Source organism: Conger conger, chromosome 1 (assembly GCF_963514075.1).
Source record: "Conger conger chromosome 1, fConCon1.1, whole genome shotgun sequence".
Lineage (NCBI taxonomy): Eukaryota > Metazoa > Chordata > Actinopteri > Anguilliformes > Congridae > Conger > Conger conger.
The window spans coordinates 81,252,464-81,324,212 of record NC_083760.1 but is presented as its reverse complement, the minus strand read 5'-3'; the positions used below and the strand labels follow the sequence as shown (position 1 = coordinate 81,324,212).

At 42.1% G+C, this 71,749-nt stretch overlaps 4 protein-coding genes and 1 pseudogene across 5 annotated transcripts; all 5 read left to right on the top strand.

Annotated features, from left to right (window-relative positions):
• Positions 1-3,431: 3,431 nt before the first annotated feature.
• On the top strand, positions 3,432-18,022 carry LOC133135900 (sterile alpha motif domain-containing protein 9-like; annotated as a pseudogene).
• Positions 18,023-32,682: 14,660 nt separating this feature from the next.
• Positions 32,683-42,025, top strand: LOC133114493 (sterile alpha motif domain-containing protein 9-like). The gene is made up of 3 exons (XM_061223996.1): positions 32,683-32,798; positions 35,475-35,530; positions 36,289-42,025. The coding sequence occupies exon 3, from the start codon at positions 36,301-36,303 to the stop codon at positions 41,155-41,157; it is 4,857 nt and encodes a 1,618-aa protein (XP_061079980.1). The 5' UTR covers positions 32,683-32,798; positions 35,475-35,530; positions 36,289-36,300; the 3' UTR covers positions 41,158-42,025.
• A 1,789-nt stretch (positions 42,026-43,814) lies between these two features.
• Positions 43,815-50,302, top strand: LOC133135831 (zinc finger and BTB domain-containing protein 24-like). Its single transcript, XM_061253161.1, has 5 exons — positions 43,815-43,881; positions 45,104-45,412; positions 46,145-46,693; positions 47,725-49,035; positions 50,292-50,302. The coding sequence occupies exons 2-5, from the start codon at positions 45,172-45,174 to the stop codon at positions 50,300-50,302; spliced, it is 2,112 nt and encodes a 703-aa protein (XP_061109145.1). The 5' UTR covers positions 43,815-43,881; positions 45,104-45,171.
• Positions 50,303-50,609: 307 nt separating this feature from the next.
• On the top strand, positions 50,610-61,194 carry LOC133109862 (uncharacterized). The gene is made up of 7 exons (XM_061219572.1): positions 50,610-52,292; positions 52,610-52,934; positions 53,312-53,620; positions 53,765-53,890; positions 54,491-54,677; positions 56,437-56,662; positions 56,927-61,194. Exons 1-7 carry the CDS (start codon positions 50,682-50,684, stop codon positions 58,511-58,513), a joined length of 4,371 nt encoding a protein of 1,456 aa, XP_061075556.1. The 5' UTR covers positions 50,610-50,681; the 3' UTR covers positions 58,514-61,194.
• Positions 61,195-62,153: 959 nt separating this feature from the next.
• LOC133115311 (zinc finger protein 497-like) lies at positions 62,154-68,791 on the top strand. 2 transcript variants are annotated; one of them, XM_061225202.1, is made up of 5 exons: positions 62,154-62,231; positions 63,323-63,505; positions 64,152-64,267; positions 65,272-65,415; positions 66,433-68,791. In XM_061225202.1, the coding sequence occupies exons 2-5, from the start codon at positions 63,358-63,360 to the stop codon at positions 67,282-67,284; spliced, it is 1,260 nt and encodes a 419-aa protein (XP_061081186.1). In that variant the 5' UTR covers positions 62,154-62,231; positions 63,323-63,357; the 3' UTR covers positions 67,285-68,791. The 2 variants fall into 2 exon arrangements, with proteins under 2 accessions (XP_061081186.1, XP_061081268.1); XM_061225284.1 differs by having other exon boundaries at positions 62,225-62,246.
• Positions 68,792-71,749: the final 2,958 nt, after the last annotated feature.

The following is a 71,749-nucleotide window of genomic DNA, read 5'->3' as shown; positions in this document are numbered from 1 at the left end:
GCAGGGGGGCTGGAGCCTATCCCAGCATACATTGGATGAAAGGCAGGCACACACACCATTCACTCACACACTCATAGCCACAGGCAATTTAAACTCTCCAATCAACCTAACCTGCATGCCTTTGGACTGTGGGAGGAAACCGGAGTACCCAGAAGAAACCCATGCAAACATGGGGAGAACATGCAAACTCCACACAGAGAGGCCCCGGCTGACTGGGATTTGAACCCAGGACCTCCTTGCTGTGCACCATCCGTGCCCCCCCCCCCCCAAGGATGATTATTATTATTATTATTATTATTATTATTATTATTATTAATAATAATAATAATAATAATAATAATAATAATAATAATAATAATGGGCGGCACGGATGGTGCAGTGGGTAGCACTGCCGCCTCACAGCAAGGAGGTCCTGGGTTCGAAGCAATGCATTTGCTTTTGCTGATGCTCAATATATGCCATAATAAAGCCATTCAATGTAGTTTGAAGCCCTTCACACATTTACCTTCACAGTCCCTTTGAAGGCGCAAGGTTCAAAAGTAGTAGTAGCATAATTAATGAATAGGTGAGTCTGGAGTATAACATATGATAAACCAATCAGTCAGAATGTAACCTTCCAATTTCTTTAAAGCCAACTGCTTTTGGCCCACTTGTTGGACTGCTATGATGGCAGATTCAGCCAGATTAAACAATAATGCATCATTGCTCTCAGGCCAAATAAAGGAGAGTGCAAACATGATTTTAAGGTACAATAGGTAATTTTGGACTCCTAACGGTCAAGAGAGGAACTTCAAACCACAACACAGTTTATCCCTCCCCCATCTCTGTGAACACGCTGATGTTGAAACGCCAGTGGCTGTGGCAATTAGAAACAATTTTCAACCAATGAGCTTGAACTATTGTACAACTGTACAATGTTTTGGTGTACAGCGTCAGTGCGTCAACTGTATATTTTGAAAACCGAATTTAAGGACCATAATCACAGGCAGGCGTCAACATGTTTGTGAGCCTTTTTCAATCATAGGAAGGCATTTACACACATAGGAATATGAACACAGGGCTGGAGAGATGCTAATAGCACTCATAATATAAAAAAACAGAGCCCAATTATCACTGTTCCAAGAGAGGGAACAGACCCGGCCACATGATTTAAGAGGAATGTCTCTATGCCTGTCCATTCCTTCAGCAGGTGAAAATGAAAAAATATTTTTTAAATGGTAATATGCAAATAGTGATATTTTATGAAGGTGACATGGCTCACATCTCTGAATGAGCTTTGTATTCACTGAAAATGTTAGTTAATGCAGAGAGATGTCATGAAAACTCATAAGTGGCAACTATATTGAACTTTTACATACCTGCCAACTATCCGGTTTTTCCAAGTTTTCTACCGTAATTTAAGGCTGTCACCCGCCGTCCTCCGGTTTTGCAGTTTCTCCCGGGTTACTCAGTAAATCCACAGCTCTCAAAGTTAATTCATGATGAACGTATCAATTGGTCTTATTTGTTTGATTGGTTTTTAAACACAATCTACACACTACACCATCTCACGCCATCTGTTTCCACATAACCTGGCAACGTAAATGTAGCACGCTTCAGGGAAAAATAAGATGTGCCAATGAGCGTGTGCTTGATGCCGCCGTCTGTCTATTGAATACGTTTGGTTACCACTGACATACGAACATGATTGAATACGCTGCACCAAACAAATAAACAAGATATGCATGCAAATTCTTGCAGTTAATGATTTCCCGTTTTTGTGTGCAAGCCGTATTGACAAACGTCATCATGCCTTTTGCAAGGCTTGCAGGATAGACTTCAATATTGGGCACGGGTGTGAAAATGACTTGTAACCACGGGTTAGCTCCCAAAGGCATACGCATATGTACTTTTATTTTTATTTTACATTTAGCATTCCCTACTTTTACAGAAGAATTTGCAGTAGTTTCAACAAATGAGACTGTACAGTGCACTCCATACGTCTTTGGACATATTTGACCAAAAGTAATTGAACAATTGGCTCAAATGTTTCTTGGACAAGTCTGTTAAGTTTCATTGTTAGTCCATGCATAAAATAGCTGGCAAAAGTAGTTGATTATAGGAGTGTCATCTGCATTTGTCTGAGGACCAAAGAAGTGTCAGAGACTGTAAAGCAAGCCATCGTTACTCTGCAAAATAAGAATGAATTGATTAGAGACATGATCTAATGTGTGGCAAAATCAACTCATACATTAGGAAGAAGCAAAAATACACTGGCGATCTTAGCAATGGCAAATGACCTGGTAGACCATGCAAGACCAGTGCAGTGTATGAGAGAATAATTCTTCAAATGGTCAAGAAACTGTTCAACAGATCAGGAACACTCTCCATGATGTAGGCATAGATCTGTCAGAAATCACCATCAAGAGAAGAGTATGCCAGCATGACCTCAGAGGGTTCAGCACAAGATGAAACACTTGGCAAGCCTTAAGAATACAATGGCCATGTTACAATTATCAAAAATGTACAGTACTGTCACGTTTCAGGTCTGTCTCGCCATGGTTTATGTTTATTCATTTTGTCTTAGTCTCGTATTGTCAGACATGAGGGTTCCAACGGAGACAACCATCGTCCCACGCTCACCAAGCTGTTAATTCTTCTCGACTGCACAACCCGGGTTAACGCGTTGGTGGATTCTGGAGCGGACGCCAACCTCATTGATGAAGCGTTGGTGTCTGAACTGAACATCCCCACCCTCCCTCTACCCCACCCTGAGAATGCCCGGTCGCTGGATGGAAGGACTTTCTGCCGCATGACGCACATCACCATTCCCATTCAACTGGTCATTTCTGGGAACCATCGGGAGATGATCCAGTTCCGGGTCATCCAGTCCCCCAATGACCAACTCATCTTCGGATTACCCTAGCTCCAGAAACACAACCCCACAATCAACTGGAGTTCTAACCAAGTGCAAGCCTGGAATCCTAAATGCCATCTGTCCTGCTTGCGTTCAGCTCCACCACCAGCAGAGGGAGTACCAGCCCTACCACAGACTCCCAAGCCCTCCCTGGAGAGGGTTCCCACTCCTTACCACGACCTGGGCACAGTATTCTCCAAGACTCAAGCTCAGTCACTGCCGCCTCATCGACCCTACGACTGCGCCATCAAGCTCCTCCCCTCAAGTCGCCTATACAACGTCTCCAGACCAGAAAGGGAGGCTATGGAGAAATACATCCATGATTGCCTGGCTAACGGACTAATTCGCCCATCTTCCTCTCCCGTCGGTGCGGGATTCTTCTTCGTACAGAAGAAGGATGGCTCCCTACGCCCATGCATCGACTACAGGGAGCTGAACAACATCACGGTGAGGAACAAGTATCCTCTGCCCTTGATGGACTCCGCGTTCCACCCTCTTCACAAGGCCACCATCTTCACCAAGTTGGATCTCCGCAATGCTTACCACCTGCTCCGTATCCGTGAGGGCGATGAATGGAAGACCGCCTTCAACACCTCTCTCGGACACTTCGAATACCTGGTCATGCCATTCGGCCTCACCAATGCTCCTGCTGTGTTCCAGGCCCTGGTGAATGATGTTCTTCGGGACCTGTTGGGCCGCCATGTGTTCGTCTACCTAGATGACATCCTAATCTACTCGACTAATGCCAAGGATCATGAGAAACACGTCAGGCAAGTGCTTCAGAGACTCCTGGAGAACAGACTATTCATCAAGGCGGAGAAGTGCGTCTTCCACTCCGACACAGTTGAGTTCCTTGGGTTCATCCTTGAGAGGGGACGGATCAGGGCGGATCCCAAGAAAATTCTGGCGGTCACCAACTGGCCCACACCCACCTCACGTAAGCAACTTCAGCGCTTCTTGGGATTCGCCAACTTCTACCGAAGATTCATCCGATCCTATAGTCCCCTGCGGTGCCATTCTGGTGGAGCCCCAAAGCTGAGACGGCCTTCACCAAGGTCAAGAGACTGTTCTCTTCCGCGCCCATCCTGGTACACCCCGACCCCACCCGCCAGTTTGTGGTTGAGACGGATGCTTCCGACACGGGGGTGGGAGCTGTGCTCTCTCAGGCGGCGGCCGCGGACAACCGACTACACCCCTGCGCTTTCTTCTCCAAGAAGCTGTCCCCGGCGGAGAAGAACTATGACGTTGGTAATCGAGAACTGCTGGCAGTCAAACTGGCGCTGGAGGAGTGGAGACATTGGCTGGAGGGGGCCGAGAAGCCGTTCATCGTTTGGACCGACCACAAGAACCTGGCATACCTCCAGACAGCCAAGAGGCTGAATTCTCGACAGGCCAGATGGGCACTGTTTTTCGGGAGGGTCAATTTCTCACTGACCTACCGCCCGAGCGTTAAGCCGGACGCCCTTTCTCGCCAATTTAACACTTGTCCTGAGCGTGAGGTTCCTGAAAACATCCTTCCGGCCTCCTGCACCGTGGGGTCCGTCACTTGGAAGATCGAGTCGGTGATCCAGAGGGCTCTACGGGAGGAACCCGATCCCAGGTCCAACCCCGGATTACGCCTATACGTGCCTGCAGCCGCTCGGACACAGGTGCTGCAATGGGCCCATTCATCCCTCCTGTCTTGCCATCCCGGCTTTACCCGCACCTTGGCGGTGCTGAAGAGGAAATTCTGGTGGGTTTCCATGATCCCTGACACCAGACGCTTCATCAAGGCTTGCACCACATGTGCCAGAAGCAAAGCATCTTACCAGGCCCCTGCTGGACTGCTTCAACCATTGCCGGTGCCCAGCCGACCCTGGAGCCACATCGGAGTGGACTTTGTGACCGGACTTCCCCTTTCCGAGGGCAACACCACCATCCTGACTGTGGTGGACCGATTCAGCAAAGCGGCACACTTCATCCCCCTGGCTGGATTGCCCACCGCCCAAGAAACCGCTGATGTTCTGGTGAGAGAGGTTTTCCGCATCCACGGACTTCCCTCGGACATCGTTTCCGACCGCGGCCCCCAATTCATCTCCCAAGTTTGGAAAGCGTTCTGCGTGGCCCTCGGGGCCACAGCTAGCCTCTCTTCGGGCTACCACCCTCAGTCCAATGGCCAAACTGACAGGGCCAATCAGGACCTGGGGGCCGCTCTACGCTGCGTATCGGCCAAGAATCCTGCCGCATGGAGCAAGATGCTTACCTGGGTGGAGTACGCACACAACACCTTACCCTGCGCCGCCACCTGGAAATCACCGTTTGAGGTCTCCCTGGGCTACCAACCTCCACTGTTCCCTGACCAGGAGTCCGAGATCGCTGTTCCCTCCCTTGCCATCCACATGAAACGGTGCGCCAAGATTTGGAGGGATGCCAAGGCCGCGCTGTTAAGCACGGCAGACCATAATCGGCGTTTTGCTGATCGCCACCGCACCCCAGCTCCGGCCTACAAGCCAGGTGACTCCGTCTGGTTGTCCACTAAGGACATTCCCCTCCAAGCCACTTCCCACTAACTGCAACTCCACTTTATTGGTCCCTTTAAGATCCACTGTATCATCAACCCTTCCTCTTTAAAATTGTCGCTCCCTGCTTCCCTTAAGTTTTACCCCACATTCCATGTTTCTTGTATTAAGCCTGTATCCTCTCACCCCATATGTCTCCCGGATCCGGATTTTGTGTTATGTTTTGATTTATGTTTATTGTTACGTAGACTGGTTACTGTTTAAACATACACTTTTACATGTCTTTCCGCAAACCTTGCGTTCCGCCTTTTCTCTCTCTCTTTCTGTCATTCACACCCTAATAGTTTCCATTTGTCTATTTACTCAAACTACTAACGCTAGATCAGGATTGGGTAGAACTAACAAACTAATCGTGTTCATGTTACCTTATGTTTCTCGTGCATGTCATTTACTAATTTACTAATGCTAGGGCAGGATAGGTTTATTACTAACGATTACTAATTACCTTGTTAGAATTGTCATCCATCGCACCTGTTTTCTATTTCCTTGCTACGCTCGAACTAATTGTCTACACCTGTCTACACCTGCATTTATATCCCAGCCGTGCTACTGTTTGTTGCGAAATTGTCTGCCTCTTGTTTTCAACGCAACTCTTGAGCATTATTACTGATTGATTCACGTTAAGATCCAAGCCTGTTTTACCGACCATTGTTGATTGATTTCTGTCTCGTTGACCATCGTTTGTTTTTTGACCACGTCTTCGCCTACCGTTTTTGTACCTTTGCCTCGCTGATTGTTTCATGGTTTCGACTTCCGCATCGCCCTCGACTACGACTCTGCCTGCCGTCCACCTGTACTTTTGCCCTGCTGACGGCTCTCCTGCTACCGGACCTTCCTGCACGTCTACCGACTACGAGTTTGCCTCTTCCCTCGGCACCGTGCTTTTTGTTTGTTTAGTGTTTGTTTGGTTGGATCTACGTGTATGGACTTTGCTTGTTTTGACTACGCTCCTGGGATTCGTCCCGAATAAAGCCCTGACGGGACTTTATCTAACCATTGTTTCTGAGTCGTGCATTTTGGGTCCAACACCCACGCACCCGTCTCAAGTACATTAAAAAACCTCTGGAACGAAGTTTTATGGAATGATCAGACAAAGATCAAGTTGTACCCTGTACACTTGAATTAAACTCCTCTTTCTCCTCTTTCCATCACTCTGTACAAGATTGATGAAAAGAGGAGAAAGAGGAGTTTAATTCACTGCACACTGCCATAAAAAGGAATGGCAATGACCACAAATCAGCCAATAGCAAGCCTTCATAGAACAGACCATTGCTTGAAGTGGAACAATTAGCGATGCATTCATGCCTCCATTCAGTTCATAGTTCAAAGGATGATATGTTTAAAAATATGAGGGACTACTTCTTTCTTTACAAAATTATATCCCCCCCTTTTTAAACAGGAACAATGAGCAATCTGCTCATGCTTGCATTCAATTTATATAAAAAATGTAGAGACTTGTTAAATTGGCACTGCACTGATACTTGGGGAGGTATGGCACAGAGGCTATACATTTTTTCACAAATGTCACACAGAAGGCAAAACTTTCCACCTTCAAGTGCAAACTGAAGACGCACCTGTTCAAGCTGCACCTCTCCCCCCTACCTCCCTGTAAACCTTAATTGTTGTCTTTCTGTGATATTTACTTGTGGATCAGGATGTTTAGTTTGGCTGGGTAAGCGGTTTGTTCTTACATTTACGTGTTGGGGTATTATGATAAATAAATAAATAATAATAATAATAAACCTGATGATCAAATAGGCCCGGGTCCTTATCTTTGTTGCGCAGGTAGCAGTTGAAATTGTACTTCCCTCTAGGGTCTTTCAGCGCACTTATCCCTGGTTATGGGTATGCACTTTGCACTTTGTTGTACGTCGCTCTGGATAAGAGCATCTGCCATATGGCATTAATCTAATGTAATGTAAAAAACAATACTCCTTTCACAGGTTTTCACTAAGCACCACCAAAGAATGACAGCAGGGACATTCAACATTAATTACAGTCTTTAAAACATGATAAATACACCCCTTTTAATAGTTTTTTAGTTGTTAGGTTCTTATTGAGAGAGGTCAGAGGAGAATGGCCAGACTGATCGAAGCTGACAGGAAGGTGACAGTAATGCAAATAACCATGCATTACTTTTTTTTTTTTTTTTTTTTTTTTAATATTCCCGCCGACCTCTTGGGAGGTCAACTTTGTTTTTAATAATACAAAAACAAACATATATACAGTGGTAAATTTCAGAGAGAGAGAGAGAGAGGGGGAGGGAGAGGGAGAGGGAGAGAAAACAGTATGAAGCCTTTGAGGGGAGGGTAAAAAACAGAGTCACTAAAAATAACAATAAAATAAATAAAGAATAATAATAAAAAGAATTATGAAGTGTGGAAAGAGTGACTTGTGTATACATATGAACATGCAGACCAACGGGCAGATAGACAGGAAGATGAACAGACAAACAGACAGGTGGGCAAGTGGGTGGTTGTTGATTGGAGCCTTGAATGGATAGTATGGAAAAAGGGAGAGAAGAGGAATAGTTGGGATGGGTTGGATTAGGATATGGCATTGCATGGATAGTGTTTCTAGATTATGTGAGTCTATGTTGGATAGGTTGGGTGTTGGGGGGTTAGTCCACAGGCAAATTGAATGATTTTATGAAAGGACCCCAAATGTTTGCCATGTGTGAGCTTTGGCGCTGGTGTGAAATTAGTTCCATGGATATGTGTTCTTTGAGTAGATTAGACCAATGTGTTATGTTTATTTTGTGTCTTGTTTTCCTGTTTAAGAGGATGGTTTTCTTGGCGATAGCTAGGGCAATGAGTATAGGTTTGGTATTTTGATTTGGTGGGTTGATTGTTGAGAGGTCTCCTAGTAGACAGAAGGATGGACAGAGTGGAATGCTACAGCTCATAATGAGAGATATTTGGTTTATGACTTGTTTCCAGAAATGGTGAGTCGGTGGGCAGAGCCAGGTCGAGTGGAAGTAATTATCTGGGGTATTCAAAGAGCAGTGAGTGCAAGTCCACAAATCCCATTTTAAACATCTTTTGGGGAGTGATATGAGTTCTGTGAATGACCTTGTATTGTATAAGTTGCAGATTAGTATTGGTGGTCATCGTGAAGGTGTTCCTACAGATTTGAGTCCAGAAGTCTGAATTGTAGCTGAGTGATATGTCTTTTTCCCAGGCTTGGGAAACCATGCATTACAACAGTGGTATGTCGAAGAGCATCTCTGATCACACAATGCTTCAAACCTCTAAGTGGATAGGCTACAGCAGTAGAATAAGGCCAATAAGTTGAAAAAAGAAGTCTAATAAATACCTAATAAAGTGCTCACTAGTGTGTATGCATTGTTGCAATGGAAACTGAGTTTTACCGAGATCAAACAGTTTGAATAAATATTTGAGATATTAAGCTTGCCAAAAAGGAACTCTGCCTAACTGATCTTTATATCAAACCAATTAATTCCATTTTACATTTACATTTTAGTAATTTGCATAGGTTCTTCCACAAGCTAAAGCATCACATCCATAACTAGTAAAATACACGTGCTGTTCTAAACAAAAAATACAGTCATTGTATTTTTTTATTTATTTTTTGGGTTCGACAAGGGGGATATCGGAAAGGGGGGGGGGGGGGGGGGATCAGGAGGGAGGACTAAGGTACAGTTTGAAAAAGTGTGTTTTTAGTCTGCGTCGAAATAGGGGGAGGGATTCTGCTGTCCTGACAGTGGTAGGCAAGTCATTCCACCACTGAGGCACCAGAACAGAAAACAGGCGTGAATGTGAACGCGATTTTGATTTACGATTACTTGGTATGTGTCATCATACACAAGTGTATACAACAAAAGCTGTGTCTATGCGTGTTTCATGAATCTCGCGAAAGTTGTTAGTTCGTTTCCTATCACACAGACATTTGCACACGTATTTCTGAAAATATTGATAAATGAGGCCCAATATTTAACATTTAACATTCCATACTTTTACAGAAGAACGTGCCAGCAAGAAACCAAATGATTTTTAATCGTTTCAACAACTGGGACTGGTAAGTACCCCACATATTATATTATATATTATATTATATACACTCACCGAGCACTTTATTTGGTATTGATTCTACTTCATTTTTAGACTTCTACTGCTGTAGCCTATCCACTTACAGTTATGATGCATTGTGTATTCAGAGATGCTCTTCTGCATACCACTGTTGTAATGTGTGGTTATTTGTGTTACTGTCATCTTCCTGTCAACTTTGACCAGACTTCTTCTCTGATGTCTTTCATTAACAAGGCGTTTCTGTCTGCAGAACGGCTGCTTTTTTTTTCTCTTTTTTTTGCACCATTCTTTGCAAAGTCTAGAGACTAGTGCGCATGAAAATCACACAGGAGATCAGCAGTTTCTGAGATACTCAAACCACCCTGTCTGCCACCAGCAATCATCCACGGTCAAAGTCACTTAGATAACATTTTTTCCCCATACTGATGGTTGATGTGAACATTAACTGAAGCTCCTGAGCCGTATCTATATGATTGTATGCATTGCTCTGTATTGTATGCATTATAACTGTATTTTATTTGATCATAACACTGAAATGACCAGCTATTAGCTGTTTCAAAGCTTGACCTTTTTTTTCCAGGGGCGTAACCAAGGTTTTAATACATTTGAGCCTGAGCCAAAGTCATTTCGGTCTGAGCTGGGAAAGGGCGTTCCAAAGCTTTAACTTTTTTTTTCCAGCAGGGCGAGGCACGCCCAGGGTACTTTCCTTTCCTCTGTGAAGCTCGGAAGGCAGCAGCTTTCCGAGAACTAGAAAACGTAATAGCAAGATTAGCAAACCAGCTAGTTCAGTAGCATAGATAGAAATAGATTTAATTAAATACGTAAAATAAAAAAGTCATGCGATGAAGTATGTACACGTCATCATCTGTTGGCTGGGATTAACCTGCTGCCTTCCAGGAATCACTGATTGTGGCTACAAATTGAATTCACGGATTGCAAAACAGGATTGCGCAATTGAGCAGATGGATTCCAAAACCGAGAGTACAGATTTATAAATGAAAAATTTTATATATATTTTAAAATATATTTTTGCTGCCACCGGGGGAAAAACCCAATAGTGAATGTAAAAAAAATGTCATGTCAAAATTACAGCCGCTGTCACCGTAGCTACGGCTTTAATGGTGGAAAAGCGTAGGCTACTGCCTACCTCAGTCATCAAAGCAAGCAAGAAAATGAAAATGTATAGCTAGGGCTGTACACTCGTGGTTCGTTATCGGCTTTGGTTACAACTCTCACTGCCAGTGATTGCTTCAGCAAAACTTCTGGCAAGCTGTATCAGAGTAGGAATACGCCCTTTTTCTAAAATTACACTAAATGTCCTCTCTTCTTAAAAAAAAAGAAATTAATACTAATACTAATAATAATAATAATAATAATAATAATAAAGATATAGTTATAATAATCCTTCGCATAACTGTATCCCGATTCTTCATAATTTCCCTATATCACTGGCGTCTGACTCCCTCCAAACTCTTTTGCCAAAATTCCCTGTTTATCGTCCCCAGGGGCGTAACCAAGGTTTGAATACATTTGAGGCTGAGCCAAAGTCATTTCGGGCTGAGCTATCATTTTACCTTTGCAGGTTAAATAGCTGTTGTAGGACTCGCGGGTTAAAACAAGTAATACGACTTTTTCTTTTGGTTGCACACATCTGTGGCCGTTTATTCACGGATACACTTTACACTGACACAACAACCTGTGATCTCGCCAAACCCGTTTTACCGCCGAAGCACCGCCTAAGCACCTGTAACTCCTTTCACAAGGAGCTTTACCTGTGTGAATAGCATAACCCGATTAAACTAACCCCTATTTTGACAATTTTAACAAACACATGTTTTAACACAAACATTTAATCTATGCATACATCAAATAATAACATCCATCCATCCATTATCTGAACCCGCTTATCCTGAACAGGGTCGCAGGGGGGCTGGAGCCTATCCCAGCATACATTGGGCGAAAGGCAGGAATACACCCTGGACAGGTCGCCAGTCCATCGCAGGGCACACACACCATTCACTCACACACTCATACCTACGGGCAATTTAGACTCTCCAATCAGCCAAACATGCATGTCTTTGGACTGTGGGAGGAAACCGGAGTACCCGGAGGAAACCCACGCAGACACGGGGAGAACATGCAAACTCCACACAGAGAGGCCCCGGCCGACGGGGATTCAAACCCAGGACCTCCTTGCTGTGAGGCGGCAGTGCTACCCACTGCACCATCCGTGCCGCCCAAATAATAACATGCAATAGTTCATTGTTTTGTTGTTTAATTATTACCCTTGGTATGTACTGGTGTTCACGATGATGTCTATATTACATTACATTACATTTGGCAGACGCTCTTATCCAGAGAGACGTACAGTTGATTAGACTAAGCAGGAGACAATCTTCCCCTGGAGCAATGCAGGGTTAAGGGCCTTGCTCAAGGGCCCAACGGCTGTGCAGATCTTATTGTGGCTACACCGCCATATTTAACAATGCATGGCATCCAACCTGCACCCTTCTTCCATCTGTTGGTATTATATGGTACTGCATGTGGTGAAACTTATGTCAGAATAGATCCCATGCATTTTAAAATATGGCGGGTCTTTTTTTCTTTTCGTTTTTTTAATATGAAAAATTGTACAGGTCCTGGAGCACTAGTTAAGATAGACGTGATCATGAACACCAGTACACCAAGATATTTGAATAACCAAAAAAACCAAAAAAAAAAACCATAAATATAATAAAAAATACTATTAAGTGTTTATAGACAAGTTTATATAGTTTAAACCATTTTTAATTGTGACAAAACTGATTTAAGCAGGTGGCTTTAATGTTATAGCTGATCGGAGTATGTTTTGCCTTGTTGTACTTCCATTAACAGAACTCCAATCCTTCTGCATAGAAGCTTTTTTCTATCTCTTTAAAAAGACTATCTCTTTAAAAAGCCGAAATTCCATATATGGTGTTTTATGGGAGTTAATTTATGATAATCCCAAATTTTGTGAACGCGATTTTGATTTACGATTACTTGGTATGTGTCATCATACACAAGTGTATACAACAAAAGCTGTGTCTATGCGTGTTTCATGAATCTCGAGAAAGTTGTTAGTTCGTTTCCTATCACACATACATTTGCACACGTATTTCCGAAAATATTGATAAATGAGGCCCAATATTTAACATTTACCATTCCCTGCTTTTACAGAAGAACGTGCCAGCAAGAAACCGAATGATTTCAAGAACCTGTCAACTTTGACCAGACTGGCCATTCTTCTCTGATGTCTCTCATTAACTGAAGCTCCTGAGCCATATCTATATGATTGTATGCATTGCACTGCTGCCACACAATTGGCTGATTAGAGAATCGCATGAATATGTAGGTGTAATGAAGCAAATGACTGTATTTTTTTCAAACATATACTTTTTACAACTAATAATTGGAATTCAGCTATGAACTGCTGTTCATACTTTTGATCAGGTCTGAGGCACAATGAGCCATTCACCTGAACAACTTCCTTCCAAAATAGAAGAATGGAGTAAGGAACATGTCTTTCGGTGGTTAAAGGATGACCTCAAGATTTACTACAAATATGCAAATGCCTTATATGAGAAAGGTGTGTCAGGGGCAGAATTACTTCACTTTGAAAAGGAACACCTTTTGGAACTGGGTATAAAATATGGCCCAGCGGTAAAACTTATGGGAAAACTGCAAGAACACAAAAAGCAATCAGATCAATCAATACAGTCACAATCTGTGAGAGCTGCAGCCAGTTCAAACATCAAGACTGTTGAGGACCATTACATTACATTACATTATTGGCATTTGGCAGACGCTCTTATCCAGAGCGACGTACAGTTGATTAGCAGGAGACAATCCTCCCCTGGAGCAATGCAGGGTTAAGGGCCTTGCTCAAGGGCCCAACGGCTGTGCGGCTCTTATTGTGGCTACACTGGGATTCGAACCCCCAACCTTGCCTGTCCCAGTCATTTACCTTAACCACGACGCTACAGGCCAACCACAACATCTCAAGAAAAGGACAAAAGAGCAAAGCACAAAAAAAATGTAAGAAGTATGAGAATGAGAAGAAATCACCAGCTGATGTTAGGAATGCTGGTTTTGAGGACATTGATGACAAAGATCAAGATAAAAAGGAGGACATGGCTTTAGTTCAGGAGGCCTGTGAAACAGATGAAACAGAAAGTCCATGCACTCAAACAGTCCTTCGAAGAAGTATTGATCATCCTCCAGAAATGGATGAGAACACAAATAGAGCACCAAGACAGACAGCAGTTTTTATCCATTTGACAAGCACCATGTACATCACATTTACACACAGCACTCTATTCTTCCACCGGAGACAGGGCCAGGAAATCTGATAGATCCAGTTCATGAATACAAGTACATGGGTAGAACAGATGACATTGACACAATAAAGAGGAAATTCAACAATGAGGTCTTTAGGTTTGCCGCTGGATGCATGAACTCTCGTACTAATGGCACAATTCATTGTGGTGTGGCAGATGATTCAAAAGAAATGCAATTTTCCCACGGAGAAATCATTGGAATTGAAGTTGACAAGAAAAATGTAATCATAGACCACTTTGAAGAAATGGCTGAAGATGCAAAAATGTGTATTCGACAGCCTCGCTTTGTAGACGTGATGTGCACTGATTCCACATCATCAGACAGACATGTCATTGTGGTCGATGTTGTTCCAAGTCATAGTGTGACTCGGGGGAAGGACTATTTTATACAGTCTCTGTCTGAGGAGAAGGGGTGGAAAAAAGGCCAACATCCCCTGTTTGTGCGGGATGAGGCCTCAACCAAAGATATTATGAAAATCGGTAACCCTAGAGAGCTGAAAATTGCTCTGCAAAAGTTTAATGAAAATACAAAGGTTTTAGACTCGAGAAGAGAACAGATTGAACGACTGCCAATTCCAAAAAGGGATAGCAATCAGGGGGAAAAGCTAAAGGACCTGTTAACATTTGGAGGGGGCAGTTTGGATTACTATGAGAATTTTGTGATCATTACAAACCAAAGTCACCCCAAGCAACTGAAACACCTACAGCTTCTAAGCAAGCTAAAAATATTCTGTGTCCTTGACTTTGATCCTGACTCCGAAGTCAAAGGGTTATGCAGGTTCTACAGAGAAACCAGACATGCAAACCTTCATTTTCCAGCCCAATACCAGGAGGATAGAGAAATTGTGATAAAAAACCTCAACTTGGATAAACAGACCAGCTGGGTATTTTGTAATGGGAGGCAGGACCTTGACATTGAAACCTGCAAGCCCATGAACCACAGTGACTGGTTAAGAACAAGAGCCAAAGAAGTGCAAGACACAGTTTCATTTCTTTGTAAACCTCAGGTTCTTCAAAATGGAAGATGTCTTGTGATATTTCTGTTACTCTCAAATGTCGAGACCATGATTGACCCTGTTTTTGAGACCTTCATTTCATTCTACAAAAATCTTGAAGGTGTGCACAACATTGTCAGTATCTTCACAGCAGAAAACACATTTCAGACGTGGAAAAACTTCACTGAGTATAGATGTGGTATTGATATCACAAGACAGTGTATATATGAATTAGACCTCAGTGAAGTAAATGGGACAATTATGAAGATGGGCCCTCTCAATCAGAGATCAGGAAGATTCCTGCCATCCACTGGCTCCAGTTCAGTTTGCCTTGAGCAAAAGGATGAAGACATTATGACAGCTCTGAACATCCTGTGTGAAAATGAATGCGAGAACATTTACGATGAAAGCACTGAAGAATTCTCAGAATTCAGAATCACAACGGAGGAAACATTTTACCGTGGGGGCAACGCACAGTGGTGGAACTTCTACTTCTCAGACAAACCCAAGGCCAAAGATTTCATAAAAAGAGACAAATATAACAAACTTAAAAATATGATCCAAACTGTGAGGACTAAAGACCCCACATATCCATGTGTAATGCTGAATCTCTTTCACCACCCTGGCTGTGGTGGAACCACCTTAGCAATGCATGTCATGTGGAACCTGCGAAAAGAGTTCAGATGTGCAATACTGAAGGACAATACCATTGCAAAAAGTGAAGTGGCCCTTCAAGTCAGACATCTGATGAAGTGTGGGAAGACTGATTCGTCTTTCCAAACACCTGTCCTCCTATTGGTGGATGACTCAGAGGAAACAGAAAATACACAGGAGCTGCAAAATTGTATTCGCAGAGCAGTAGATGAGAAAAATTCTATCCCACTTGTCATCATTCTGAACTGTGTACGTTCACAAAATCCAAAAGAACGGTACAAACTCAGTCTAGTTGAAAGTAATTACATTACTACTGAACTGTCAAAAAACGAGCAGGATCTTTTTGAGGAAAAGCTTCAAGAGCTCAAAGAAAATCACAAGAAACCTGAAAACTTCTATAGTTTCATGATCATGAAGTCTAACTTCAGCAAGGAATATACTGAAAAAGTAGTCTCCAACACACTAAAGGATCTTGATGTTGGTAGTAAACAAGCAGAGATGCTTTCCTTTTTGGCATTGCTGAATTAATTCGTAGCTCATTCAAGCATTTCTCTGTCTGTCTGTGAGGATTTTCTTGGGATCAAATATATGCTGACATCAAGAGAAACTGTAGAGAACAGAATGCACCCTTATTCAACCTTACTAATTCGATTCAAGCCTGAGGAAGTTGGTACATACTCCACAATCCGTATCCTTCATCAACACATTGCCACTCAGTGTCTGGAAGAGTTGGGAAAGCACTACAAACTATCAAAAAGTGAAATAGTCATTAACTTGCTGCATAATGACTTGTTCTTCAGAACTGAAATGGGAAAAGACATACTCATGGACTCAATCCATAGCATGTTGATCACAAGGCAAAGGAAGAAAGAAGGTGATGAGAAAGACACTTTGTTTTCTCCTTTGATTGAACAAATCCAAGCTGAAAATCCAAATCAAATCCAAACTATCTTTGAAATAGCATCTTCAAGGTTTGAGAAACTTGCGACCATACCTCAAGCTCTGGCAAGGCATTTGTATCTCATAGAGAAGGACTTCACCAAGGCATATGTTTGGGCGAATAAAGCCAAGAATATTACAGAAAATCCCTACACTGTTGACACAATAGGACAGATATCCAAAAGTGAGCTAAAATACAAATTTGAGATGGCAAAAACACAGAAAAAGGATACTACCCCAGGACATTTGAAGGTATACGTTGATTTGGCAAGCAAGGCTACACAACCTTTTCAGATGGCTCAGTGCTTGGCAAAAACTGATGAGGTACCCGAATTTGAAGGCTGCATAAAGAAGCAGAGGTCTTATAATATATCTGGTTATGTGGGAGAGATAGATACTGCCATGATGGTCTTTGAAATTTTGTGCAGTGAAAGTGACCAAATAAGTCGCAAGTACATGCAGAGTTTCCTAAATGGAAAAAGACCAATACGGAACATTCTTAGTCATGACTATAAATCCAACAACGATTTTGCAGATGTTCTTGAAAAGTGTGAACACTTCCTCACTGATTTAAAACCCAGAGTAAAATAAATATTTGATTTCTTTGAGATGTACTTCACCTACTTTAAAGACAGGAACGTTGAGCAAGAAAAACACTCAATAAACAGGAAAAGGATCTCCGAGCACTTCAAAAGGTACCTCTCACTGTTTTGTCAGTCAACTGAGGAGAGATACATGGAGCGAGAAAACAAACCAAAACTCAGCCTAAACCTGGAGATTCAAGAACGCAGATTGTTCCTCGAGGTAAACAGAACAGAGTTTCCCAGGGCTACTGCAATACTTGGAAGACAGCCATGAAAAGAATATAGAGAAGATCACTGAATGCTACACATTTATCAATGACAATTCTATGGCTATAAATACCAAAGATAAAACCAATTACATCCTAGCAAACATAATATTCAACCCCACTGTGCCTAAATCCAAATTTGTGAGAAGTCGCGAGGACCTGACTAGCCTTCTGAAGGAAATTCTGCAAGATGTGGGAACACAACACCGCTACCCAGAGCCATACTACCTGTCCTTACTTTTGCTTTGGCCAGAGAAGAATATGATTGATGCCAACATCACGGTCTATGTGAACTCAATCCGAAAATCATCCAGGAAACAGCTGTCGCACCTGTTCCGCAAAAGAAATACGATTGCTCACTTCTACCTGGGGAAATCTGAGGGACTACAGAGGCTTGTTCCCAAACCTGAACTTGACAATTCCATTCCCAATGTGAGACAGCGCAATGCCCTTTGGCAGAGTGCAGACATCTTTAAGGGGGAGCTCATCAAAAAAAGGTTACTCAGAGTGAATGGAATGATTGAGAATTGAGAGGCTTACATAAATTATGGCAAACTAAAAATCCCAGTGCGGCCTGCGTACCTTGGTGGAGTCAGAAGTGGGTACAGCACAGAAAATGTGTCCTTCTATGTTGGCTTCGCTATTGATGGTCCATTGGCATATGATATGCAATATGAAACCTACTCTGAGACTACAAGGGAGGACCTGGACCAGCATGTCTGAGACAAGCATCTCAAATGCACAAGCTTTCTCAATTGAGTATTCCACCAAACGATTTTTCCAGAAGTTGAGGAGCAATGCAAACAGTTAGATACAAATCTGCTCATTGTTATTTTTACAGACAGACTCTGTTCATTTTATTGTTTTTATTTAATGTTTGCCAGTTTCAGCTTGATTCAACAAAATACAGATGTAGGCCACACTGTTGCTACTTTTGTTTGGCTATATGAGCCGTTTATTGTTGTTCCTACAGATATGTATATCATTACTTTGCTCTGTGTTGTATAAAAACAATTTTATGGATATTTTGTAGTCAGCTACTGCTTCTTTCACTCTCCACAATCATTGTTTTGGAGCACAACATTCATGCTCAGCTGATGCAGACAGACTGCAGCTGTACATTTGTACGGAGGATCACTAGTGCCCAAGGCTTCCATCCCTTTGCAGATCTATGGCCAAATGCATCATCCTCTGGTACGTCCAGCCATAGGTGGTACTAGTAAATTCAGGATGATTTCCAGACTATGGAATGTATCATTGCACATCTGAATAGTGCTTTCTCAACAAGCCACATCAATTAGCAGGCAACCTAAAATTAACCACTCTCAGCTTGGAAAGAGATAAAGAATTACAAACTACATTGTGCATCTATATATAAAAAAATAAAAAAACTGGGGTGGGTTTATTATAAAATGTTAAGGGTATTTATCTTGATGAAATTGTACTCAACCAAACTGTATGTAACCAATATATCTATTTGGTGTTTATATGCTTCATTAATACTAAGATTGTCTTTTTATAACAATGATTTTAAATTTTTTGTTTTACAATGATTTAAAAAATATATTAAATGGAAGCCATGTATCAATAAAATTTTAATTTTGTAAAAATTGTAACTTTCATTTTCCTTCACAGCTATTCAAGATCTATATTTTGAATTGTCCAAACATACCCGTACAAATATTCTTTAGCCTTAAATGGACTCCGAACATGTATTTAAGAAACCTCATGAGATGTCTTAACTGTTTAGGAGGAGCCTTATGCATTATCAAAGGAGAAATGGTCCACTGCTTAAATACGTTATTGCACATAGCAGTAGCGTTAATTAGAAATAAAACACAATTGAGACATTTCATTTTATCATTTATATACATATTTTTGGGGGGAATGGTTCCAAACTAACAATGCGCAAATCTATTTTAATATGTGCTCTGGTCTGTAAATGTAAAACATAGTCCTTTTGACATCATAAGGGGAGGCCTGTAGCCTAGTAGCTAAAGAACATGGCTCGGGACCCGGAAGGTTGATGGTTCAAGTGCCAGTGTAGCCCGTGAGCAAGGCCCTTAACCCCACATTGCTCCCTGCTTAGTCTAATTAACGGTAAATTGCTTTGGATAAAACAGTTTGCAAAATAAAACAATATTTTAATTACTATTAAAAACAGTCAGACTGACTTATGTTCACCACAGCAAATAGTATTCCAGTTATCACGATGCAGTTAATGTGTTTGTTCTGGTTAGAGAAAGATGAGAACATGAAATTCTTTCAGAAAATGTATTTTCTAGTCTGGTGTTCAACAAACTGTCAGTGTTTCTGTAAACTACCTAACCTGCTACAGTAAGCCTCACTGCTCTTACTGGGCAGGCTGAGGAGAGCCAGCCTCCAGAAGAAGAAGAGGACCTCCGCTCACTTTGACACTTTTAAACTATTTTGCAACATCCGCACCAGAGAGGAATGTTTGAATTCAACATAAGTTCCAATTATTATTATTATTATTATTATCAGCATCACGCAAGTTTGCTCACCTTTGATAGAAACTGTACACCACCTAGTGGTAGAATATGCTTCCTACGTTATTCAGGAGAGCACAGTCACTGCTGTCATCTTCAGATGTCTGAGGGACGAAGAGATGAAAAACCAGTGAAGTCATAATTGTCATTCCTTAGAATAAAATTGATTGCATTAGGCTATATCTCGATTGGTCAAACACTTTCTTTACTTCTTCCTACAGCATTGCATTTTATCCATTTATGCATTTTACAGGGCGGCCTGTATAATGGTTAAGGTAAATGACTGGGACACGCAAGGTCAGTGGTTCTAATCCCAGTGTAGCCACAATAAGATCCGGACAGCTGTTGGGCCCTTGAGCAAGGCCCTTAATCCTGCATTGCTCCAGGGGAGGATTGTCTCCTGCTTAGTCGAAGCAACTGAACATCGCTCTGGATAAGAGCGTCTGCCAAATTCCAGTAATATAATCCATTACCTGATTGTGTATGATGCATGATTGCAGCTGAGTAAAATATGATTTCACACAGTAAATGAGAGTCACCTGCTCAATACATACAGCAGCCTTTAGCAGTAAGAAAGCAAAATAGACAGGTAAATAGGTAAGTATAAATCATGCTTTGATAATGCCATATTCTTATGTTAAAATAAAATCAGAGCCTGTTTCAGATAAATCCTGTGGTTAAATGGAAGCCAGCCACCAACAGAAACAGAGGACAATTTTTAAAAGATGTAGAAACAAGCTCTGAGATTCAGACGAAGCTATCCTCTACAAATCACAAAAAACATAAGCTAACCAGGTAGCCCCCTGTGTTATTTTATTACAATCATTGTACTGTCATTTTGCTAGTCAGTCGTGATGCTTTGTGCGATTCTTGCATCAGAGGGCTGGTGGATGAATGGCTGAAGAAAGATCTACAGAGAACCAGGGATTTGATCGTTGTTTTATTCTGAATTTTTTAAAGGGGGCATGTTTATCAGCAAGGGGAATTAAAAAGTTGAGAGAAATTATCCAAGGCCTGGTCAGGCTCAGGGATATAACAAGTTCTTTCTATGTCTGAATAAAATAAATTACATAGGAATCCCTGTTCTACAAAAGTTCCTTTTTGTGAAGACACTGGCATTGTATTTTTGGCATCTGCTGTTTCTAACGCACACAATCAGATTATGATCACTAATATCCTGTGCAAAAATGCCACAACCTGAATATTTATGTTGAGGCGGGGAGGACAGAGGAACCAGAAGCAGACACAGGGGTGTGGAAAATGGCAGGTTTACTAGCAGGTGAAGGGGCAGACAGCGTAGTCACGAACAGGCGAAAGATCAAAAACCAGGGGGTCAGTCCACAGGCAAAAGTACAGAGGTAGATCCAACAGAAGAGTCCAAAAAGCAGGCAGGGGTCAAACACAGGAAATCCAACAAGAAACAGGGCTTAGGAAAACAAACAAGGTTTGGGAAAACAAACAAGGTTCGGAAATAAGGGGGCTAGACCAGGGGGAAGGAATAAAGGGCTTGGGACTCAAAAACAGGACAAGAGAAACTAGCAAGGTGCAACTGAAAAGGACAGGTATGAATACACAGGGGAATGAGACAAACTAGGTGGGGCATGGGAGTGAGGCCGGTCTAACAACTGAACATCAGGTGAGACACATGAAAGGGTAATGGCACAATAACAAGGGGGAAACAAAAACGCGGACTGGATTCACAAAGACACACATGTAATACAAACGGCTCCGGACTGGGGAGTAGTCAATTGCAGAGAATCAGGAGATGCAGAGATACGGAGAGACAGGTGCGAATACTTCGCTGAAACTAAGCGAGTAATCAGTGATAGAATAGGGAGGCAGAGTTACAGAACAGATTTGAAACTGGAGATGTGTTAGTTAGTTAGTTAAATGATTTAAATTACAAATACCCAAAACTACTGAATGTTAGTTTGTTAGCCTGACAAACATATTTTTGTGTTAGTATAATTAGTACTGTACAAATTCTATGTTAGTTGGGATTAGTATATTAGTGCTATGTACAAACATGAAATGGAGAGAAAGCAGGAAGTAAGGAATGCAAGATTGGAAGGAGGGTTGAACCCGAATCGTGGGGCACGCAGACAGGGGAGTGACTGGGCTCGTAAAACTTTCAGACTCAGACATCACAGGGGAAGACGAGTGCAAAGACTAATGAATATAAACAGAACACCAGACATGAATATGAAAAATAATAAATGACAAGAATAACGATGATAAATCCATATTGCCGAAAGATACCGATGAAATGGGCACACTGACCACGCGCTGCAACTGGCTGTCCAGAGCTGAATGAATAAGTTCCATGAAGTCATCTTTTAACTTTTCTGATTGCCGGGGGCGGAGATCATTTGAACCCACGTGCACCACTAAAGTCTTGGTAGATTCCTGTTCTCGGACGACGGAGGAAATGTTGGAATTAATATCCGAAACTCGTGCTCCTGGATAACAGAGAGTTTCTGCGTTTCGAAGCTTTACGCCTCTAAACATAGACAAACCCACAACCAGATATGATATAGCGCATTTCCACCGGTGGAACTTTATCCCGGAACTAAGGTATTTCGCCGGAAGTCGACGCGTTTTCATACCACGTGCCTGGCAAATCTCATCGTTCCGGGGCCGTTATTCAGCCCTAAAAAAGCCCCTGCTCAGGAGGTAGAGCTTTCTGATGGCCAGGAACTAGCGTGGGTGTGGCTGGCAGCGCCGGTCATTTCTGATTGGGCGAGTACTTGTGTGGGTGTGGCTAGCAGCGCAGGTCATTTCTGATTGGGCGAGTTTACTGCATTGTATTTCAGGCGGCATTTTTAAATGCCTGCTACAGAGCTTGTTTACTCCAGCTCCACCATCGTTTGGTCTATCTCCAAAATAGCACGTAAACATGCCTGTCTGCGTGCTCTAGTTTGGCGTAGCCTAGCCCTTCTAGCATTTCGGACACTTTCTAATCGTGTTGATTCACGCATCCGTTGTATATGACGCCATCATTGTTGTTGGATAGTCTTCTGCTTTACTGCCATCTACTGCATTACCGCCATCTACTGGCCTGGAGTGGAACGTTTTCACTTTTTTTCTTCAGACTAATTTGCGTCTTTAGCCCCCGGTGGAAATGCAGGCTGAAGGAACCTTTTGTTCATTGCGTACTTGTTCCTGGGAGTTAAATTCCCAGGAACTCCCGGTCGAAATGAAGCAATAGATGAGCGGCTTGGGGGCTCTCAGTTATGCACAAGCCAATTCGCCTGTGTAGCTCTCCTCTGTGGGTTTCGCAGCTGTGGCCGAGGCAGGAGCCCTCCCTCTGTTCCGTCCCCTGGCAGAGTCCGAGGGAGCACCAAACTTGGAGCTGGTGATCCGCGATTAATCTGTCTCCCAGGTGGGGCAAGATCACTCGCACCGTGAGATGCGTGATGGCTTTGAGGCTTTCCCAGGGGCTGGGAGAGCCCGTCCAGTACCTGGAATCTATTTGCCAGGCGTAGCTCATTGGGGGCTAGAGGGAGAGACGTGGGCCTACTGCAGGGGTGTCAAACTCAAATACACAGTGGGCCAAAATTTAAAATTAAACAAAGCCGCGGGCCAACGTTGAACAAATGAACCTTTTAATATGGACCCAAACAAGTTTTGCTTTAACATTGAATATGGAACAAGCAACGCTTATATAACTTTCAAATTTCAAATAAAAAAAAAACATATCAATGGCATATAAAATAAAATTTAAATAAAAATTGTATACCTCTTTTCTATTTGCAGCCTTCTGAGGTAAATAAACTTTTTCCACAGGCTAATAAATTTGAAAATAAAATAACAACAATGAATGAATCAACCATTCAGGCCTTAGAGTAGCAAAAAAAAGTGCATAAAGAAAACGTTAATTATTGCTCAGTTTGCGACACACTGATCTAATCTGAGGTGCCCAAGCCAGATACCTGGCATCTTTTCTTGGATGCTAGTTCATCAATGTCTGGGCTCAGGCTCTGAGGTGGAGAGGTGTTCATCAGTCAGACGTCTCCTGTGAGATGTTTTCGTCATCTTCATCAAGGAGAAAAGTTGCTCACATAGATAAGTGCTGCCGAACATGGAGAGCAATTGAGCAGCTTGGGTGCGGAGCTGAGGCATTGTGTCAGGGATGAACTGTGGAAACTGTGCGGCGCCAACAGCATCATACTTTGACTTCAGCGTGTCATTACACTGGAGTTCAATCAGCTTCATTTGGAGGTTGGTTGGTGCGTTTTCCACATCAACTGCGAAGGATTACTAAGCAGTTCAAATCTACATTTCTGGACATCAAAGTCGGCAAATCGCCGGCTAAACTCAGCGCCGAGTACACTGAGTTTTTCAGCAAACTGTGCGCACACGGCGGTTCCATCAATGTTAAATGCTGGACCCCGACGGCACCGAAAAACAGGCAGATTTCACTGCCATTCCATTGTTTACATTTATGGAGATCGAAAATGGTGACGCAACAATAGCTTTTACTGGTTTACTTCACGCGCTCATACATGGCAGTTGATGGCAGTTCGAACTGTCAAAAGTGTGACTGTAGCCAGGTCAATATTTTTGCTGGGTACTCGGTATGTCCAGCCTTATAAGTCCAAAGTCCCTGGTTACTTTTTAATAGTTTCAATGGATTTTGACAATAGACATCTCAGACTTCAATCATGTTAACGCTCTCGAGCGTGCGTCAAAGTTTAGGTAGCAAATAACAGTGCTGTATCCGTCATTTACATAGCTACAGAACTGTCCGATCACGCCGAATCACTGATAGAAACAGGATGAATTAATGACGATTCAGAAAATGTATAACTTTTAAAGATTTAAATAAATCCTATGGTGGGACTTTTGCCATTTATCTTATCATCGAACCATCGAACTTAATCGAATGCTTTTATTTATATCGTTCGAATGACCAAGTGCCGTTAAAAAGCAAATTGTATGGCTTTGTGCTATTCGCGTATGCTAGCTACATCATAGTGTAGGGAAAAATTCACAGAACGAAAGATCTCCCTCCTAAAAGCATGATAACCAATCACAAGTCAAAATCAGACTCCACCTTAGTGAGCAGGCTGGTTCCTCCAAAACTCTCGACGATGTGTGCTAAAAGTTTATCAATATATCTGTATTAAAGTATGATATGTACCCTGTATATTTTCAAACTGATTAACTGCTAAATTGTGCTAGGATTACACAGTGAGCCCAGCCAGCTGGCAGGGGGGGGGCCGTCTTGAACTGTGTAGACCAAACTGTCAAGGACACGGGCAGAGCAAGATATGACTATACAGCTGATTTCTCCGGGACTCTCGATGTTTTATGCCAGGAGTGTATCTATTTGACCTAGAACATTAATTATAGCTGAGCTTATGAAAACGCAAGAAACCACAGTGAAAACTGTTGAAATGAGAGCAAAGAATGCTACGTACATGTATTCCCTTAGAAGAGAATAATTAATCAAATGTTTAGTATGTCTGTAGATTAGAAAAGTATATTAGAAGTGAATATTAATGAAATGTTTAGTTTGTCTGTATATTTTCAATGATTACTGCTGCTTAGTTCGTCTTATAAAAGCGAAAGATACAGAGTGACGTGTATGGATGACGTGTTAGAGGGAGGGCATCCAGAACTTTCTGAGGTCTGGTAGTTTGCCAAGAGCAGGTGCGGGGTGAAGTGAGGACACGTAGTTGGCAGAATGCCCTGAACTTTGTACAGAGTTGGCAGAGCATAAGGACCGTTGGCAATTTGCCACAATGACGTTGTGGGAGGAGTGTTGGGAGGAGTTACGATAAGAAAAGTGTGGGTGATTTGCCAGAATGCGGTTTGAGGAGGAGTTGTAGGTGGAGTAACTGTGTATAAAATGGGTGTACAAATGCCAGTCGGGGTTCAGTTCTGGAGAGCTGATCCGGCTTTATGCACGTGTGCTAATAAAGTCTGATTTTCCTGAAGATCTTGCTGCCTGGTGTCGTCTTTTCCCTCGCGAAGATGTTTTTCGACAAATTGAAGATTTGGACTCTGTCGTTTCATAGACACGACATTTGGGGGCTCGTCCGGGATACGAAAGAGAAAGAGAAGCTCCCGGCGACTGGAGACCAGGGCGGAGAGTACTTTTTGATAGGCTGCAGCTGCAGCTTATCAGGGAATGAAAGTATTCAAGGACTCTGATCTCCTCTCCCGGACGCCGGAGGCAACATTCTCTCGTATAACTAACCCGGCAACTAAATTAAGGGGGAAAACGTAGCAAACTTTTCAGGAAACGTGTGCGAGGTGAACTGTGAGTAAACGGTGTGAGAATGTATTAATTGTGTTGGAAAATGTTTTTTTAGCAGAACTTGTATTAAGTCTAAAAAAGTATATTGATACTGCGGACTGAAGTTATATTGTTGCTGCTAACGGTTTTAAGTTGTTAAGAGAAATTACTGTTACGCTGTGCTGATGCTTCGAAGGCTTGTGCAAATATAATGTTGTATTGAGGCAACAAAGGTAAAAATAACGCTGTGCTGAGGCTTAGAATGCTTGTGCGTGTGCGGATATAACGTTGTATTGAGACAACGGAGGTCAAAATCGTTATTTATGCATGTGTAAGATAAGAAACGCAAAGGGTGAATAAAAGTATTAATGGGAGAAAATACAGGCTCTGGCGGAAAAATAAAGATAAAATATATAATAATATAGATAATAATAGGGAAAATAAAGGTTAAAGACATAATAATATAGATAATAATAGGCGGAAAAAATATAAATAAATAGATAATAATATAAAAGTATTACGGGCAGTATATGAAAATGAAAAAGGGAAAGAAAACGGCGATTGAGATAATAGCGGGGGTGTATCTTAAATGTATACAGGAGATAGAAACTATCGCCGATAAGTGGAAACAAAAAAAGAACTAAGAAAATGGTGGCAAAATGGCCGTTTGATAAGAAAAATATGCGGAGGAGAAGGAGAGCGTAATGGCGACGGGTAGAAACTGAAGCGAAGAGGCGACTCCGCCTCCATATGACGTGTGGCCTTGGGAAGGAGGAGTGTGGAGAAGGGGGGTCAAAACAGGTGCAGAGGGACTTAGCTGGGTGATACAGAACTATAATTTTTTAAAAATAAAACAAGAACAACACAGAAACCCATACGGTTTCGCGATAAGGAGGAGCTCCCCAAAATAGTAGGGCCATTATTAATTAGGGTTGCTGTACCTCGATACATTCCCTGGTCCACTCAGGGCATGCAACATGTAATAACAAATCTCCCTGAGTTACAGAATGGAGTGAGCCACTGGTTCAGGGTGCTGGAGAAGGAGATGAGCGGCCGAATCTTGGCTGTCGGGGGCCTGAAGGCTCTCCTGGGGAAGGTTGTGGGGATGGAAACAATGCTGGACATATTCGAGCAGGCTGGCGCTGTCAGAGCCCAGATGCAAACCTACAGCAGTGGACAGTGGGCCATTTGACAATGTACGTGCTGCGCAGGTGGAAGCTGATAACCGAAAGGGACGCACAAACAGATCCCATAATGCCGTAAAGCCATACGGGAGGGGATGTCACCAGGAGTGCGGTGCCGCCTCGATGAGGTGGTGGGAATGAACACCATGACACACAGGGAGTTTGTGGATCATGTGGCGCATGCTGAAGATAGACCGCGAAAAGATGGAAAAAAGCTGGAAGATCAAGCAAAAGACATTCAAAGAAAACTACTGTGCAGCTGAAGGAGCTGGAAGCCAAAGAACAAAAGCACCCCCCACACCTGAACCATGGAGCAGCCCAATGGCGCCCCGCCAGCGGTGGTCTACAACTTCTCCGGCATCCCTCACCCAGTGGCCATGCAAGGTAATATACAAGGGGGGGAACTACAAATGGGTGGGAACCAAATGAAGGGAGGGCCAGGGAATGGTGGGCAAACCAATCAGTGGACAGGGCAGCAGAATCAGCGCACTTTTGATGATGCTGGTAGTGGTAGTATTTATGATAGCTGGTATTTATCTGATTCTAATTGGAGTAGATAATCAAAGTAAAAATAAAAGTAAACTTGGTGAACTTAGAGTAGTAACACATAGAACCAGACGCCTTCCTAAAGGTTCTTTGTCTCTTTTTATTTTCTTGCTCATGTGAGCTTGTGGGTGAGGGACGTTGTCCCCGGTATTTGTATTTTTGGTTTGTGTTTTTTCCTGAGCTGCGTCTCATGGTTCTTTATTTCCGTGCCTAGTGTTTTTTCTGGGTTGTATGTTGTTATTTTGGTTTTGGTATTTTAGGGTCATTTTATTCCAGCTTACAGCTGGGAGTGCCAGAAGCACCAACAGTGCCCCAGCGGACCCAGTACGAGAATTGCAAGCCGGCTCACCAGTGGAAGGACGTGCAGACCACATCCACTGGTTGGAAGATCAAGCCAGCTCACCAGTGGAGGGACGTGCAGACCACATCCACTGGTTGGATCCAGGAGCCCACCTGTTACATGGACTATGGCAATTCCTCGTGCTACGAATCAACGTGTTAAGTGTGTGATAATTTTAATAGTTGAGTCACTTAGGATAATACATACAGCTGTGATACGGCTATGGCCAGTCAAATTACGCGGGATGCACTTGTGCAGAGAGTGTTGGAGGAACCATGGAAACGCCATTATATTGAGGAGTCTGAGGCAATTGGATGCTGCTATAGCAGCAGGGGATGTGCAGGAACCCAACTTAGTATGGTGCATTGGCCAAGGGAGATATTCGGGGCCATAGGTTTTGACCCCGAAAGGGGGGAATGTAGGGAAAAATTCACAGAACGAAAGATCTCCCTCCTAAAAGCATGATAACCAATCACAAGTCAAAATCAGACTCCACCTTAGTGAGCAGGCTGGTTCCTCCAAAACTCTCGACGATGTGTGCTAAAAGTTTATCAATATATCTGTATTAAAGTATGATATGTACCCTGTATAGTTTCAAACTGATTAACTGCTAAATTGTGCTAGGATTACACAGTGAGCCCAGCCAGCTGGCAGGGGGGGGGGCCGTCTTGAATTGTGTAGACCAAACTGTCAAGGACACGGGCAGAGCAAGATATGACTATACAGCTGATTTCTCCGGGACTCTCGATGTTTTATGCCAGGAGTGTATCTATTTGACCTAGAACATTAATTATAGCTGAGCTTATGAAAACGCAAGAAACCACAGTGAAAACTGTTGAAATGAGAGCAAAGAATGCTACGTACATGTATTCCCTTAGAAGAGAATAATTAATCAAATGTTTAGTATGTCTGTAGATTAGAAAAGTATATTAGAAGTGAATATTAATGAAATGTTTAGTTTGTCTGTATATTTTCAATGATTACTGCTGCTTAGTTCGTCTTATAAAAGCGAAAGATACAGAGTGACGTGTATGGATGACGTGTTAGAGGGAGGGCATCCAGAACTTTCTGAGGTCTGGTAGTTTGCCAAGAGCAGGTGCGGGGTGAAGTGAGGACACGTAGTTGGCAGAATGCCCTGAACTTTGTACAGAGTTGGCAGAGCATAAGGACCGTTGGCAATTTGCCACAATGACGTTGTGGGAGGAGTGTTGGGAGGAGTTACGATAAGAAAAGTGTGGGTGATTTGCCAGAATGCGGTTTGAGGAGGAGTTGTAGGTGGAGTAACTGTGTATAAAATGGGTGTACAAATGCCAGTCGGGGTTCAGTTCTGGAGAGCTGATCCGGCTTTATGCACGTGTGCTAATAAAGTCTGATTTTCCTGAAGATCTTGCTGCCTGGTGTCGTCTTTTCCCTCGCGAAGATGTTTTTCGACAAATTGAAGATTTGGACTCTGTCGTTTCATAGACACGACAATAGAACACACTAGCACTTAGTTATTGTAAGTTTGATCACCTCTACTGTGAAGTAAAAAAGTGGACAAATTACGTTTTCTGTGAGTAATGTATTGCCGAGCTTACGTGCACACGCAGCGGTCTACATTCTAAAGCTCCACTTTGCCCTCCCTAAAACAAGACAAAAAGGTCTGTCTTTTACATATGTAAACAGATATTCTGCCTCCCACCTGTACAGAAAAGTTCTGTTTTCTGCCTATCTTTTCGACATTTTTGGGAAGGGGTAACACGGTGACAGTTGTAGTATGAGGTCGCGGCGTGGTCTGGGAGAGAGGCACGGGGTGGCGGGGTGAGCGGGGGCTTTCCTGCCGAAGCACGGATCGCTACTGACACTAGAGCTGGGCCGATCGATCTCAAAATATCGATCCTGCGATACTATGTCTAGTCTTTTGAAGATCGATTCTAGCATGAAAAGATCGATATTCCAGTTATCTATTTTTGTTGTGCCTAGCCAATCCTAGCCTAACACTTTGGCTGACCATAACCAATCAACAATCCTCATGCGTAAACCTAAGCCAATAAGAGGCAGAGTAGGGCGGGTCATCCCGGGATTATCCTGGAGGGGGAGAGAGCTGCCTGCCCACACTTGCCTGCCTGTCAATCAGAACGGACGGTCGACGCCAATCAATCATGGCTGAAAAGAAACGAAGCGTGGTGTGGGGCTATTTCACGCCTGCGAACAACAATGTCGCACACTGCGACATCTGTCGGAAGGCAGTTCGGTATTGTGGAAACACAACCAATTTATACCAAGCACATTCGAAACATCCACAAGACAGAAAATGAGGAACTGAAAAAGAAAAGACGTGAGGAGGAGGGCGGAGCCGGAGGGGATGCATCAGAAAGCCCCCGCCCATTGCCAACACAGAGACAGGGTTCACTGACGGAGGCTTTTCAGGGAGAACAAGTCTATCCAGGTACAATATAGGGTAGATTAGCCTACTATTTTAGTCAAATCGGATCTTCAGCATTGGTTTTTATTCAAACTGTAGGCTAAATGGGAATCATTGGATTTTAGCAGACAGACTGGTTAAATATAGCTTAGACTATATTGAGACATTGAAATAATATATTCCACCTATGGAAACTTGACATATAATTTATTATTTTAACAACAACAATAATAATACAATATTAAATAATAATGTTATTATTATTATTATTATTATTATTATTATTATTATTATATAGGCTATAGCCTAGGCTACCTCAAACATGAAATGTGAAAATGGCTATAACAATTTTGTGTAACTCTAAAAAGTATAGGCAGTCTATAGGCTATAGACCTAATTATACTGTTATTTCATCTAGGTGATTCCCCAAGAGCTGTCCGTATCACCAGGAGCCTTACTGAAATGATTGTGAAGGACATGCAACCAGTTTCTGTAGTTGAAGATGAGGGTTTCAGAAAGTTTGTCAAGACACTTGAGCCACGCTACAAGATTCCAAGTAGGAAAACTATTATGGAAAAAAATATACCACAAATGTTTGAAGAATGCCAAACAAAAGTGCAGAAATCTTTGGATGGTGCAGACCATGTTGTACTCACAACAGACATGTGGACGTCCAGAAATCAAAACATGCATTAGTGGTCATGAAAATGTTTTAAGATTGATGATGCCTTCACCTCAGAAATCATGACATATTGCTCTCCCCTACATGAAAGTACATGAGCTGCTGTTAAAATAAAAAAGTATTGGTATCGGTATCGGGATACTGGACCTAGTATTACTTGGTATCGGATCGAAACCGAATTTTGCAGTATCGCACAGCTCTAACTGACACAGAGGAGAGGGCATGTCTGGGTCCTGTCCTGATTGACACGCCAAAACAACAGCAGAGCATTATGGGATTTGTAGTATTAGCGGTGAATGCTCTAATAGTAATTTGATATTGCCTCGCGGGCCAAATATAATTACACTGCGGGCCAAATATAATTACACTGCGGGCCAAATTTCGCCCGCGGGCCAGAGTTTGACACCCATGGCCTACTGCATTGGCTGCCCATTGGAACACTGATCTAGGGAGCGACTGGAGCTGGTGTGCTGCAGACTTTCAGCCTAGCACCCAACCCGGGCCACTCCTCCAGATCCATCACTGACATAGGGTGCTCAGTGGCAGGGTGCTCAGTGGCGGGGCCCAGCACCAGCTCCATGGGCCTCCACAAGCGAGTCTAAATGCATCTCGTCTTCTTTGATTGAATATAAAATTGAAATCTATCCAAAATCCTCTTTATTACAGGTTTGGCAATGAGAGGTGGGCAGACTCTGCACATATATATATATATTAAAAGTGAATAAAACATCTTTACACTTAAAAAACCAATCATTAAACGATAGATTGAAATTTAAAAGGTTAAGATAATAAGATATAACTCGTAAAAGTGTTATATAAAACCATAAAGGAGGTAAAAGTCCAATTTTTACACAGCTCTGTGCGTTCTTCCGTATGAGGCGTATCTGACAGTAGGCGTACTTACGGTACTTACAAATGAACTAAATGATTAAAAGGTGTGGGTGCTGGGGAACAGATGACGAAAGACAATGAGAAACAGCTGAGACAAAACAGGGAAATACATATAAGGAGTGGATACACGTAATGGGGAGAGAGGGAAAACAAGGATTGGAGTGAAAGCACGGAGAAAGGAAAAAACAATAGAAAGGGGGCACAGATGTGACACTTTTTGAAAATATGGGACATTGTCTCATGTGGGACGCGGGACAAAGGGTCAAAATCCTGTGCAGTGCAACGTAAAGCGCAACACCTGATCACGCAAGGGACAGAGGCAAAACAATTCATTCCAAATATCACACAGAAGGCAGAACTTTTTTCTTTTTCTGTGACAGGTTTAACCATCATAAACAAATATGCTCCTTATAGTACTGCCTATTTACCAGCTGACAGTGGAATCTGCCTTTCTGTGCAACTTCTCACCACATCGACATGGTTAGGTTACTGTTGGTGTGGCACATGAACTTGTGGGACAATCAAATTTTTAGTTCATGCGCAAAAGAGATTTCCTGGTCCTCTATATAAATGTAGCTGAACCCGGCAGTTGAGCTCAGCTGCCTTCCTGTTGCTCTTCAGAGGGTTACGGTTTCTGTTAACAAACGTTTGTTGTAGACAATGTTTTGAAAGCACTGAAAAAAGAAAGAAGAAAAAAGGTATGTTCTTTCTGTATTTTTCCTCTTCATTTTTAATTCTTTGTGAAAGCTTGAAAGCTTGTTCTTTCAGCAGGGCAAGGCACGGCCAGGGTAGTTCCTTTTCCTCCATGAAGCTTGGAAGGCAGCAGCTTTGTGGGGGGAGGGGGGGTTCACTGTTTTGTTATTTAAATATCTTGGTATGTACTGGTGTTCACGATGATGTCTATCTTAACAGATGCTCCAGGACCTGTAGAATTAGCCATATTTAACAATGCATGGCATTCAAGCCTACACCCTTCTGCCGTCTGTTGGTATTATATGGTACTGCATGTGGTGAAACTTATGTCAGAATAGATACCATGCATTTTAAAATATGGCGGGTCTTTTTTTTTTATATGAAAAATGGTCCTGGAGTTAAGATAGACGTGATCATGAACACCAGTACACCAATATATTTAAAAAACAATGAATTAATAAATAAATAAATAAATAAAATAATACTATTAAGTGTTTATAGACAAGTTTATACAGCTTAAATCATTTTTAATTGTGACAAAACTGGTTTAAGCAGGTGGTTTTAAAGGTATGGCTGATCGGTGTATGTTTTTGCCTTGTTGTACTTCCATAAACAGTACTTCAATCCCCGCTTCATAGAAGCTTTTTTCTTTCGCTTTAAAAAGACTATCTCTTTAAAAAGCCGAAATTCCATATATGATGTTTTATGGGCGTCAATTTATGAACTTTTTTTCCAGGGGCGTAACTTGAATACATTTGAGGCTGAGCCAAAGTCATTTCGGGCTGAGCTGGGAAAGAACGTTCCAAAGCTTTTAACTTTTTTTTCAGCAGAGCGAGGCACGCCCAGGGTACTTTCCTTTCCTCCATGAAGTTTGGAAGGCAGCAGCTTTCCGAGAACTAGAAAACGTAATAGCAAGATTAGCAAACTAGCTAGCTCAGTTGCATAGATACAAATAGGTTTAATTAAATACATAAAATAAAAACAGCATGCGATGAAGTATGTACACGTCATCATCTGTTAGCTGGGATTAACCTGCTGCCTTCCAGGAATCACTGATTGTGGCTACAAATTGAATTCACGGATTGCAAAACAGGATTGCGCAATTGAGCAGATGGATTCCAAAAGCGAGAGTACAGATTTTCGCGTGTAAATTTTTTAATATATTTTTTAAAAATATTTTTGCTGCCACCGGGGGAAAAACCCAATAGTGAATGTAAAAAAATGTCATGTCAAAATTACAGCCGCTGTCACCGTAGCTACGGCTTCAATGGTGGAAAAGCGTAGGCTACTGCCTACCTCAGTCATCAAAGCAAGCAAGAAAATAAAATGTATAGCTAGGGCTGTACACTCGTGGTTCATTATCGGCTTTGGTTATAGCTCTCACTGCCAAAGTCATTTCGGGCTGAGTTGACATTTTACCGTTGCAGGTTAAATAGCTGTTGTAGGAGTCGCGGGATAAAACAAGTAATAAGACTTTTTCTTTTGGTTGCACACCTCTGTGGCCGTTTATTCACGGATACACTTTACACTGACACAACAACCTGTGACCCGTTTTACCGCCTAAGCACCGCCCATACCACCTAAGCACAGCCCTTACCACGGTAAACTTTAATCCCTTTTACAGGGAGCTTTACCTGTGTGAATAGCATAACCCGCTTAAACTAACCCCTATTTTGACATATTTAACAAACGCATGTTTTAACAAACACATTTCATCTCTGCATACATCAAATAATAACATGCAATAGTTCATTGTTTTGTTGTTTAATTCATGCCCTTGGTACGTACTGGTGTTCACGATGATGTCTACATTACATTATTGGCATTTGGCAGACGCTCTTATCCAGAGCTACTTACAGTTGATTAGACTAAGCAGGAGACAATCTTCCCCTGGAGCAATGCAGGGTTAAGGGCCTTGCTCAAGGGCCCAACGGCTGTGCAGATCTAATTGTGGCTACACCGCCATATTTAACAATGCACGGCATCCAATCCTACACCCTTCTTTTCTCTGTTGGTATTATATGGTACTGCATGAGGTGAAACTTATGTCAGAATAGATCCCATGCATTTTAAAATATGGCGGGTCTTTATTTTTTTTAGATATGAAAAATTCTACAGGTCCTGGAGAACTAGTTAAGATAGATGTAATCATGATTACCTGTACACCAAGATATTTAAATAACAATACATCTAAAATAAATAAATAAATAAATAAATAATACTATTAAGTGTTTATAAACAAGTTTATACAGCTTAAAGCATTTTTAATTGTGACAAAACTGGTTTAAGCAGGTGGTTTTAATGTTATGTCTGATCGGTGTCTGGTTTTGCCTTGTTGTACTTCCATTAACTGCTATGTTTTTATCCATTATACTTCAATCCTTCTGCATAGAAGCTTTTTTCTATCTTTTTAAAAAGACTATCTCTTTAAAAAGCCGAAATTCCATATGGCGTCAATTTATGATATCCCAAATTTTGTGAACACGCTTTTGATTTACGATTACTTGGTATGTGTCAACATACACAAGTGTTTACAACAAAAGCTGTGTCTATCCGTGTTTCATAAATCTTGCGAAAGTTGTTAGTTTGTTTCCTATCACACAGACATTTGCACACGGATTTCTGAAAATATTGATAAATGAGGCCCAATATTTAACATTTAACATTCCCTACTTTTACAGAAGAATGTGCCAGCAAGAAACCAAATAATTTTTAATCGTTTCAACAACTGGGACGGGTAAGTACCCCACATATTATACAATATATAATATTATATACACTCACTGAGCACTTTATTAGGTATTGATTAGACTTAATTTTTAGACTTCTACTGCTGTAGCCTATCCACTTACAGTTATGATGCATTGTGTATTCAGAGATGCTCTTCTGCATACCACTGTTGTAATGTGTGGTTATTTGTGTTACTGTCATCTTCCTGTCAACTTTGACCAGACTGGCCATAATTCTCTGATGTCTCTCATTAACAAGGCGTTTCTGTCTGCAGAACTGCTGCTATTTATTTATTTATTTATTTATTTATTTATTTATTTTTTCACCATTCTTTGCAAAGTCTAGAGGCTAGTGTGCATGAAAATCACACAGGAGATCAGCAGTTTCTGAGATACTCAAACCACCCTGTCTGCCACCAACAATCATTCCACGGTCAAAGTCATTAGATCACATTTTTTCCCCATACTGATGGTTGGTGTTAACTTTAACTGAAACTCCTGAGCCATATCTATATGATTGTATGCATTGCACTGCCACCACACAATTGGCTGATTAGATAATCGCATGAATATGTAGGTGTAATAAAGCAAATTTAATTTAAAAAAAAGGTGTAGTAATAAATGTTCTCAATAAAGTGCTCAGTGAGTGGATATATGATAACATGCTTATTTTTAGTACAGACTGTATTTTTTACAAACATATAATTTTTACAACTAATAATTGGAATTCAGCTATGAACTCTCTGCTGTTCATACTTTTGATCAGGTCTGAGGCACAATGAATTCACCTGAACAACGTCCTTCCAAAATAGAAGAATGGAGTAAGGAACATGTTTGTCGGTGGTTAAAGGATGACCTCAAGATTTACTACAAATATGCAAATGCCTTATATGAGAAAGGTGTGTCAGGGGCAGAATTACTTCACTTTGAAAAGGAACACCTTCTGGAACTGGGTATAAAACATGGCCCAGCGGTAAAACTTATGGGAAAACTGCAAGAACACAAAAAGCAATCAGATCTATCAATACAGTCACAATCTGTGAGAGCTGCAGCCAGTTCAAATATGAAGACTGTTGAGGACCACAACATCTCAAGAAAAGGACATAAGAGCAAAGCACAAAAAAAATCTAAGAAGAAGTATGAGAATGAGAAGAAATCAGCAGCTGATGTTACGAATGCTGGTTCTCAGGACATTGATGACAAAGATCAAGATAAAAAGGAGGACATGGCTTTAGTTCAGCAGGCCTGTGAAACAGATGAAACAGAAAGTCCATGCACTCAAACAGTCCTTCAAAGAAGTATTGATCATCCTCCAGAAATGGATGAGAACACAAATAGAGCACCAAGACAGTCCAGCAGTTTTTATCCATTTGACAAGCACCATGTACATCACATTTACACACAGCACTCTATTCTTCCACCGGAGACAGGGCCAGGAAATCTGATAGATCCAGTTCATGAATACAAGTACATGGGTAGAACAGATGACATTGACACAATAAAGAGGAAATTCAACAATGAGGTCTTTAGGTTTGCTGCTGGATGCATGAACTCTCGCACTAATGGCACCATTCATTGTGGTGTGGCAGATGATTCAAAAGAAATGCAATTTTCCCACGGAGAAATCATTGGAATTGAAGTTGACAAGAAAAATGTAATCATAGACCACTTTAATCATGGCTTTAAGGCCTACTTTGAAGAAATGGCTGAAGATGCAAAAATGTGTATTCGACAGCCTCGCTTTGTAGACGTGATGTGCACTGATTCCACATCATCAAACAGATATGTCATTGAGGTGGATGTTGTTCCAAGTCATAGTGTGACTCAGGGGAAGGACTATTTTATACAGTCTCTGTCTGAGGAGAAGGGGTGGAAAAAAGGCCAACATTCCCTGTTTGTGCGGGATGGGGCCTCAACCAAAGATATTATGAAAATTGGTAACCCTAGAGAGCTGAAAATTGCTCTGCAAAAGTTGAATGAAAATACAAAGGTTTTAGACTCGAGAAGAGAACAGATTGAACGACTGCCAATTCCAAAAAGGGATAGCAATCAGGGGGAAAAGCTAAAGGACCTGTTAACATGTGGAGGGGGCAGTTTGGATTACTATGAGAATTTTGTGATCATTACAAACCAAAGTCACCCCGAGCAACTGAAACACCTACAGTTTCTAAGCAAGCTAAAAATATTCTGTGTCCTTGACTTTGATCCTGACTCCGAAGTCAAAGGGTTATGCAGGTTCTACAGAGAAACCAGACATGCAAACCTTCATTTTCCAGCCCAATACCAGGAGGATAGAGAAATTGTGATAAAAAACCTTAACTTGGATAAACAGACCAGCTGGGTATTTTGTAATGGGAGGCAGGACCTTGACATTGAAACCTGCAAGCCCATGAACCACAGTGACTGGTTAAGAACAAGAGCCAAAGAAGTGCAAGACACAGTTTCATTTCTTTGTAAACCTCAGGTTCTTCAAAATGGAAGATGTCTTGTGATATTTCTGTTACTCTCAAATGTCGAGACCATGATTGACCCTGTTTTTGAGACCTTCATTTCATTCTACAAAAATCTTGAAGGTGTGCACAACATTGTCAGTATCTTCACAGCAGAAAACACATTTCAGACGTGGAAAAACTTCACTGAGTATAGATGTGGTATTGATATCACAAGACAGTGTATATATGAATTAGACCTCAGTGAAGTAAATGGGACAATTATGAAGATGGGCCCTCACAATCAGAGATCAGGAAGATTCCTGCCATCCACTGGCTCCAGTTCAGTTTGCCTTGAGCAAAAGGATGAAGACATTATGACAGCTCTGAACATCCTGTGTGAAAATGAATGCGAGAACATTTACGATGAAAGCACTGAAGAATTCTCAGAATTCAGAATCACAACGGAGGAAACATTTTACCGTGGGGGCAACGCACAGTGGTGGAACTTCTACTTCTCAGACAAACCCAAGGCCAAGGATTTCATAAAAAGAGACAAATATAACAAACTTAAAAATATGATCCAAACTGTGAGGACTAAAGACCCCACATCTCCATGTGTAATGCTGAATCTCTTTCACCACCCTGGCTGTGGTGGAACCACCTTAGCAATGCATGTCATGTGGAACCTGCGAAAAGAGTTCAGATGTGCAATATTGAAGGACAATACCATTGCAAAAAGTGAAGTGGCCCTTCAAGTCAGACATTTGATGAAGTGTGGGAAGACTGATTCGTCTTTCCAAACACCTGTCCTCCTATTGGTGGATGACTCAGAGGAAACAGAAAATACACAGGAGCTGCAAAATTGTATTCGGAGAGCAGTAGATGAGAAAAATTCTATCCCACTTGTCATCATTCTGAACTGTGTACGTTCACAAAATCCAAAAGAGCGGTACAAATTCAGTCTAGTTGAAAGTAATTACATTACTACTGAACTGTCAAAAAACGAGCAGGATCTTTTTGAGGAAAAGCTTCAAGAGCTCAAAGAAAATCACAAGAAACCTGAAAACTTCTATAGTTTCATGATCATGAAGTCTAACTTCAGCAAGGAATATACTGACAAAGTAGTCTCCAACACACTAAAGGATCTTGATGTTGGTAGTAAACAAGCAGAGATGCTTTCCTTTTTGGCATTGCTGAATTCATTCGTAGCTCATTCAAGCATTTCTCTGTCTGTCTGTGAGGATTTTCTTGGGATCAAATATACGCTGACATCAAGGGAAACTGTAGAGAACAGAATGCACCCTTATTCAACCTTACTAATTCGATTCAAGCCTGAGGGAGTTGGTACATACTCCACAATCCGTATCCTTCATCAACACATTGCCACTCAGTGTCTGGAAGAGTTGGGAAAGCACTACAAACTATCAAAAAGTGAAATAGTCATTAACTTGCTGCATAATGACTTGTTCTTCAGAACTGAAATGGGAAAAGACATACTCATGGACTCAATCCATAGCATGTTGATCACAAGGCAAAGGAAGAAAGAAGGTGATGAGAAAGACACTTTGTTTTCTCCTTTGATTGAACAAATCCAAGCTGAAAATCCAAATCAAATCCAAACTATCTTTGAAATAGCATCTTCAAGGTTTGAGAAACTTGCGGCCATACCTCAAGCTCTGGCAAGGCATCTGTATCTCATAGAGAAGGACTTCACCAAGGCATATGTTTGGGCGAATAAAGCCAAGAATATTACAGAAAATCCCTACACTGTTGACACAATAGGACAGATATCCAAAAGTGAGCTAAAATACAAATTTGAGATGGAAAAAACACAGAAAAAGGATACTACCCCAGGACATTTGAAGGTATACATTGATTTGGCAAGCAAGGCTACACAAGCTTTTCAGATGGCTCAGTGCTTGGCAAAAACTGATGAGGTACCCGAATTTGAAGGCTGCATAAAGAAGCAGAGGTCTTATAATATATCTGGTTATGTGGGAGAGATAGATACTGCCATGATGGTCTTTGAAATTTTGTGCAGTCTTCCATTTTTTGAAGAAAGTGACCAAATAAGTCGCAAGTACATGCAGAGTTTCCTAAATGGAAAAAGACCAATACGGAACATTCTTAGTCATGACTATAAATCCAACAACGATTTTGCAGATGTTCTTGAAAATTATGAACACTTCCTCACTGATTTAAAACCCAGAGTAAAAGAAATATTTGATTTCTTTGAGATGTACTTCACCTACTTTAAAGACAGGAACGTTGAGCAAGAAAAACACTCAATAAACAGGAAAAGGATCTCCGAGCACTTCAAAAGGTACCTTTCACTGTTTTGTCAGTCAACTGAGGAGAGATACATGGAGCGAGAAAACAAACCAAAACTCAGCCTAAACCTGGAGATTCAAGAACGCAGATTGTTCCTGGAGGTAAACAGAGCAGACAGTTTCCCAGGGCTACTGCAGTACTTGGAAGACAGCGATGAAAAGGATATAGAGAAGATCACTGAATGCTACACATTTATCAATGACAATTCTATGGCTATAAATACCAAAGATAAAACCAATTACATCCTAGCAAACATAATACTCAACCTCACTGTGCCTAAATCCAAATTTGTGAGAAGTCGCAAGGACCTGACTAGCCTTCTGAAGGAAATTCTGCAAGATGTGGGAACACAACACCGCTACCCAGAGCCATACTATCTGTCCTTACTTTTGCTTTGGCCAGAGAAGAATATGATTGATGCCAACATCACAGTCTATGTGAACTCAATCCGAAAATCATCCAGGAAACAGCTGTCGCACCTGTTCCGCAAAAGAAATACGATTGCTCACTTCTACCTGGGGAAATCTGAGGGACTACAGAGGCTTGTTCCCAAACCTGAACTTGACAATTCCATTCCCAATGTGAGACAACGCAATGCCCTTTGGCAGAGTGCAGACATCTTTAAGGGGGAGCTCATCAAAAAAAGGTTACTCAGAGTGAATGGAATGATTGAGAATGGAGAGGCTTACATAAATTATGGCAAACTAAAAATCCCAGTGCGGCCAGCTTACCTTGGTGGAGTCAGAAGTGGGTACAGCACAGAAAATGTGTCCTTCTATGTTGGCTTCGCTATTGATGGTCCATTGGCATATGATATCCAATATGAAACCTACTCGGAGACTACAAGGGAGGACCTGGACCAGCATGTCTGAGACAAGCATCTCAAATGCACAAGCTTTCTCAATTGAGTATTCCACCAAACGATTTTTCCAGAAGTTGAGGAGCAATGCAAACAGTTAGATACAAATCTGCTCATTGCTATTTTTAGAGTTAGACTCTGTTCATTTTATTGTTTTTATTTAATGTTTTGCCAGTTTCAGTTTGATTCAACAAAATACAGATGTAGGCCACACTGTTGCTACTTTTGTTTGGCTATATGAGCCGTTTATTGTTGTTCCTACAGATATGTATATCATTACTTTGCTCTGTGTTGTATAAAAACAATTTTATGGATATGTTGTACAGTCAGCTACTGCTTCTTTCACTCTCCATAATCATTGTTTTGGAGCACAACATTCATGCTCAGCTGATGCAGACAGACTGCAGCTGTACATTTGTACAGAGGATCACTAGTGCCCAAGGCTTCCATCCATTTGCAGATCTATGGCCAAATGCATCATCCTCTGGTATGTCCAGCCATAGGTGGTACTAGTAAATTCAGGATGATTTCCAGACTATGGAATGTATCATTGCACATCTGAATAGTGCTTTCTCAACAAGCCACATCAATTAGCAGGCAACCTAAAATTAACCACTCTCAGCTTGGAAAGAGATAAAGAATTACAAACTACATTGTGCATCTATGTGTGGGTTTATTATAACATTTTAAGGGTATTTATCTTGTGATGAAATTGTACTCAACCAAACTATGTAACCAATATATCTATTTGGTGTTTATATGCTTCATTAATACTAAGATTGTCTTTTTATAACAATGATTTTAAATTTTTTGTTTTACAATGATTTAAAAAATATATTAAATGGAAGCCATGTATCAATAAAATTTTAATTTTGTAAAAATTGTAACTTTCATTTTCCTTCACAGCTATTCAAGATCTATATTTTGAATTGTCCAAACATACCCGTACAAATATTCTTTAGCCTTAAATGGACTCCTAACATGTATTTAAGAATCCTCATGAGATGTCTTAACTGTTTAGGAGGATTATTATTATTATTATTATTATGCATTATCAAAGGAGAAAAGGTCCACTGCTTAAATACGTTATTGCACATAGCAGTAGCGTTAATTAGAAATAAAACACAATTTAGATATTTCATTTTATCATTTATATACATATTTTTGGGGGGAATGGTTCCAAACTAACAATGCACAAATCTATTTTAATATGTGCTGTGGTCTGGAAATGTAAAACATAGTCCTTTTGACATCATTTTAAGGGGCAGCCTGTAGCCTATTAGCTAAAGAACATGTCTCGGGACCCGGAAGGTTGATGGTTCAAGTGCCAGTGTAGCCCGTGAGCAAGGCCCTTAACCCCACATTGCTCCCTGCTTAGTCTAATTAACGGTAAATTGCTTTGGATAAAACAGTTTGCAAAATAAAACAATATTTTAATTACTATTAAAAACAGTCAGACTGACTTATGTTCACCACAGCAAATAGTATTCCAGTTATCACAATGCAGTTAATGTGTTTGTTCTGGTTAGAGAAGGATGAGAACATGAAATCCTTTCAGAAAATGTATTTTCTAGTCTGGTGTTCAACAAACTGTCAGTGTTTCTGTAAACTATCGAGCATTTACACCTAACCTGCTACAGTAAGCCTCACTGCTCTTACTGGGCAGGCTGAGGAGAGCCAGCCTCCAGAAGAAGAAGAGGACCTCCGCTCACTTTGACACTTTTAAACTATTTTGCAACATCCGCACCAGAGAGGAATGTTTGAATTCAACATAAGTTCCAATTATTATTATTATTATTATTATTATTATTATTATTATTATTATTATTATTATCAGCATCACGCAAGTTTGCTCACCTTTGATAGAAACTGTACACCACCTAGTGGTAGAATATGCTTCCTACGTTATTCAGGAGAGCACAGTCACTGCTGTCATCTTCAGATGTCTGAGGGACGAAGAGATGAAAAACCAGTGAAGACGTAATTGTCATTCCTTAGAATAAAATTATTGATTGCATTAAGCTATATCTCGATTGGTCAAACACTTTCTTTACTTCTTTCCACAGCATTGCATTCTATCCATCACTTGATTGTGTATGATGCATGATTACAGCTGAGTAAAATATGATTTCACACAGTAAATTAGAGAGTCACTTGCTCAATACATACAGCAGCCTTTGCAGTATATTTACTTGAAGTACTAACACAAGAAATACACAGAAGGCCAATTCCACACTGAAGCATGCATTCACACCATTAAATGATGGATTGAACCATAACAGATAACAATAAAATACTGCCTATGGGAATAAAATGTGGATGTTATACGTTTGGATTCAGGTCATTTAATAATTTTGTGGTTCGAAGGAAAATAATTTGCATTTGATGTCTGTTGAAGTACACTATCACAAACGGTGTTTTAAAGCCCTTAAATTATGGGTACTAACATGGACCCTGATTTAGGTAATTTGAAAGTTAGTGGTCATCATTCTAAATTGTCATTGACGTTTTTAGCTCTTTTCATGTTTAAGTGCCGTAATTTGTGAAGAGAAAACTGAAACTGCAAATTTGCATAAGGCGTTGAGATGAGATAACTACATTTCCCAGCATACATAACTCGTCAACTGAATGGACAGCTCTGATGTCATCACCCTGCCTTTTGCTTACGGACTGGCTTTGTGTGTAATGCGACGTGAAGAGGTCTAGACGGAAGAAAGCAAAATAGATAGGTAAATAGGTAAGTATGCATCATGTTTTCATAGTGCCGTATTCTTATGTTAAAATAAAATCGAATGTCCGTTTCGGATAAATCCTCTGGTTAAATGGAAGCTAGCCACCCACAGAAACAGAGGACTATTTAAAGAAAGATGTAAAAAGAATCCCGGAGATTCAAACGAAGCTATCCCCTACAAATCACAAAAAACATAAGCTAACCAGGTAGCAACGTCAGGGCCGCCTGTGTCATTTTATTACAATCGTTGTACTGTCATTTTGCTAGTCAGTCGTTATGAGTATTTGTAGGCTTATTCATTGTGCGATTCTTCTATCAGTGAAATAGCAAGCGCTCGAATGATTGTTTTCCTTTGTGCCGTTTCTTTGAATACAATATAAACTATGCATCGGCGCCTTTTTTCTTCTTTTTTTTAGCTGGTTAGGTAATTGCGCATAGATTGTAAGGTTTTCTCAAACACACTTAACTCGATGTGGCTGCGTATAATTTGCTCCCCTAGCATGCAGAGGAGAGGCTGCCTGTTGTACACCGCCCTATATACATTTGCAAATGTCACTTAAGTCTAATTATATGCCGAATAGACGAACAATGGGTTCTTTGAAAAGGGGAAAAAATTTTGCTGAAGTATATCAGTAGAATGTGAAGAATAAATGTGTCATATTCCAGCGCGGTGTTGCGCAGTCAGTTGGATCGAATTTTACCCCTACGGAGCCTGTTATTGTAGAGACGCTCTAATGGTAGATTCATCCAGAGCTAACAGCTAGCATGCAACTTTGGGTCGTTGATTGTGACACGTCCTGCAGGCTGTTAGATACTGGGGTGGGGAGGTTGCAAAATCGGTTTATACCAAAGAAACAAGGTGAGCTATGTAATCAACTGCTTTCATTTATCAATTAAGACTGCTCCCCCTGCGGCTCTCAATGACCAGGTTTGCTGACCCCTGCCTTAGACCATCCCAAGGTATCAGTTGAATTTTAGCTGTGGTTTACCAAACCAATTGGGTTTTTTTTAATAAGGATCTACCTCCTTTACAACAAAAGTGAGAGAAGTGTTCTAAAGTTTAGCTGCCTAGTCTAGTGCATAGCATTGACCATCATCCAAATCGGGCAATTATATTGTGAACCATTATTACACAGAATGGGTGCACTTGTGATGATCGCTGCTATTGAGCGGTCCATGCTCACCGTTTTACGTTTGTATCACAAAATAAATCTTCTTGTTACCGCAGGTTGATCTCCATTTGGATTTTGTTTGCAAGCCTCTCCCTCCGCGGGAGTGGTGACGGGGTCACAAGCCATGGAGATAGCATGCAGGGCCACTGGCGGGCTGATGCCTCCAGAAAAGGGCATTGCCACATTAAAAGAAACAGTGCCCAGTTCTCCCCCAAATGCTGCACCAGGCCCGAGGTTGGAGGGATTGCAAGTGGAGACAAAGGTGGCAATAGTCCGTAATGTCAAAAAGGACATTCCAGCAAAGAAAGACCGACTGGAGCCACTGAAGATGGACATGACCAAGCAATTTCTGTTGCCACCCACCTGTAAGTGTTCTAAAAAATAACAAATAACATAAAAATAAGTACTTCTCCGCCACAAATGTAGTTCAGTCTGAGTGAGGTCAAATGTATTTTACAAGAAAAGATTAATACAAGGGAAGGCAGTGTAATACTGACTATGCCCATGAACACATCTCTTGCTGTGGTCCTAGAAAAGTCCAAGAACCCAGAACATATTTCACAGTGGGCAACAGATTGCAAGTAGATCTAGGGCTCAACCAATCACATGCATGTGAAACACCACAATGTAATGCTTTGTGGCTTCCTTTGAGGCCAGCATGGCTTCCATTCTGTCTAACATGAATATGCGTTGTCCTTAACTTTGAATACAAAATAATCAAACTTATACTTTTGTCTTATAAGGGAAATCATTCTGTTTAATTCAATTAAATTGTATTTGTCTAGCACTTTTCACAGAAGGATGTCCCAAAGATATTTTATAGAGCAACAGAAGAGAAAGGGAAATGCTATACCTAAGCTCCCAAATAGCATGTGAGGTAAAAAAAAAAAGAGGAAAACTTCCCAGTGGGGAGAAAAGCCCTCAATTAAACATTTGAATTCAAGTGGTGTGGTCATTGTGGCAGTCAGTATTTATGTCTGATGGTCATATGGTGTATTCCAGTTTGTCTTTGGCTGATCCAGTCTAGTCAAGACCTTTTCCCTCTCTCCCCGAAAGAATGGTTCACCGTGTTCCTCTCTGTGTCCCTCTCCCACCAGCTGCCCAGCTCTCCCTGCAGTGCCTGGAGTGTCACATAATTTTCAGCGACCACAAGAGCAAGGAGCGCCACCTCAAGCAGAGTCACCCGGCCGAGTACGAGCAGTGCATGCTGGGGGACGCCCTTTTCGCCTGCTACGTCTGCGACCGCCACTTCACCTGCTCCACCGAGCTCATGGCCCACCAGCGCACCCACACCGAGAAGCAGCCGTTCAAGTGTCCCATCTGCGGCGAAGCCTTTCGCAGGTCCTCCGAGCTCACCATCCACAAGAAGGTCCACTTTGGCCTGCATGGCTACACCTGCTCGGACTGCGGGAAGCCCTGCAAGACCCTGACCTTGCTGAAGTACCACCGGCGCACGCATACTGGGGAGAGGCCCTACGTTTGCAAGGACTGCGGGAAAAGGTTCAGCATGTCCAAGGCTCTCCAGAAGCATGTGCTTACGCATGCTCAAGAGGAAACGGGCGGGGATGGGGTCGCAGACGGAACTGTAGTCCTGACCCCCACCGGAGAGGCCACACAGATTAAGAAGTTGGGTGCCAGCCCGCAGTGTGAGTTCCTTTAGCTTTATCCGTATATTGCTTGCTGAACCTGAACCTGAATCTGCATATGCTCCCTTGCCTTTGTCCGACTAGATGTCCACAATGTTTTACAATCAAGTCTATTGATAGGCAACATTGGCTCAGTTAATTTAAATTCATTTGAAATGTTGAAGTTTACCTGGGAAAATTATTCAGAATTATTTCAAGCATTATGCATCCAGCAAATACACTAGTGTTTGGTGGAGTGATGCATTCTGTAGGCTGTAACAGAATCTTTAGGGGAACTGTGTAAAGAAATGGGAAACTGTCATATAACCGTCATGCTTTGAAGAATCAAAATGCATAGCCTATTATTGTAAAGATCCTGTGATGCCTATATTACCACAGCAATTTCTCAGTGTTATGTACTGTGAAACAATTACAGTTAATCCATGTTGTTTGGGAATACTGCTCTTCAGCTATTTGTTATTTGCTTAAAGGGGAAGTTCACCCAAATATGAATTAAACTATGTTTTAACTTACCCAGAGTACTATCTATCCATCCAGTCTTGCTGTCATGTGACAAAGTTTCTAGTTTTGATTCCTTTTTTTCTTTTTTAGATGCAGTTCACCATGATTTAATATACCTCTAAGGCCTTTTTTGTTTCTGATAGTGAATCAACACACCATTATTCTTGGGCAAAGTGTCCTATATTGTCTTGGCAAAATTAAACTAAAGTTCACAGCTGGCTAACACTTTCATATTTTCATATCCAAGTCAAGCACAGCACACACTTTGCCCCAGAATACTGTCGTACATTTTTGGTGTATTCATTACCAGAAACAAAAAGGTCTATCCGAGTCCATTATATCACGCCTAACTGTTTCTAAAAATCTAGAAAATGTGTCACACCTCTGGGTAGACAGTACTCTGGGTAAGTGGAAACATACTTTAATTTCATTTTTGGACTAACTACCCTTAATGTTTCTGATTGTTCCTGTTGTGGTCATTATTACATGTTATATTGAGTGTTGATTGTCAGCTTAAATTGTATTTACAGGTAAACCTGCCATAACCTTCTCATGTTCCCTGTGTGACGGGATCTTCAAGACTGCAAAGACGAGGCTGCAACACATGAAACTGAAACATTCCCTGAGCAGAGAGACTGTGAAGAACAATACAGCCACAAAGGGGGACCATCGAAATGCAGACCAGCCTGTGGAAACCCACACAGAGATTTGTCTGCCTGCACAGGCCTTGCAACATGTGCAAACATTCGCACAAGGACCGCCATTACAGCAGATAGAAACACTTGGACAAGAGCAAATGCAAGAGTTGATTTCAACGTTTGGTCAAGAACAGGTAAAAGACAAGGTGGAGATAATGGGGCCAGAACATACACAAGTACAGAAAGAAACAAAGGAACAGGGAGAGGCAGAGAGACAGATGAAGGAACTAGAATGGACCCAAAGACAGACTGAAACCCTGGTTCTAGAACAGACACAGGGACAGAGTGAAACATTGTGTCTAGAGCAGAGGGTGCCTGAAACCCTGGTTCTAGAACACACACAAGGACAGACTGAAACATTGTGTCTGGAACAGCAGGCACCCGAAACACTGGTTCTAGAACACACACAAGGACAGACTGAAACATTGTGTCTGGAACAGCGGGCACCTGAAACACTGATTCTAGAACAGACACAAGGACAGACTGAAACATTGTGTCTAGAGCAGAGGGCGCCTGAAACTCTGGATCTAGAACATACACAAGGACAGACTGAAACATTGTGTCTGGAACAGCGGGCACCTGAAACACTGATTCTAGAACAGACACAGGGACAGATTGAAACATTAGGACAACAACAAATAACGAGGCAGATTGAAATGTTGGAATCAGAACAGACACAGAGGCAGGGGAATGTAGAACAGATGCAGTTACAAGCAGAAACATTGGAACTGGACCTGACCCAAGCACAGATAAAAACGATGGTACTTGAGCAGACACAGAGACATGTAGAGATGATGCAGCTAGATAATCTGGGACAGTTAAAGACACTGGAATTAGGACAGACACATTTGCAGGTAGTTGAGCAGACACAGTCGGCAATGGAAACCATTGAATTAGAACTAACACAGGTGCAGGTGGAAACGGTGGAATTGGAATTGACAGAGGTCCAGGTGGACACGGTGGAATTAGATCTGACCCAGGTCCGAATGGAAACTGATGAATTGAATCTGGCACAGGTACAAATGGAGGCTGCAGAGTTAGAATTGGAACAGGTGAAAACTTCTGAATTAGAACAGACAGAGAAACAGATGCAGACGTGGGAACAAATGGAACGGCACGCTCAAAACAAGAGCAAAGGAGCAAGCCAGCAACAAAATGATGCTAAAAAAGACAGAGAAAATGGTCAAAAACCTAAAGATCGCCAATTCTCAGAAAACCCTCCTGGGCAAAATGAGCAAACCTCAACACAAACACAATGTCTGTCTGTACTTCCACCAAAGGAACCAGAGCAAGACAGGTGTCAGCACCAGGAAATCCAACTGCACACCCTGAAATTGCAATGTCTATCTAAGCAGTCAGAAAATAAACAGTTAGAACAGTTACAAGCGTGTCCGATATCCCAACCTATTCCGGCACAAGAACCTGTGAAAGGTGGTCAGCGGACACAGTCGAGGAAGATGACCGTAGAAGGGAAGTCAACTAAGCATTCCCAACCGTTGGAGGAAGAGGGCAAATTCCCTGGGCATGCACAACAGGGGAAAGACCTGGCACAACACTGCGAGACTCAGTCAAAAGCCAGATGCACAAAAAGGTCACGCTCAAAGAAGGAACGTCTTATTGTGCGGTTCATTGCTCCAGAGAAAGTAAAACAGTCCAAAAAACGGAAGCATGTGCAGGCGCACCAGATTTGTCTAACAGATGACAAGGGCGACAAACAAAAGATGCCGGTCTCCCCACAATTGGCAGAGAAGGTGCAGCTCCAGCAAAAAGCAGTGAAGGAAAAAAATGTCAAGGTGCAGATATTACCACAGGCAAAGATGGTACATCAGCAAGTTCAGCAAATAATGCAAGTGAACGAGAAGGTGCAACTTGTGCCGGCAAAAAAAAAGAAAGCACAGAAATGTGTGGAGGCTCAAAATCAGCTTGAGCAAAAAAAAGAGAAAGGGCCACTGCAATTGCAAAAAAAGAAAAAGCAAATGCCTAAAAAGGCACAGCAAACTAAAAAGGAGGAAGGAACAACACCTGAAAAGAAGCGAAAGAAAAAGCAAGAAAAAATGCAAGATCAGAATAAGAAACCGAAAAATCTAGTTCCTGAAGATAAAGAAAAAGACAAAATGAAGCAGCAATCCCTGCTACTACTGAAAGGACACAAACAACCACAATTAAAGGTTCATAAATTGGATCCCAGTAAGACCCAACAGCAGCCACAGCAACTCCTACCCTGTCCATCGCAAGCTGCTAAATCCCCACAAGGCTCTCAGGCACCACAGGTGCAAAAACTAAAAAAAACTCAACAACCGAAGAAAAAGCCAAGCCAAAAACAGCCAAAACCCCAAGCAAAAAGGAAGCAAAAACAGGCTATATCACTGCTTCCTCCCCCTCTTCCATCCCCCTTTCAGGTAAAGCCTAAGACTAACCGTAAACGCAAAGCCTCCATTGCAGGAGCAGCAGAAACAGCCCTGGGTTCCCCGCATGCTCGGAGGGCGCTTGCTTGCGAGGATTGTGGTGAGAGATTCTCTGAAGTTTTCCCCTTGGAGGAGCACATGTCAACTGTGCATGCCTTGGACAATGGATCCAGCAAATGCAGTTTGGATGGCAGTGTTTGTGGGGATACCACAAGGACAGAAAGAGAAACCTCTCATGGTCTGAGTTTGACCCAAGAATTAACGCACCAAGGACAGGACTTGACCAGTTTGGGTGAACTTAGAGCTGACAAAACCCCCACTCTGCCACATTCAGGAGAGGGTGCTTTGCAGAGTCGAGAAGGTGATGTTGGGTTGGCTGGGGAAATGGGCCTACCATTAGATCTGATCCCGGCAACAAAGTTGAGTGAGAGTGTGCTCGGAAATACAATCCACCCGGATAATTTTGGCATGCAGGCTGCAACAGATTGGGATATGGAGGTGGAGATGGGGGAAATTGGATTAGGTGATAGAGTTGAGCGAGTCTCTTTCCCAGCCCTGAACCCCTCCCCATCCCTGTCCCTTGCCACTGCCTGCATAGAAATTGAAGGTAAAGAAGGAGGAAAAACAGTCAACGGGGAGAGAATCATGGAGTCTGTCCCAAGTGTTACCTCAGACATGTGTGCAAGTGCAAGTGAACACTCAGGGGACTTAAAAACACAGCAAAGGGAGGAGTATAATGGCATTGCGAAGCTCCCAAAGGATTGTGCAGAAGATAACAGCCACAACAGAGTACAGAGTGGAGTAAAGATCACAAAAGATTGTGCACGACTGGATGCTATTCCAACATCTCCCACTTCTGTATGTGCCTCTTCTCCAAATCTCCAGGCTACATCCATAGGCAGTCATAACTGTGACCAATTACTTGATCGCTCATCCACAACACAGCTGCAAAACTTCCAACACCTGGAGAAATCTAAAGAAGAAAGACAGATTGAGGGAACTGAATTTGAAGAGAAATACGAGGGTGAGGATGAGGCAGCTTCCAATCTCCAGCTTACTACCTCTGTCCACAAGGCCCAAAGTGTCATAGGGGAAGACATTAAGGAGGAGCTACTTCTTGAGGTGGACATAGTCACTGTTGGAGACCAAAATATGGAGGACAGCGCCTTATCCCAGGATGGTGCTCATGCCTTGGATGGCATTCCAGAAGTCTCCCATACAGTTTCCTGCTATTTGGACATGGAAACAACCCAGTTAAGCCAGCAGAAATCTGCAGAAACCAACACTCTTCAAGCCAAGAATCAGGACTTGAGTCCAAGTGTCAGTACAGCATCAGTGCAGTCAAATGCACAAGTGAGCTCCTGTTCTGGAGATTGCACTGAAATCAAGCAAGAAGAAGAGGAGATAGAAGTAGAGAGGAGGGATGGAGGGAGGAGAAGGCTTGACAGGGAGAGTGCTGGGAGGAACAGCAGAAGGAGAGGGAGGGGCGGTGACCAGAGAGGAGGGAGGAGGAGGAATAGCTTGGACATCACAAGAGAACCAGAATCTGAGGCAGGGACAGAAGGGTGCCAGGTGATCTTTCAGCTGCAGTCACTCTCTGATGATTCCCCAATCAAGGATGAGGAAGGAGCGGAGCCTTTCCACCATTCCAGATCTGCTTCCTTTAAAGTCCACCTCCAGCAGCAGAATGTAGAACCCAGGTGTCCACAGGGAGAGCTCCTGTTGGGCACAGGCATCCCTGAGTCCTGTCTCCCAGCATCTTTAGAGGAGTCCTCTGATGAGCAGATTGTTTTTGAGCTGGAGTCTGTCACCACAAGTGTGGAGGTTTTGAAAGCAGAGGAGGAGATGGAAGTAGTGGGAACAGAAGACCAAGCCAGGGAGCCAAGGGATTGCCAATCTCCATCCATCCTGTTTGAGAGGTTCTTTGCCGGCAGACGAAGGGATGAGGGAGAGAGCAGGGAATGCCAGAATGAACTGCAGAATGACACTAGACTGGTGAGAATTATCTTCAATAAATACGAAAAAAAGATGAAAAGTAGTTAGTAAAAATGAGTAATTGGAATACCTTATAACGCTCTAATATAGCTGGTGTTTATCATTATTAAATGTGTATTGATTGATTTGAAAGGAAACTGTCAAGATGCATAATAATTATCATGACAAGCATCTGTTTGCATCAATAACTGCCTACATTTCACAGACCCTAAATTAAAGCTTGTTATAACTGAAATGCTGTCATACCTACTGCTAGAACGTGAAGCTTACATTCAGTGGCTGAAGATGCATGATCTATAACCTTTCATTTAAAGCAGGTGAATCGTACCTCCCTGGAAACGAGTCCCCAAAGCCGAGCCCGTGGAATGGCACTGATGGGGGCTGTGACAGGTCAGGTGATTAAGGTAGAGGACTACTCCCAGGATGTGGTGCCCTGCCAAAACGAACCGTCTGCTTCCCCTGCAAGTGTGGGAGGAGCCATTGTTGGTCAGGTACATCCCTACGAGCAGCAAGGAGGAGTTCGGGTGTTTTTAGTGAAGGAAGAGAATCCTCTCGTTTTGGATGAGCCTCAAGAGTTCCCAGAATGTGGACACACGGAGGTGCCAAATGAGGAGATGAGGGCTGACGGCAACACTTGTGCAGGTAGGTTTGCTGGAAATGTACATAACTTAGCTGTTACCATCCACATTTTGGCCTGAATTCAATCAACATTAGTCCTTTGGTTCGACTTGGGTACCCCTACCTTTGTCAAATATAGGCAAGGGTCATTTCTATTCTTCACAAAAACAACTTAATTTAGGCAAGGACTGAACTCCCAAGTTTGAATGAGAAACTAATACTTTCATTTAACTGTCAATTTTGGTGATATTTTGGGTACATTCAGGCCTTTCTTTTGTGAATACTATTAGCTTATATTGACAGAACTGGCCATTGAGAAATGTATTTGTCAACCCTCTGACCTGCTATCGGTCAATTTAAAGCAACCTGCATAGTAAAGTGATTCCTCTTGTCTATTGCAGATTCTGAGGCCATGCTACTTGAAGACAGAGAAGGTGGAGGAGATGAGTATAGGGAAGGTGCAGTCAGTGCTTCCCCATTGGCACTTGACGTTGAGGTCCGTGGTGGCGAGCAGTGCATAGTCTTTCGAGTGAAGGAAGAGGAGAGGGAGGTGGCCTTGGATCCTCCTCAGAGAGAACATAGTCTCTCAGTTCTGTTGGTGTCTCGGGCAGCAGCCCTGGATCAGCAAGTTGACCAAGGTCACGCCAGAGGAGATGGACCACTGGTGTCAGACCTCCATTCTGGCCCCTACACCAACAGTGGTGCAATCTGTAAGGACTGAGTTCACAGTATCAAACTATAAAACATACAGCGACATTACAGCTTACAACCTATGACATCCATTCTGATAGTTTTTCTGCTTAAGTGATATGTAATGTTTTGACAATGCTTTCCCCCGCTGCTCTCCTGGGCAGGGGTGTCTGTGCCCCCAGGGTGTGGGGCAGAGGAGCGTGTTGCTGAAAATGAGGAATGTGGACAGAGCAGAGAGATGATGACACAGACGGGGCCACAGCCAAATGTGTTTGTTTGTACGGGGGAAGGTAAATTCTTATGTTGCATTCAACATGGACCTGTTTATCAACCCCACACATTACTGCCTGACAAGAGGGATAGAAAATGTGTGAGGTAGGATTAATGTGACAGTTTACGTATTCATTTAAGTATTACATTACATTTACATTAATGGCATTTGGCAGACGCTCTTATCCAGAGTGACGCATAGTTGATTAGACTAAGCAGGAGACAATCCTCCCCTGGGTCAATGCAGGGTTAAGGGTCTTGCTCAAAGGCCCAACGGCTGTGCAGATCTTATTGTGGCTACACTGGGAATCATTGTATAAGCACAGGAACTACTACCTGTTATTTCCAGATTGCTTGCTGTTTTCTCATTCCCATCCATAAGTGTTGCTATGTTTGTTATATAGCCCAGATTTAACCCAGGTCTCCATGTGTCAATATCTTTGAGCTAAGAATAGAAACAAATGAGTCTCATAAATGAATATTTGCATAAACATTTTACCTGCCATACTTAATTTCTGTAAAGGAAACTCAAAATCAAAGAACAGAGTAGCCTACTTTGCACTGACGGAAGCTCATTTGTGTCAATGGAGGTAGCCTGATAATTATGGATCTTCCAACAGGTGAACTGAACACAGAGCAGCAGAACACAGCGGAACTTTTAGAATTCCTCCTGCAAAAGTCTGATACGGAACACTCAGATAGTTCTGATTCTGAGCCTGAGGAGGAAGCCTTTACCATGGCCTGTTACCATGACAGCAGTAGCAGTGGCTCCATTATCACAGAAAAACATGATCGATCAAGATTTAGGTAAGTCTGCTCTAAAGGTAGCACTTACACTCAGTGAACAATTTATTAGGTAGACCAGCGTGTTAATGCAAATATTTAATCAGGCAATCATGTGGCAGCAACTAAATGCATAAAAGCATTCAGATGTGGTCAAGAGGTTCAGATGTTGTTCAGACCAAATGGCAGAATGGGGAAGAAATGTGATCAAAGTGACTTTTACCAATGGACAATTTAGACGATCCAGTTAGCCCAACCTGCATGTCTTTGGACTGTGGAAACAAACTGGAGTACCTGGAGGAACCCCCACACACACACACACACACACACAGAACAAACACACAGCCCACACAGAATGATATTGTGCTCTTTGTAATGATCTAGCTTCCGTTGTATTTATTTGCATTTCACTTTTTACATTACATGTCATTTGGCTGACGCTTTTATCTAAAGCGACGTACAGTTGATTAGACTAAGCATGAGACAATCCTCCCCTGGAGCAATGCAGGGATAAGGGCCTTGCCCAAAGGCCCAACGGCTGTGTGGATCTTATTGTGGCTACACCGGGGATCGAACCACCAACCTTGCGGGTCCCAGTCGTGTACATTAGCCACTACACTACAGGCCGCCCTGTTATGATTATAATTATGATAATTATGTTCCTTATGTTCCTATTCCAGCACAGGTTTACAGGAACATGGCGGTTTTAAATTTGAGTTTAAGTTACCTTTACCTCTGGCAGGATTATTTGCTGGTGTGTAGTCTACTTGGTTGAATCATCTTTTCTGAAATAGTGTGTTATTCAGCCCAGTGATATACATCATCTGTCTCCAAGACAATTTTAGGAGAAAGGAAAAAGCTCAGTGCAACTCTTTGTGAACACAGGTGAACACCTGGGAACTATCACCAGATTCTGTTAAAATGTAGCTAAAGATATTTAGTGATGAAAGGTCGCAGTGGTCTGGTTCAAAAGAACAAAGCACTATAGGCATCACAAAACTGGGGCTTTTTCTTTGTTATGCACAAATGGGTTTCACTGCAAACTCCTGGCCTGATTTTCAAGCTCATTTTGGCAAGGCAACGTTAATCACTCGCAATGGCAAAGACGCTAATGACTCGCAATTTCCACTGCTTTCATCTAATGTTCCCTGTGAGTACTTTCCGTGGTTTCCGTTGTCTACTTTGTGTCCACATGCATTTGTCATGCCAAAAGTGGAGCTCAAAACATAGATTAACGGAGTCACAAGAAATCACTTTGGTTTCATCAATCAAGGATTAGCCAACTGAGTGTGCTGGTAAAGATCACAGCATGAGACACAAGCTTGTTTTTGCATTATTTTGTCTAGTTAAAATGAAACTATGTTCATATGGACTTTTTTCACTTTCCTGTTTAATGCCTGCGATTTCTCATTTTTCCCAGGACCATCTCAATTTCAAGTAGTCAATGGCTTGGTCTCAGTCATGCATAGCAAGCTCCTGGCTTTAATCATGATCAGAACATACCCTCCTTGGGAGAGCAGTAATCTCAGTAATGATCATTGGGATCTGCAAATGTGTCTCAACCGGGATTGTTTTCATTTTTTAAGAATATATCTCTGTGTTTCATTAACTGTATTTTGTGTCTGGTTCATGCATCCTTGGGCATAATGTGCAGAAAATACCCAGGGTATATATACATCCATCTAGTACACGGTGTTTGACACAGTTGTTGAATGCTAACCGGTTGACTGAATTTTGGGGGGTTGTTTCTTTTAACACAAATTTTCCACTTCCTGCTCTTTAGTATTCCGGTTGAAGAGAGGCCTGGTGGCTCTGTGCCCGAAGGGAACGCTGAAGGGGGGCGGAAAGAAGGGCGGACCCCAGTTGAATATTTTTCCCAATATTTGGACTGGGAAACATGGGACGAAATTGCACACTGTAACACCACCTTGTCTGAAGCCTCCAACTCAGTCACGTCCAAAGAGGTGGCTCAGTTTGTTGGAATCCACATTGCAATGGGAACACTGAAGGTTAGTAATGTCTGGGTACTTTACGCGTAATTCTCTTTGTAAGGTTATGCTCATACATATGTTCCCTTGCTGCAGTAAGGCAATGCAATCTTAACGGCCAATGAATGACGGAATGAGAAGTCTGAATGTTAGTCTCGACATTCTTTCATTTTGTTTGCATATGCCGGGATGCATTTCTGATCTTCAGAAAAATGAAATGCAAAGTCTTATCAAATGCATTTTTTTCCCCCGTCTTTTCCCCTCTCTCCACTTTTCCACGCTCAGTTCCCGGATAAGAAGTTGTACTGGCAGGACTTCACCAGAGTGCCCCTGATTGCCGATGCCATGCACGCTTCTCGGTTTTTCCTGCTGGCGCAGAAGCTGAGACTTGCACGTCACGCTGAGGACCTGGAGACCCCCGGGGAAGCAGGTGGCAGTAGGCACAGCGAGCACAGAGGTGGGGAGGTCGCCAACGTGGAGGGGCCCGGGACCCACCCAAGCCCAGACTCCGAGGGAACCGCAACAGCAGCCCACGGGGACGGTTCAGATACGACGCACAGATCAACAATAACGGACCCCGCCGCTCATCGTAACATCCCCACTAACAGAGCCTGCGAGCAAAGGTCAGATCCACAGCCAGCTGGCCTCACGCAAACGCGTGCAAGCCCTCAGACCGGCACAGCAAGGACCGAGCACGCGCACAACACACGCAGCCGCGCACATTGCACGCGACGGTGGCCGCAGGACACTGGCGAGGTCAGTGCTCTGGAGGACGAAACGCACCACATTGCTAATGCACGTAGCAGTGCACAAAGACCTGTAGGATTCAGTAATAGCACAAATAGCTCTGATACTGACCCTCTCTGGCAAGTCAGAAATTTGCTGGACAGAGTTCGGGCAGGCTGTCTAGCACTTACTCGTGAAGGGAACTACGGAGTGGATCAGCACCCTGTACCTTTGGGACAATGCCGGAGAAAGAAATCCCTCAAAAAAATCCAGCCTGTATTGCAGTGTACTGTCCTAGTTGGGGATGGCGGTTTGGTCCTAGATTTTAATTTAAGTACAGATGATTCTGGCAGAGAGGTCACACTACAGAGAATTCCCAGAGACAAAGAAAGTGGGGAGGCAATGGTGTTTCTCTGCAAGGAGGAGCTTTGTACTCCGGCGGTGCTGGAGCGCCTCCTTGTGGGTGGAGTGAGGAGCGCAGGGAGGGTAGGGGGAGTGAGAGGAGAGGTGGGCGATGAATTTGTGAGCTCCGATGGGAAATTGACTTTGCTCCGTTGCCAGCAGGGCTTCATCCTCTCTACTTTGACGGAGAGGCAGGCACGCCAGTTTTCTCTCCTCAAGGACTTTGAGGGGGTTCAGAAGGACGTCCAGCTACACAGAGATCTGCTAAGGCTTTACCGCACACCACTCACAGCCTCTTCTCCAGCGCGGTGGCCACAGTCCGTGCTCTGGCGCCTCACGGACCTGGCTCTGGTCAACTCCTGGCTGCAGTTCAGACAAGATGGCGGCCACAAGTCTCTCAGCCTCATGGCCTTTCGGCTCCAGGTGGCAAAAGCGCTGATCCACACGAACCGCGCCAGCATGCCCCAGTCCGCGCCCCCACACCCTCCTGCTCCAAAGCTGCCCAGGCAGGATAGAGCGGCATCCCCAGCCCCCCTCTCTGTGCTCTCTCTCCCAGACACTGCCTCTCGGTATGACGGTTTGGGGCACTGGCCCGAGCAGGTAGCTGAGGGGGAGGGGGCCAGGTGCCGTTTCGGAGGCTGTGAGCGGACGTCACGGGTGCGATGCCTCAAGTGTTGCGTTTTCCTCTGCATCTCGCGGAACCACAACTGCTTCCTGAAATTCCACATCCAGGGGAGCGCCTGAGTCCAACTCACCTCAGCCAGCTCCTCTTCTTCGCAAAAAGTACAAAAAATGGACAATATATCTCAGTATTTGCTCTCCTCTGACAATGTTGATTTACAGTGAAGCACTGAATGTTGCCCACACACTGGCAGAATGTTCTAATTTCAAGTAAATGCTGTAAGATGTGCAATTGTTTAGGCAATTACAAGTATGAACTTCAAACTTTTCTTTATACTAGCACACCACAAGGAATTCACTTGTGATTCTGATCTACCAACACAGCAGTGTCAGCTCTACAGTCATTCCCCAACTGGCCACAAGTTCTCCACAGAATGTATCAACGCCGATCATCATTCATTTCCCACCTCCTTGCGAACCTAGCAGGCTCAAAATGTTATGACTGTGGTCCTTTGTGTCCATAATGAAACACTTGACCTAGTCTAGTTTTTGTTATGGACATGGCTAATTAAATCAAGTAATCAGTTGTAATTAGAAGTGTAAATTAAAAAAACAATTATGTTGCCACATAATTTTCCCACACCTGATTTAACTGGTGATCACTTTTATACCTTATACATGGATGAACACAAAAAATTTATGAAATACCAACCCACAGACTGAGATCAGTGAATCCCCATCTTAATGCCTATAAAAATGTTTGAAATGTTTTAATGTTTGGAATGGTTATTTATGATATTTTAAATAAATTGCAATTTTGTTTTTACAGTTGAGATGTTTATAATGATTGAGTTGAAATTTCAGTTTCTACTTCAGCTTTAAAAATACACTACAGTTCAAAAGTTGGAATCACCTAGTCTTTTTCTGCTTTTTCCGATTTAATATTTTATTTTCTGTTCATAATCAAACAATTCACACAAGGTCAAAGCACAGACTCTGAGCTTTTATTAAAGGGTATTTTTATACATTTTGGTTTCACCGTATAGTATCTACAGTACTTTTTATGTGTAGTCCTCCATTTCAATGTTTGAGACAAATTAACATAATGTCAAATAAGAGTCATGTTTCATATTTGGTTGCATATTTTTTGCATGCCATGACTTCCTGATGTCTGTAACCTATCATCAGAGTCTGGATATCTTATTTTCAGGTTGTCCTACAAGCGATACTAAAAATATTTGCATTTGAATGGATCTCAGTGGGAATTGGTAGTGGGACTAGATTCAGCTGTAAATTGTGCGGACACAGTATGGCATTTGTTGGCTAAATGGCCTTTAAGTCAATTGTTTCTCCTAAGTAATTTTCCTGTTGAACTCAATGGAAAAAATATTCAGGAGAAACAATTCTTGTAGTATTTGCTGCATATCAGACAGCAGCACAGTGGTTTGAGGCTTACCTTGGACCCTTGATGACTTAAAACCATTTAGCCAACAAATGTGACGCTCTGGATAAGAGCGTCTGCTAAATGCCTTGTAATGTAATTTGTTCCATACTGCATAATTTACAGCTGAATCTAGTCCCACCCCCCAATTCCCACAGAGATCCATTCAAATGCAAAGAGTTTTATAATCACTTGTTGGACACCCTGAAAATAAGATATCCAGACTCATGAAACATGATTCCAAACTTTTGAACGGTCGCATAAGTAATCTGAGCATTAAAGCTGCTCGCCAGCATTAATTGGTTGTTATCATTGTTACATACTGTAGGTTATTTTCTAAGAAACTGGAGTGAGCAGTAAGCAAAAACAGTGATGACTGTAACTTCTATGCACTGTACTGTATATACATGTATTACTGTTAACTAGCTAAGGTTAGCAAGTTACCTTCCTAATAGTCAAATTAAACTTCCAAATTGCAAGTATGTAGGTTATTCTTTGGTGAAACTGCCACTTGCTGCCTTTGATATTTTATAAAATAGGTTAATTCCCCCAATCATTGGCTTTGTTTGCAAAGAGAAATTGTTCCAGTTCAGTTTAAGCTTTCTGTAGTTTTTGATTGGTCTGTTCTCTGTAAACCACACACAACAAAGACATCCAAAGATGCCTGCAATGATTAAATGTGTTGAATTGTCTGAAAACTCAGTATTGTACTAAACCAAGACTATTGTGAATAAACATTCCTCCAGTCTGCTAGCAGTTACTTCATTCTTAATCCCCATTTGTCTCTTACAAATTTACAGTTTGTGTGTCTTTCATTTTATAGCTTGTTTGTCCTTCCATTATTTTCCCAGTAATGTTCTCAAATGTTTTCTTCACTCATATTGTTTCTGTTATTATTGGTCTCTTGCAATTAAACTTTTGTGTTCCTGCTAAAACATTTGGGAACAGTCACGTTATTGGATGTATTTTTCATTATCTGCAAGTAAGCTGTGGTTCTGAAACCTATCTAATGTCTATAAAAAGAGCATGCACTTTTAAACTGACGTGTTTTAAGCATACAAGTATTTGTTATTGAATGTATAGTTATGTTTGTGTGGGTAAGAGCCTGTCCTTCCGGACAAATCCTGATTAAAAAATATATAGCCTTATGTTTTTTAGTGTCTTTCCTGCTTCATGCAAGACCATTGATATTTTGGTTCACAGCAATGCAGCAGCGTACAATTATATTTGCTTTGGGTGCAATGCACACTGGGGAGAATTTTAGAGAGGCCAGGTATGACTGTAGGAAAAAAATGCTTGTTAAAAATAATTTATATTTGTATTTGAGTGCTTATTAAAAATAATTGAATAACTGTGAAATCATCCTCTTGTGAGTAAGCACGTTTGTGACTTCATATTACAATCTACAGCTATACCAAACCATGTATTTACTTTAGGAAGTTCATAAATGTAAAAGCCATGTGATAAACCCACAATACGGCGTGTAAACGGTGGCAGTCCTTGATTTGTCTTTAAAGGGATCACAATATTTTAATACAATTCTGAATGTCTCCAACCCAACCTCTGGCCAGCAAAACATCATTCATTGGCACATTTTCTGCTCGTAAAAGGGTACTTTGTAACTTTTTTTTTTTTACCCAGGTAGAACATTATTGTGCCTTCAGGGTACATTTTGGAATTTAGCTTATTAAAGAGCATTGATGTACCTCCAGTTCTTTTTTTAATACAGAGATATGTGTAGATAATATAAGTAATAATTAATCAAAAGCCAGTGATGGGAAGCGACTGTAAGAAATCCAAGTCACACAAATGAGATTTTACATAACATAACATAACATCATAGTTCTTCTTAGCAGTTCTTTATTTGTATACATAGATTGGTATGTATGTATGCATGCACTGGGTTGAGTATGCCAGATAGTGAGATAGTCTCACACATGTACGATTGTCTCTCGTCGTGTCTGGGAATGCTGCCTTTCACGGGCTTTGTTTGTAATCATTATAATGCAATTAAGGTGATTTCATTATGTGACCACCCAAAAAGACTGAGGGTAACATTAGAGTGTAGCACTTCCCCCCCCCAATAGACATCTGAGAAGTCTTCAAATTACAATTTGCTGTCCTCTCCCGTTATCATTTTTCCTTTCGACAATTTATAAAATGTTACATAGATTGTCGCTATATATGTATAATGTCTATAGCATGGCTGTTCATGAAAGATTCAAAATGTATAAAAATGCTATTTTTTTTAAGCCATTGGTGATTTTGGAGCTAGCCTACCTCCTTAATTTAGCCGGAAACACCGTTTGTCTGATGCATTTGCCAAAATACAAAACTCGCCCTTGTCATGTGACAGGGGTCAAACGTACAAGCTCGACTTCACTCCTCTGGATGCACTGGGTAAGCTAAACGGCGGTAATCAATTTTTCTCTAGCCTTCTTACTGTTTGTATTGACGTATATTTCTTCCCAATCCTTTTACGACAGTGATAACATGTCCCAAGGACAATAGCACCGTTTTTAAAACGACAAACCGGCAATGTATTCTTTTTTTACTTGAAAATGCCCTTTGATAGACTTCCCCCTTTTGTGAAGCTCTGCTCTGATGGCTAAGTTTCACTTCGAACTTGACTGTAGCTAAGGACTGTAACGTTAGTCGCTAGCTAGCGAACAGGGTAAAATGAGAAAATGGTGCAGACTTTAGTGCATGGATATGCAGTTTTTAAACACTTGTACACATACTTATTAATGCCAGCAATCGGTAATCCTACGCTTAGCTAAGTTGGAAACGTTTCATGATCGCAAATAAAGAGGCCTAACTTGGAGTCCAGGGCCTGAATGTATCGGTAACCCGTACCGCTAGCTAGCTAGCTGACTCTACAGAACAGAAGTTAACATTAGCGAATTTGCTGCAGATGCTAATGCTAATGCTACCAATGCATGTAGGCTGTGGAATGAAGTGGGTACTGTATAGTAAACGTTACCTTGTTAATTAGTACCAAATACAAATACACCTCCAGAAAAGTGTTTTCTTTTCTTTCTTTCTTTTTTTTTCTTTCTCCCCCCATTTATCTCCACCCGCCTTGGACAGCTAACTAGCCAGTCAGTCTTCTTGAAACTTACTGCAAATAATAACCATTAGTTACATTCTCCTCAATGGAATTGTAAGCGGTGTTGATGCGATAAAATGCCACGCCAACACTGTTTCCGATCGCATATTATCATAATACAATATCTTGAGTATTGGCTCTACAGCCTCGTTGCCTTGATATAATAAGATCTAAACCGTATACTAACGTTGATGTAAACCAATAAGTTAGCTGGGTGAGGTCGTGAGGTCATTTTTGTAAACATATGTAATTTTGTGAAACTGCACGACACTTTCCATGCTCTGCTGTTACTGATTTTGACGGTTACAATGTGTCTGTTTATCTGTAACTAGCTACAGTAGTTTACTTATTTCTTTCTTTTTTTCTTTCTTGGGTATAATAGTGAGTGAGTGTACGCTGTGATCCTTCTCACTCACGATGGACCCAGACATTATTAAAATGGAGGAGGTAGCGGTGGAGGAGGAGACGACGGCACCCCCGACTGAGCTGGCCCCCGACGGCCCTGCAGATTCCTACACCACTATCATAATCCAGGAGCCCCCAGCGACATCCATCGTTCAACCTTGTGAGTCCAGCTCGTTTGCCACCAGTTTTTCACAACCTCATTTCATGGAACACCTTCTGCTCATGAAATGTTTTAGTTGAAGTTGTGTTGCATACATCATTGCAGACTATTAATTTACATCACAGGCCAATGACATTAAATAATTGACCTGTATTTGAAGTGTGATGCCAATCACCACTTAATGAACGTGTACGCCGGGTGTGTTCTTCATGATAATTGAGGCAGAAGCTGCAAAAGCAGTTTCAGTACTCTAGAGCGGCCAGAGGTGGCAGGTCTTGTTAACTTTCCAAGTTAACAAGCCTGGGCTACCGTTTTACTTGCATTACTATGAGAGAAAGGCAAAAAAATAAATAAATAACTATTGATTTAGCAATACAGTGGTAACATATGATGAGGGAAAATTAATGAGGAAATGGTAATGCATTAAAAAAATCTCCCAAGATATAAACCGCCCAGTCTTGTTTTTATATGTCTTAATTCTATATGTGTGTACATTTTCTATATGAAACAATAACCATACTATAGTTTATGGTGCTCCGGTAGGAACGACACCTCTCTTCGCCTCGGTCCTGAGCCTTTTTTTTTTTTTTTGCTCGGCCGATAGCTCTCGTGGTTTGGTGTTCACTGCGCCTGACTCTGCTTTCAGATCAGCATGAGAACCTGCAGTGTTTCCAGTGTTTCATCACCTTCTGTAACTCCAAAGCCAAGGAGAGGCACATGAAGAAGAGTCACCGCGAGGAGTACAAGCAGCAGCTGCAGCAGGTACTACAGGAGAGCGGCACGCACGCGTTACACGTCTGCGCATGTGCACACAATGCAATGTATTGTAACGTGTGGTGAGCATTCTGGCACAAAATGGTTGCCATCGCATCACCCCGGTGGGTGCTACACGTGCGGAATAGGATATGGTTTAAGCTCCTCCTGTCACTTTGGGTTAAAGTATGGTGACATATGCAATGCAAAAAGACGCCATTGGCTGTGGCAATTAGAACCAATTTTCAACCAATGAGCTTGAATTATTGTACAGCTATTGATGTTTTGGTACAGAGTGCCGGCCCATCAACTGCATATTTCGAAACCCGAGTGTAAGGACTATAAACACAGGCAGGGAGTGACTCAACATGTCAGTGAGCCTTTTTCAATGATAGGAAGGGATTTACAATGGTCTTGTAACAATATTTTAACACAAAAATCTTACCTATTGTATCTTTAAAGTAAAAATGAAGATTAGCATTGCGTTGGACGCCTATTTTATATTTGTTACAATGCAGACTAAAATCCGGTTAAGCCCTTATTCCAAATATTTGAATAAGACGGTTTGTATGCGCTTCGTATAATCTGATGCGATTAATTTTAATTACTGGACCTTTTTAATCAGTAATTGCATCAGTTGTGTATTAATAGAAATGAATCTTTTATGGTGCTGTAAAACTGCCAAATGGAGTGATACCGGGCTAATGGAAAAGCTCTCTGACTGTACGATGTACTTTGAACCACCTGGCTGGCCAAAATTGTCGGGCCGGCTTTCTAATACTTGGCTGGAAAATACTTGCTGCCGTTCATGTCATTGCCTCCCACCTGATGGCCTGTTTTCATTTTGTGCCCACGCACTCTACCAGGAAACAAAAATAAAACCGTATTGTTCTAAACTGCATTTAGTTCTTGGATTTCAGGCTTTCTTTCTTGTCTTTTTGTACAGTGTGACTCATACTTGTTGAACCAGTGATTACAGTTGTCCTGACGCTTGTGTTTTTGTTGCTGGGCAGTGCGACACACTTTTTACCTGCTATGTGTGCGACCGCACTTTCCCGTCCTCCGAGCTGCTCACACAACACCAGGCCTCCCACAACAAGGAAGACAAGCCCTTCAAGTGCCCCCACTGCCAGGAGAGCTTTCGCACCTTCTCAGAGGTGAGCTGGGCTTTGAGGGAGGGTGGGAGTGGCAAACCAAGACCACCTGTTTCTGTTGTTTATGACTCCCTTTACACTGCCGCCACTTCAAACAGGTTCCAATGGACTTCACTGGCTACTGTTAAAATACCCCTGTTTGTTTAATTCGATTGTGCGTTTGGTTTTTTTTTTGGTGGCAGTGTGGTGTGATTGTTTAACTCAGCGGATGCAGGTTTCACTGCTGCTGTGCTCTTGAGGTTGGTTCTTAAAGGATAACTTTTATTTTATTTTTTGGAACCGTTTCCGCCCTGCTGATCGATAATGGTGATGCTTTTGTCGCATCTTTCTTTGTGGAGCTTTGGTCACCCTGAGAACTGCTCCGCTCTTTAAAATGCAGTGTAATGGGGCCACACAAACGAGTTTTGAAATGCCCATGGAATAACCTCCTTCTCTATTAACTGCATAGCCCGAAGGGGACACTCATAATCATTTATGTTATTCTTCACCAGTCCACTACCCGGCACTCGTTTCAGCTGACGGACTACTTTTTTAGTGGAAGCATTCATACATTGTTCCCAGTGAGAACTATGCAAGCGGAGACCTCTCCTCAATATTGTCTGGCAGATAAGCAGCCATGTTCAACGTTGTGATGAGCTGTTATTCACTGTAGTACCAACCACACTTTCATGCACGCAAGTACAGCCTGCCGCAGTGCAAGTAAGGAAGTTTTTCTGCAGTGCAGAAAATAATTGAAAATTAACTTCTATTAAATACATTTGTAGATGCGATTAAAGCTTTTACTTGGTGTGAGACCACATTTGGACTGCGTTGCAGAGCAGAGTGGAGCGGTGCTCCAGGTGACCAAAGCTCCACAAGACAAAATGATCATCAATAACGATCGGCATGGAGGAATTAGTTCGGAGAAGGAATTAGTTCGGAGAAGGAATTAGTTCGGAGAAGTGGGTGTCGACTGTTGGTGTGTGCTGGTGTAGATTTGGAGTCGCTCATGCCCGTTTGCGGTCTTCCTCTGCTGCGTAGCTGACGTCCCACCGGCGGCAGGTGTGTCCGGAGCGGCAGTTTGTGTGCAAGGACTGCGGGGAGACGTTCCGCGGCCCCGCCCTGCTGCGCAGCCACCGCCTGACGCAGCACGCCCCGCGGCCCGGCCAGGAGCAGGAGGCCGGGGACGACCTGGCCAAGACCCACCGCTGCGGGAAGTGCGGCAAGGGCTTCGAGGCGGAGGCCCAGCTCCTGCAGCACCAGGAGAACCACGCCGGCGACCGCCACTGCAACGGCAGCGCCCCCGCCAAGAGGCGCGGCCGCCCGCCCAAGTCCGAGGAGGTGGCGGGGGCGGGGGCGGCGGCGGCGGTGGCGGCGGACGGCGAGAAGAAAGGGAAGCGGAGGAAGAAGGGAGAGGGGGAGGAGGCGGAGGAGTCCGGGGTGAAGAATCACGCCGATCCGGACGGCCCGGCGGAAGAGAAGGTCAAAGCCAAGCGCGGCCGCCCCGCCAAGGCGCCGCAGGAGCCCCAGGCCCCCCAAGGCCCCGGCCAGGACCGGCCCGCGGAGGAGGAGAGGAAGCCGCCCGCTCGCCAGCACCCCTGCCCTGACTGCCAGCTCTCCTTCCCGGCCGCGGCCCAGCTCCGCGCCCACAAGAAGGAGAAGCACAGCCGGCCCCCGCCCCCGCCCCCGGCCCGGAAGGCGCACCCGTGCGGGGAGTGCGAGGAGAGCTTCGCTCGGCCGCTGCAGCTGCAGGCCCACACGGCCCGGGCGCACTGCGCCGGGCGCCACGCCTGCCCCACCTGCGGGAAGAGCTTCGGCAGGGAGAGCAACCTGAAGGCACATCTGCAGACACACGCCGAGGAGGAGGAGGAGGCCCCGGCCGCCAAGAGATAATTTGACGTGGGGTTTTAACTTCCGTAACGGACAGGGGTTTAAAAACAAAAAAAAAACAAAAAACAAAAACAAAAAAACGGGCAGTGGTTTGGGGTTTTTGGAGATGTGACTTACCTTAAGTGGGGCTTCGGAAGAGATTGGTTGGGCTGTGCAGATGTTAGTGTGATCCAGGATTTTAATGTACATCAAAAGTTTTCCTTATCTGTTTTTTTTTTTTTTCTCTTGGGACAGGTTGGGACTGTTTTTAATGATTAAGGAAGGGGTTCTTAGACTTTTTGAACGAGTTGGCTATTTGAGGTGGTATTTGCTTGGAAAAGATTTGTGGGTTAGGTTAAACCCTTGGCCTGAAATTGTGCCATTTTTTAAGTGTGGCAGTTGGATGTGCTTCTCAATATGACAAATTTACTGACTGATGAATAGAACACTTTTCTAACATTGTAATTGGAGATGTACAGTAAATACACAGGGGTGCCTACAATGCCCATGTAGAGAGGGAGTTAAACATTTGTATTCATTGATTTGCCTTTTTTATTTTAATCATGTTTGTGTGTTTTTTGTTTTATATTAGAGGTGTGCGTGTGGGTGAGGGGATAAATGGCTTCCAGATTTTATCATTCTTGGAGCATTTAATTTTTTCCCCTTTTAAGTGAAAAGAAAAAAAGAAAAGTATTTAACCATTTCTGTAGTATGACATCACAGGGGCCCTAAATGCTTTCAGTCTACAAAGCAAATTGAAATTTTTAAGTAAGATGGAGCGAGACCTGCTCTGTAAAATTATTGGATTTTAAACTGTGCGAGAATGTATATCCAGTCAATGTGGGATTCAATGGGCTTAGTTTGAAGAACTATGAATTTAAAAAAGGATTGTGATATTAGAAAATTATTTAAATGAATCTTTTTTTTAAATGTAATTTTAAATATGGAATATGGAGTGTTTTTTTTTTTTTTTTTTTTTTTAAGCAATTTTAATGGTCATTTGGTTGAACAATTGCCTGTTTTTTTTAAAAATGATGGTCATTTTAATGGTCATTTGCGTGTGATGGGGAGAATCTCATTTTACCCTCTCTTAGCCATGGACTTAAGTGCATTTTGCTTGCTATTCTGCATACTGCTGACAACTGGACCATCAAAATGGGTTTTGATTGTTAATTGCTGAGACCTGTAACTAATTTCTCCCATCTACACACCCCTTAGAACTCTTTCTATTCCCCATCATTCCTACACACTGTAAATTTTCAAATCTTTAGAATGTTCTTTAAAAAAAAAAAAAAAAAAAAAAAAAAAAAGCATTTCAGTGGGAATATATAATTGCCATGTTATGACTCTCACGAGTCTGAAGTGAACTATTTCTTTGCAGGAAAGAAAAGCAAATTCTCTAAACAACCTGTCAGTTTAGTAAGTTAGGGTTCTTGATCTTTTTGTCTTTGATTTTTAACACATCTGGATGTATGCAAATTTAGTCTCTTGCCATTGTTCGTATGTTGTAATTAAAGAAACTGGGCCCTGGGGCTGCTGCCGATTGGAATAATTTCACTGAACGAAAACACGGCCTTCGTCTTACTGTCGATTGCATACTTTCATGTCATTAAAGTAGACGTAGCAGTAATTTCTAAACGGTCGCGCATCACTGTTTTGCTAGATATTAATATAAAGAACGTGGTTATGCAGGCTGGCAGATGCATGTTTTCTTGTTTATATCAATGCAACGATCACTTGGCAACCGTTGGTACACACATTACACTTTAAAATATAACTAAGTTTTCGTAAACTAGATTCCACCAAGAAAAACACTTGAGTGTATTTTTTAAACATTTGTCCAACAACAATGGTCTATCCGATACAGGTAACAATTTTTTGTAACGTTAACGCTACTTCGAAGTAGCTAGTTGTGCGTTTACTAACGTTGTTTTGCTTCATCTTAATTACTTAACCTGAAATGGCGGATAATTGTTTTTTTTGTACGACGAATGCGGCACTATACGAGGTAACCTTGGTGTGACTGCGAGCAACCATATAATGCAGTGAAAAGTAAGTTGATCAGATGCAAATGCACAAAAATCATTATTGGCTTCACACACAAATATTTTTGGATTCATTGATTATGATGAACATTTGACCATTCCCCTGAAGTACCGCAAAAAGAGTAATGATATGAATGCATGGTGCTCTTAAAATACTACAATTTCTAATTGCTCCATGAAAATTGTTGCATGTGATCAAAATTCAAAACGAGTACTGAGGAAGCAGGCTGAGATGCAGAAAGGCTTTCTGAACAGTGGTCAGTATGCAATTGTAGTCTAGGTTTTACGATGTGTATGTTTTTGTTATTTTTTGCCAGCTTAAAATAAAATAATGAAGGATCCCTCTTCTGGCAGTAGTGCTGCTATGGTATTTTAAAACGAATTATTGGTTCAATAGTTAACTTTTCAACTTTGAGGGGAAATGTAATGGTTTTTGGTAGTTATTGGATGAGAAATAAAATGGTGACATCAGAAGTCAGTAAGAACATGATCTAAGCATTTTTGCGATGTGCCCTGTTAGTTGCCATGAAGCGCACTCTACCTAACTTTGTTCAGCTGGTTTGGTCTTGCATCATGAATATTCAGGTTTATGGAACTTTCGAAAAAAATATTTTAAAAAAAGTCAATTCTGCACAGACATCAGGAAGCATTTCTTCACAGACATAGCTTGGCAGGTCATGCAGTAGAGGCAGAAAGTATTCAAGACCAGGCTTGATATGGTACTAGATTCTTATTTTTAGTTTGAAGGTAAATGGTGAGTGTTAGGTTCCCTTTCGTGGTGGAGAAATGGTAAGCAGTGTTGGGCCAAGTGACATGTTCGTCATTATGTTAATCAATCTCAAATGGGGAGAAACCACAAACATTTCTAGCCCTGAAGGACTGTCCTGCCTCTCCCTGTCTTTTTCCACATTACGGGTCACCCCATTAGACTCCAGACCACAGCCGCCAATGGGACAGATTACTGCATGTAGGCTATCACGTGTGGGGATGGATTCTGTGAGGCTGGTTGCTTCCTGCTTCCGTCATTAGACTACATTTCCATGTTTTCGCATATTAATTGCCTATTTTAACGACAATATTCGTTTTCAACATACGGTATTAAGTACTTGTTTTTTTATTTTATACTACATTTTAAAATAGCTGGTACCTGTGTTGACGAGTTTGTGTATTGCCCCCTGGTGGCCGTTATTGAGTTCGCTCAGTTTTTTGTTTTTTTTCCTTGCCCGGTGACTCCACCTGACACCATACCATACTAGTAATATAAAAATCAACAGCATTCAAAGAAATAGAGCAACCTATTGATAATACCAGATTTCGTATTATATTAGCTAAATCAGACATGTTTATTCATCTGTATTCAAAAGTTAATTTGTGGATTTGTTTACGCTGTGACCCTATTTTCACTACGTGCATGAATTGTGTACTAAATAAAATTATCATAATTATGTCTAGTGAATAAGTTTAGTCCATAAAAGACAGAAATTATTGGAAAGATAGGTATGCTTCCGGACATAAAAAATTAAGCCATATTATTGGTTTGCTTCACTGTACGTATTCCTGAAAGGTGAAGAGGGAATTATGCATGTTGTATACACATGTTGTGTTACCCTCTGGGAGTAATAATGTATACTTCCTGTCCGTGATCTATGCCCAGCCCTTCTTTGCTTTCTTTTACTTAATCATGGGAGGTTCCCGGTTCTAGCAGGAGTTTCCTGTGCTTAATATCCATTACAACTGTGCACTGCAAAAAAAGTCAATCTTATCAAACATTTGTGTCTTACATTTAGACTTAAAATCTCATTTTTTTCTAAATAAGACAAAAGGAATGCCAATGAGGTGAGGTGTCAAGATTTGCCTACGGGGTAAGACAATTTAACTTGTGAAGCAAAAAGTAACTTAAAACAAGTTCTCCGCTTGAGAGAGAAATAAAGATTTTAAGTTTGAGTATAAGACTAAAACACGGATTTTTTTGCAGTGTTGTACACACTTTGTCACACCCCTTAATTCATTTTCAGAAGATGTGCCAAATTGGACTGTTTCAGCTTCAGCAGAACGGAGGAAGACATGGTGTGAATACAGTACAGACCCGAGTATTTGGTGGATCTGTAATACAGCGCAGTGCCCTGTATTAATCACACACAGCATTTGCACCATTCCCAGTGCCTGCCGTTCCTGTTCCCAGGACCTCACTGTCCTTCCCCGCTGAGTTGACTGCTACGTTACTCCCAAAGCCAAGGAATGCCCATCATCCAGCCGAGAACGAGAAAAGAACCGTCTGGATTTCACGGATATAAGTCCATAGGTACTTATTGAATGATTTGATGGAACAAATTCTTTTTTCATTTTGTATCTTAATGCAAGTAAATGGGAATAATGCCGGATAGTTTTCTGCATTCTGCAACGTGGAATCTCACAGGATTCAGTATATGATTATTTAGCTTTAT

Excerpts from the sequence above, each read along its gene's own strand:
- LOC133114493 (XM_061223996.1), top strand. The coding sequence starts at position 36,301 with ATGAATTCACCTGAACAACGTCCTTCCAAAATAGAAGAATGGAGTAAG.
- LOC133135831 (XM_061253161.1), top strand. The coding sequence starts at position 45,172 with ATGGAGATAGCATGCAGGGCCACTGGCGGGCTGATGCCTCCAGAAAAG. Across the intron at positions 45,413-46,144 it reads ATTTCTGTTGCCACCCACCT|CTGCCCAGCTCTCCCTGCAG; the intron begins GTAAGTGTTCTA and ends CTCTCCCACCAG. Across the intron at positions 46,694-47,724 it reads GTTGGGTGCCAGCCCGCAGT|GTAAACCTGCCATAACCTTC; the intron begins GTGAGTTCCTTT and ends TTGTATTTACAG.
- LOC133109862 (XM_061219572.1), top strand. The coding sequence starts at position 50,682 with ATGGGCCTACCATTAGATCTGATCCCGGCAACAAAGTTGAGTGAGAGT. Across the intron at positions 52,935-53,311 it reads TGACGGCAACACTTGTGCAG|ATTCTGAGGCCATGCTACTT; the intron begins GTAGGTTTGCTG and ends TGTCTATTGCAG. Across the intron at positions 54,678-56,436 it reads CATGATCGATCAAGATTTAG|TATTCCGGTTGAAGAGAGGC; the intron begins GTAAGTCTGCTC and ends CCTGCTCTTTAG.
- LOC133115311 (XM_061225202.1), top strand. The coding sequence starts at position 63,358 with ATGGACCCAGACATTATTAAAATGGAGGAGGTAGCGGTGGAGGAGGAG. Across the intron at positions 63,506-64,151 it reads GACATCCATCGTTCAACCTT|ATCAGCATGAGAACCTGCAG; the intron begins GTGAGTCCAGCT and ends CTCTGCTTTCAG. Across the intron at positions 64,268-65,271 it reads ACAAGCAGCAGCTGCAGCAG|TGCGACACACTTTTTACCTG; the intron begins GTACTACAGGAG and ends GTTGCTGGGCAG.